General features: G+C 43.9%; 1 protein-coding gene across 1 annotated transcript; it reads left to right on the top strand.

Moving 5' to 3' along the window:
* The first annotated feature begins 39,974 nt into the window (after positions 1-39,974).
* LOC115139305 (terminal nucleotidyltransferase 5A-like) lies at positions 39,975-47,183 on the top strand. Its single transcript, XM_029676521.2, has 2 exons — positions 39,975-41,221; positions 43,943-47,183. The coding sequence occupies exons 1-2, from the start codon at positions 40,784-40,786 to the stop codon at positions 44,885-44,887; spliced, it is 1,383 nt and encodes a 460-aa protein (XP_029532381.2). The 5' UTR covers positions 39,975-40,783; the 3' UTR covers positions 44,888-47,183.
* Positions 47,184-72,089: the final 24,906 nt, after the last annotated feature.

The raw sequence follows: 72,089 nt of genomic DNA, 5'->3' as shown, positions 1-72,089 counted from the left end.
TTCAGTTACCTTCACTTTCTTGGGAGAGGAACAGACTGGGATAGGGAGAGATTGAATATGTCCGTAAACACTCCAGCCAGCTGGCCTGCACATGCTCTAAGGACGCTGTTTTGGATCCCGTCTGGGCTGGCAGCTTCGCGAGGGTTAACATGATTGAATGTCTTACTCACGTCGGCCACGGAGATCAGGACCTCAATTAGCCCGACTAACCGGTGCCTGTATATAGCCTCGCTCCTGTTATTTTTCACTGTCTTTTTACTGTTGTTTTTTATTGCTTTACTTATCTATTGTTAACCTAATACCTATTTTTTACTTAAAAATTGCACTGTTGGTTAGGGCCTGTAAGTAAGCATTTCACTGTAAGATCCACACCTGTTGTATTCGGCGCACGTTACAAATAAACTTTGATTTGATTTGGGGGCCCACATCAGTGTTGTTTTCCTTGTGTGTGGCCGAAGAACGTGTTTAGCTTGTCCGGGAGTGAGGCGTCGGTGTCCACGATGTGGCTGGCTTTCCCTTCATGATGATTGTCTGGAGCCCCTGCCACATGAGTCTTGAGTCTTAGCTGTTGAATTGTTACTCCACTTTACCTCACGGAGGTCATAGCTGGTTTGTTTGTACACGTCCATGTTCCCAGTCACCTTGCTGTGGTTAAATGCAGTAGTTTGCGCTTTTAGTTTCATGCGAATGCTGCCGTCTATCCACAGTTTTTGGTTTAGATGAGTTCTAATCGTCACAGTCGTCACAGTTGGAACAACATCCTCTATGCCCTTCTTGATGAACCGAGTCACAGAGTCCGTGTATACAGTGCATTCAGTAAGTATTCAGACCCCTTGACTTTTTCCACATTTTACAGCCTTATTCTAAAATTGATTCATTATATATTTTTTCTCATCAATCTACACCCAATATCCCATAATGACAAAGCGAAAACAGGTTTTTAGAATTTTTTTCATACAAATAAAAAACAGATACCTTATTTACGTAAATAAATTGAGCTCAGGTGCTTCCTGTTTCCATTGATCATCCTTGAGATGTTTCTACAACTTGATTGTAGTCCACCTGTGGTAAATTAAATTGATTGGACATGATTTACAAAGGCACACACCTGTCTATATCAGGTCCCATGGTTGATAGTGCATGTCAGAGCAAAAACCAAGCCATAAGGTTGAAGAAATTGATTGTGTTGAGGCATAAATCTGGGGAAGGGTACCAAAAAATGTCTGCAGCATTGAAGGTCCCCAAGAACACAGTGGCCTTCATCATTCTTAAATGGAATAAGTTGGGAACCACTAAGAGTCTTCCTGAAGCTGGCCTCCCAGCCAAACTGAACAATCAGGAGATGGACCTTGGTCAGGGAGGTGACCAAGAATCCGATGATCACTCTGACAGAGCTCCAGAGTTCCTCTGTGGAGATGGGAGAACCTTCCAAAAGGACAACCATCTCTGCAGCACTCCTCCAATCAGGCCTTTATGGTTGTGTGGCCAGACGGAAGCCACTCCTCAGTAAAAGGCACATGACAGCCCGCTTGGAGTTTGTTACAAAATGCACCTAAAGGACTCTCAGACCATGAGAAACAGAATGAACTCTCTGGCCTGAATGCCAAGCGTCACATCTGTAAGAAACCTGGCACCATTCCTAAGGTGAAGCATGGTGGTGGCAGCATCATACTGTTGGGATGTTTTTCAACAGCAGGGACTGGGAGACTAGTCAGGATCGAGGGAAAGATGAATGGAGCAAAGTACAGAGAGATCCTTGATGAAAACCTGCTCCAGAGTGCTCAGGACCTCAGACTGGGGCCGAAGGTTCACATTCCAACAGGACAATGACCCTAAGCACACAGCCAAGACAACTCAGAAGTGGCTTCGGAACAAGTCTCTGAATGTCCTTGAGTGGCCCAGCCAGAGCCCGGACTTGAACCCGATCGAACATCATTGGATAGACCTGAAAATAGCTGTGCAGCGACACTCCCCATCCAACCTAGCAGAGCTTGAGAAGATCTGCAGAGAAGAATGAGAGAAACTTCCCAAGTACAGGTGTGCCAAGCTTGTAACGTCATACCCAAGAAGACTCGAGGCTGTAATCGCTGCCAAAGGTGCTTCAATAAAGTTCTGAGTATGGGGTCTGAATACTTATGTAAATGTGATATTTCAGTTTTTTATTTTGAATAAATTAGCTAACATTTCTAAACCTGTTTTTGATGAATCATTATGGGCTATTGTGTGTAGATTGATGAGGGGCAAAATCTATTTAATCAATTTTAGAATAAGACCGTAACGTAACAAAATGTGAAAAAAGTCAAGGAGTCTGAATACTTTCCATATGCACTGTACGTCGTGACTATCCCCGGAGGTGACCCGGAACATTTCACAGCTGCGTAATCAAAACAATCCTGAAGCATAGACTCCAATTGGTCAGACGAACATTGAGAGTCCCTTTTCAGGCTCCCGAGTGGCACAGTAGTCTAAGGCACTGCATCTCAGTGCAGGAGGTGTCACTACAGTACCTGGTTCAAATCCAGGCTTCATCACATCTGGCTGTGATTGGGAGTCCCATAGGGCGGTGCACAATTGGCCCTGTGTTGTCTGGGTTTGGACAGGGTAGGCCATCATTGTAAAGATGAATTTGTTCTTAACTGACTTGCCTATTTTAAAGATTAGATTAAAAAAATCCACGGGTACCTATAGTTTAATTTTCTGCATATAGGCGGGTAGGGGCAGGATGGAGGCGTGATCTGATTTACCCATCCCGGAAGGCAGAGTAATAATGGTCAAGAGTGTTCTCTCTGTGTGTAGCGCAGGAGATGTGTTGGGAGAATTTTGGGAGCATATTCCTCAGATGGCCTTTATTAAAGTCCACTGCTACAATAAATGCATCCTCAGGATATGCACTTTCCAGTTTGCACAGTTCAGTGTAGTTCCTTGACAGCCTTTGCAATGTTGGCTTGGGGGGAATATACACGGCGGTGACAATAACCACAGGTGATGCGGTCGGCATTTGATGGTGAGCTATTCCAAATCGGGAGAACAAAAGAACTTGAGTACCTGCACATTACCACAATCACACCATAAGTTGCTAACCATGAGACATTCCACTCCACCTTTGTTTTTCCCGGAGAGTTCTTTCTTCTTGTCCATGCAAAATATGGATAACCCTGCTGGCTGTATACCCAGAGAGAGTCATGATTGCGTAAAAAATAGTATTTTACAGTCACTTATGTCTCTCTGAAAGGAGATCCTCGCCCTGAGCTTGTCTACTTGTCCAGGGGCTGTTGTCCAGGGACTATACGTTAGCGGGTAATATACTCTGAAGAGGTGAATGGTTTGCTTGCCGCCTAAGCATGGCTAGAACCCCACCTCTCCTCCTGCATCAACGTTTTGGTGAATGGGGCTGCCTCGGGACGTCTAAACAAAGGAGTCCAAAAGTTATTTTTGGTTGTAGGAAATAATACTAGAAACAAATAATGTAAGCTAAATATTGCCAAGTTGGCTTGGAGCTAGAAACAGGGTAACCGTGTCTGTCGGCGCCATCTTGTTATCTTGTTAACTAACACATTGAGAGAGGGAATGTTCTGAGTTGGGTTTGTTTGATTTGTGGTGTAATATTCTTCATGTTGGAGGTTTAGGAATTTGGAATCACCCTTGCTGATTGCGATTGGCTTTCTGCCTCTCAAGAAAAAAAGGGAAAATGTAGTAAATGCAAAACTCACACGATTCCACTTTCCATCATTTACAGTGTTTTTGATATTAGAGTCCTATGATAAATGTAAGAAAGCATTCTCTGACTACATAATGAAGTTTTCTGAATTAGTTGTATACATATGTCCAGAAGCGAGAGCAGTTTACATGTTCAAAGTGCCAATGAGAGAGAGCTAAACTAGCTCTTCCCGAAATCGGTCCTCGGGATCCCAAGGGTTTTTGCCTTAACACTGCACAGCTGATTCAAATTGGTTAGAGATGTGTTTGATTTGGAGTCTTTCCAGTTGGAGGAATGGCCCTATTTATTAGATTAGAATGTGTGCCTGTTAGTTTGAGCATTCTGCATTCTGAGTGCACCCCTGATGGATTGGGACTTCACACAGACCTTTCAACTCCTGTCAATATCTACTGTAAAACCAGTGGAAATTATTATTGTTCCACTAATTTATTGTCTCATGACTCCACCATGGTCTTTGGAAGCCTTCTTTTGAACTCTCTTCAACACCACCTAAAAGTCATTAATCTGTTTAGCTATGAACTGTGTATTAAACCGTCATAAAATATGTTCTGCTTAAAATTATTATTCTGTGTGGAGGATATATTTGTTTTAGTACTCTGGGTTATTCCAGCATATCTCCACTAAGGAATTCTAATTGTTCTAGATGTTCAGAGTAAAGTACCCCTCTCCTCTCATATGTTGGTCATTAGCACTCCTCAGTCGTCACGCAGAGTGTATCACTCCTCACAGCTCAGAGGATCACTGTGGCTTCTGCACATCGCTCCAAAGAAAACTAGTGTTAGAAGCGCAGGGCTTTGTGTCTGTGTTTTTCTGTCTCTATTTCTCCTCAAATGATTACCGCACTACTGATATTGGCACAAAGTTATGTCTCTGACTATGTTCTCCTCTCCGTCTCTCCCTCTCTTTGTCTTTTGCTGTGTCTCTCTCTGTCTCCCATTTCTCACCATCCTTCACCTTCTCCCTTCCTCTGGACAGCAAACTGGGCGAGAGAGAGAGAGTCAGCTCATAACCCTGTGCTCCCTCTGTCTAGACACACACTTCACTTTTAATAAAACAGATACAACAAGGGTCACAATGAAGAATATTGTGTGTGTGTGTGTGTGTGTGTGTGTGTGTGTGTGGGGTGTGTGTGTGGGGGGGGGCTGACATGAGTCAGTAATTCCCCCAGCTGGCCCTTTAGGCTATGCCTGGGTTTTCTCTGGCTCAATTTCAGTCAATGAAAGCAGCCAGTTCTCATACAAGGATGACTTCCCCTCTATTCTCAGTCTGTACTCCAGCCAATAGGCTTGGATACACTTTTCTGTATTTATATTTTTGTCTTTTGTCCTTCAGCAAAGGTTATTTTGACCCAATACAGACTGAAGGGATCGATACAGTTAGATATCGGGATATCACTTTTTACGATATTTTGTATCGCTTTGACAATAATTCAATATTATTTTTGCGCTAGTTGGCTGTACCTGCACAGCATGTTCTCCATATATAAAAAAAGATCACAATACATATAGAACTGTGAGTATCGCAATACATGTAGAACCGTGAGAATCGTAATACATATAGAACCGTGAGAATCACAAAACATATAGAACTGTGAGTATCGCAATACATGTAGAACCGTTAGAATCGTAATACATATAGAACCGTGAGAATCGTAATACATATAGAACCGTGAGAATCGTAATACATATAGAACTGTGAGAATCGTAATATATTTAGAACCGTGAGAATCACAAAACATATAGAACCGTGAGAATCGTAATACATATAGAACCGTGAGAATCGTAATACATATAGAACCGTGAGAATCACAAAACATATAGAACCGTGAGAATCGTAATACATATAGAACCGTGACAATCGTAATACATTTAGAACCGTGAGAATCGTAATACATATCATATTGGCACCAACGTGTTGATATAATATCATATTGTTAGGTCCCTGGCAATTCCCAACTCTACACTTTTTGTGTGTGTGTGTGTGTGTGTGTGTGAGCATTTCTGCTTACATAGACTGTACTGTACATACTGTAAACATGTTTTTGTGAGTGAGTAAATGTAAGCCTGTGAACAAATATTCTCTCCCTTCTCTTCTTGCAAATAAATCAAGTTGAGTTTGGAGTGGGTTATGTTTTCTCTGGACAGTAAACAGCACTAGGATCTTAGATACCATCAATAAGCACATATTTATTCTAGCAACCACACAGTTTTAATCACTCAAATGGATCCGCTCAACAATTTACAAATCACTCACAGTTTATTTTCCTTTCTCATCATATACTGTAACAATACACACTAACCCAGCTGTGTCAAAGACATTTAACACAGAACCAACATTGGCAAGGTACCCAGTATTCGAAGAACCATTTATTTGTTATGGGAATGTATTGTTGTGTTGAAGCCTATAATGTATTTTATATTTATCACAGATAAAATGCCATCACCATATAGTTTTATTTTCTAATACTAGTGCAGCATAACGCGTTTTGACTGTATGTCCAGAGAGGCAGTGTTTATTGACATGCATAATGACGCAATCATGGTTTTAGCCATCATAATTATGGTTATGATGATGGCAAGGGTCAGGTTATTATGCACACACAGTGCTGAGAATGTACTACTGTGGTTTTAAAGTAGCCATTCAAGTAGCAAGGGTGTACGAATGAACACATACTGTATGTTCCCCCCTAAACAAGGGTAAGTACAGTGGCCGTCTTCTTACCAGGGATGGTTCAGGCTCAGAATCACCAGTTAAGCCACCGTGGAAATGTAGAACATTTGTCTTGAACTCATCAAGACGGTTTGTATGATTTTAGACCCTTGTATGGTGTGGTTATTTGAGTTGAACAGGGTGTGTGGAGGGATCCAGGCTTATAATGTGATCTAATCCTTCGTGTTTCTATCCTTCCTGTTTGGCCCTGTCCGGGGGTGTCCTCGGATGGGGCCACAGTGTCTCCTGACCCCTCCTGTCTCAGCCTCCAGTATTTATGCTGCAGTAGTTTATGTGTCGGGGGGCTAGGGTCAGTTTGTTATATCTGGAGTACTTCTCCTGTCCTATTCGGTGTCCTGTGTGAATTTAAGTGTGCTCTCTCTAATTCTCTCTTTCTTTCTCTCTCTCGGAGGACCTGAGCCCTTGGACCATGCCTCAGGACTACCTGACATGATGACTCCTTGCTGTCCCCAGTCCACCTGGCCGTGCTGCTGCTCCAGTTTCAACTGTTCTGCCTTATTATTATTGGACCATGCTGGTCATTTATGAACATTTGAACATCTTGGCCATGTTCTGTTATAATCTCCACCCGGCACAGCCAGAAGAGGACTGGTCACCCCACATAGCCTGGTTCATCTCTAGGTTTCTTCCTAGGTTTTGGCCTTTCTAGGGAGTTTTTCCGAGCCACCGTGCTTCTACACCTGCATTGCTTGCTGTTTGGGGTTTTAGGCTGGGTTTCTGTACAGCACTTTGAGATATCAGCTGATGTCCGAAGGGCTATATAAATAAATTTTATTTGATCTAATGAGTTTTTATTTGTTTTGGTGGATAGGTCTGGTCCCTAGTGGGCTTGTGATAACAGCACTATATTTCCGGTGTCTATGAGATGAGTCATCAACAGGACCTGGGCATTCTCCTCGTCTAAGTCTCTCACACTTCTACAGTTGTGCCCTCTTAATTATATCACTCTGTTTTCACAGAGAATTGTCCTGTGCCGCAGGGAATGCAAACTTGTAGAGTATTCGCCCTCTCACTCTGTCCACCTCTGTCTGTCTCCACTTTCTCTTTGATTCTTTACCCTCCTTCACCAGGTCTCTCTCAGGCCAGCTGGCAGAGGAACATAAAGAGGAGTAGCTTTAGGAGGAGAGAGACCTTGCTGAGGCCAGCTGAGGAGGAGGAGCAGGAGGAGGAGGTGGGTGGGTTTGTCTTGGCTCTATACATCTGCCTTGTAACAGAGAGCTTTACAGTTTCCTGTCCACTTTTAATCCCCCTTTATTGTTATGCGGAGCTACTGTAAGTGGGAAGTTCCCTTGGAGCGATAATCTAATCAAAGTGCTCAGTGTTTTAGTAGTCCGATTTTTAACGTAGCCTTGAGCTGTTGATGACCAGCTGGCAAATGTTAACAACACACAGATATGATCTTTAATATATCTGGTCTTGATTAGCTTTCCACAGCTCAACACAAGAATACGTAAACATGTTGTTAACATGACTCACCTCTCTAAATAGGGTGGACCGGTCACACTTTCTGACACTATACATACAATGTTTAAAATGGGCTCTTTTTATAGAGATAGAGCATGCCTTTCGTTAAATAGCAGAAAACAAATCATTCAGTCGACATTCATTCCCGGCTTTCGGCTGTGGCAATATCGTCTATATGGATGCGGCTGCCACTGTATTGAAGACATTGGACACCGTTTATCATAGCACACTACACTTTATTACGGGCGATTGGTTCAGTACACATCATTGCATTCTGTATCAGAAAGTAGGCTGGCCCTGTCTTACGTTTTGTAGATCAATGCACCTGCTCTCTTTTCCTTTATTAAGGACACTTGTGCAAACTTCTGCCATACCTTACTTACTTCATTGTTAAATTGCAGAAATACTCTCGAGGTCCTGTTGATCTCTAGGGAATTAGGTAAATCTGCATTGAGTTTTTTTGTGCCCCCTGTATGGAATGATCTGCAGAGCTCTCTGCACCTTGATACTCTGGTGTGTCTAGTGCAGTTCAACTTAATGGAGGACCTCATTGTTGAGAAATGTTTCTACTTCTTAAATTTCTTGTAGTATTGTATGTTTGAATGTTGTACATTTTATAAATTGCTGTACTCCCTTGGGAAAGAGGCCTTGGTCTCAATGTGACTCCCTGCTAAAATGAAGGTGAAATAAAAGGAATGCATGTCTGTGATGAACTGACATACATTATAGATGTGAGCAGTTTGTGCGGGAGGGGAACGGGGAGGTGTTCAATAACATACCAAATGATGTTAATCAAGTTATAGTGTGCCAGTCTGCCAGATATTTAACAGGTCAGGTTGGAGGGTACAATTATATCATACTATTAAGTGCCTACTGGAACCCTCTGGGCTATTGTCATGGGCACAAGTACAACTTGCTCAACCATGAATTTTATACGTCTATTTTATTGTGTTATTTTATTGGAATATTTCTGTTTTATGGTGATGTGTCACGTCACTTGTAACTTCAACACACACCAGAAGAACAGGAAAAACATGTTCTATTCTTTCTTCTCAGGGTTTTAATGAGAGATTGGCCTGTGGGATGTTGCCTTAGGAGGAGATCCAGGACGGACGGACCTATGAGACCAATGAAGCATGGACTCTCACATGAACATCCTAGCTAGCACATAACATTCTGAGAACCTTATGTTTCTTAGAGCTTGGTTGTGAGTGCGTGGTTGTTCATTGACTATTTTGCCTTCAACCTTCCCACAGCTTTCTGGAAATGGTGTAGGATTGTTCCAAAGCCAAGAAACTTTCTCAGCACATTTAGGGAACTTGACCACAAAAAAAACATAATTATTTTGCTATTTCATTACTATTTCATTACTTTAACAGAATGTTTCCTAAATGTTCTAACATGGTTACATTTAATTAAAATGTTCTTGGAACGTTCGCTAACTGGTTCGACATTGGGAATGTTCTCAAATAGTCCAGAGAACGTTAAGAAACAACGTTCTTCGGTGGAAATTTCGGTACTTTAGCATAATATCTCCTCATGGTTATACTTAAAGAGCGACTTCCCCTAAAAAACAACTAATCCCTTTGAAAACAGCCGATGTGGCATCGATATGAGTCAGAAACATTTTTATTCTAGTATCAAAATTGACTACAAAGTATACATAGGATCATTTTGGTCAGTCTTGTCTAAAACGATGTTTGGAACCTCCGTGCTTCACAACGAGGAAATTAAGGTTTGATTTGGATTGCAATTATGTCAACAAATCATGCCCCTTTTTGCCAAACTCCACGTGCAAATCGCCACCCTGCCCACGTCTCTTCCCTTCATTGAATGTGGCTCCGATGTTTCATCGTCCCAAACCAACATGTTCAAAGGATCACGGTCATTTGAGATTGAAAATACATATACGGATTCACCATACAATGCATGCTTCCATCTAGGTTGAAGGTGGGAATATTTTGAACCTAAGCTTCCAGCAGGATGCACAGCCAACAACTGGTTTGCATAACCTGGCGAAGGACCCTATCACGTGGAATAGGTGGTTGGAGTTTGTTGGTCCCGAGTGGTGGTGAGTATAGCTAGACCATTGAGTGCTGGTTATCAATCAGGAACATGTATTTATTAAGCCCTTCTTACATCAGTTGATGTCACAAAGTGCTGTACAGAAACCCAGCCTAAAACTCCAAACAGCAAGCAATGCAGGTGTAGAAGCACAGTGGCTAGGAAAAACTCCCTAGAAATGCCCGGAACCTAGGAAGAAACCTACAGTGGTTGTAGAGGGTGTAACAGGTCAACACCTCAGGAGTAAATGGCAGTTGGCTTTTCATAGCCAATCATTCAGAGTATCTCTACCACTCTTGCTGTCTCTAGAGAGTTAAAAACAGTAGGTCTGGGACAGGTAGCACGTCCGGTGAACAGGTCAGGGTTCCATAGCTGCAGGCAGAACAGTTGAAACTGGAGCAGCAAGCACAACCAGGTGGACTGGGGACAGCAAGGAGTCATCAGGCCAGGTCATCCTGAGGCATGATCCTAAGGCTCAGGTCCTCAGAGAGAGAGAAAACGAGAAAGGAAGAAAGAAAGAAAGAAAGAAAGAAAGAAAAGAGAAAGAAAGAAAGAGAAAAAGAGAGAGAGAATTAGAGAGAGCATACTTAAATTCACACAGGACACCGGATACTCCAGATTTAACAGACTGACCCTAGCCCCCCACAGGATATAATCAACCCACTTTGCCAAAGCACAGCCCCACACCACTAGAGGGATATTTGTTACGATTGCAAACGTAATAAAATGGTGGTCTGATAGTCCAGGATTGTGAGGAAAAACATTAAGATCCACAATATAGGAATAATATTAAGATTCACAATATTTATTCCACGGGACAAAACTAGGTCCAGAGTATGATTGTGGCAGTGAGTAGGTCCAGAGACATGTTGGACAAAACCCACTGAGTCGATGATGCCTCCAAAAGCCTTTTAGAGTGGGTCTGTGGACTTTTCCACGTGAATATTAAAGTCACCAAAAATGTGAATATTATCTGCCATGACTACAAGGTCCGATAGGAATTCAGGGAACTCAGTGAGGAATGATGTATAAGGCCCAGGAAGCCTGTAAACAGTAGCTGTAAAAAAGTGATTGAGTAGGCTGCATAGATTTCATGACTAGAAGCTCAAAATTGAAATTTGCTATTGTAAATATTAGAAACACCTCCGCCTTTGCAGGATGCACGGGGGTTATGCTCACTAGTGTAACCAGGGGGAGAGGCCTCATTTAACACAGTAAATTCATTAGGCTTAAGCCATGTTTCAGTCAGGCCACTCAAATCAAATCAAATCAAATTTATTTATATAGCCCTTCGTACATCAGCTGATATCTCAAAGTGCTGTACAGAAACCCAGCCTAAAACCCCAAACAGCAAGCAATGCAGGTGTAGAAGCACGGTGGCTAGGAAAAACTCCCTAGAAAGGCCAAAACCTAGGAAGAAACCTAGAGAGGAACCAGGCTATGTGGGGTGGCCAGTCCTCTTCTGGCTGTGCCGGGTGGAGATTATAACAGAACATGGCCAAGATGTTCAAATGTTCATAAATTACCAGCATGGTCGAATAATAATAAGGCAGAACAGTTGAAACTGGAGCAGCAGCACAGTCAGGTGGACTGGGGACAGCAAGGAGTCATCATGTCAGGTAGTCCTGAGGCATGGTCCTAGGGCTCAGGTCCTCCGAGAGAGAGAAAGAAAGAGAGAAGGAGAGAATTAGAGAACGCACACTTAGATTCACACAGGACACCGAATAGGACAGGAGAAGTACTCCAGATATAACAAACTGACCCTAGCCCCCCGACACATAAACTACTGCAGCATAAATACTGGAGGCTGAGACAGGAGGGGTCAGGAGACACTGTGGCCCCATCCGAGAACACCCCCGGACAGGGCCAAACAGGAAGGATATAACCCCACCCACTTTGCCAAAGCACAGCCCCCACACCACTAGAGGGATATCTTCAACCACCAACTTACCATCCTGAGACAAGGCTGAGTATAGCCCACAAAGATCTCCGCCACGGCACAACCCAAGGGGGGGGGGGGGGAGGGGCGCCAACCCAGACAGGATGACCACAACAGTGAATCAACCCACTCAGGTGACGCACCCCCTCCAGGGACGGCATGAGAGAGCCCCAGTAAGCTAGTGACTCAGCCCCCGTAATAGGGTTAGAGGCAGAGAATCCCAGTGGAAAGAGGGGAACCGGCCAGGCAGAGACAGCAAGGGCGGTTCGTTGCTCCAGAGCCTTTCCGTTCACCTTCCCACTCCTGGGCCAGACTACACTCAATCATATGACCCACTGAAGAGATGAGTCTTCAGTAAAGACTTAAAGGTTGAGACCGAGTTTGCGTCTCTGACATGGGTAGGCAGACCGTTCCATAAAAATGGAGCTCTATAGGAGAAAGCCCTGCCTCCAGCTGTTTGCTTAGAAATTCTAGGGACAATTAGGAGGCCTGCGTCTTGTGACCGTAGCGTACGTGTAGGTATGTACGGCAGGACCAAATCAGAGAGATAGGTAGGAGCAAGCCCATGTAATGCTTTGTAGGTTAGCAGTAAAACCTTGAAATCAGCCCTTGCTTTGACAGGAAGCCAGTGTAGAGAGGCTAGCACTGGAGTAATATGATCAAATTTTTTGGTTCTAGTCAGGATTCTAGCAGCCGTATTTAGCACTAACTGAAGTTTATTTAGTGCTTTATCCGGGTAGCCGGAAAGTAGAGCATTGCAGTAGTCTAACCTAGAAGTGACAAAAGCATGGATGAATTTTTCTGCATCATTTTTGGACAGAAAGTTTCTGATTTTTGCAATGTTACGTAAATGGAAAAAAGCTGTCCTTGAAATGGTCTTGATATGTTCTTCAAAAGAGAGATCAGGGTCCAGAGCAACGCCGAGGTCCTTCACAGTTTTATTTGAGACGACTGTACAACCATTAAGATTAATTGTCAGATTCAACAGAAGATCTCTTTGTTTCTTGGGACCTAGAACAAGCATCTCTGTTTTGTCCGAGTTTAATAGTAGAAATTATGTTTCCTTATGTCTGAAACACATGCTTCTAGCGAGGGCAATTTTGGGGCTTCACCATGTTTCATTGAAATGTACAGCTGTGTGTCATCCGCATAGCAGTGAAAGTTAACATTATGTTTTCGAATAACATCCCCAAGAGGTAAAATATATAGTGAAAACAATAGTGGTCCTAAAACGGAACCTTGAGGAACACCGAAATTTACAGTTGATTTGTCAGAGGACAAACCATTCACAGAGACAAACTGATATCTTTCCGACAGATAAGATCTAAACCAGGCCAGAACATGTCCCTGTAGACCAATTTGGGTTTCCAATCTCTCCAAAAGAATGTGGTGATCGATGGTATCAAAAGCAGCACTAAGGTCTAGGAGCACAAGGACAGATGCAGAGCCTCGGTCCGATGCCATTAAAATGTCATTTACCACCTTCACAAGTGCCGTCTCAGTGCTATGATGGGGTCTAAAACCAGACTGAAGCATTTCGTATACATTGTTTGTCTTCAGGAAGGCAGTGAGTTGCTGCGCAACAGCCTTCTCTAAAATTTTTGAGAGGAATGGAAGATTCGATATAGGCCGATAGTTTTTTTATATTTTCTGGGTCAAGGTTTGGCTTTTTCAAGAGAGGCTTTATTACTGCCACTTTTAGTGAGTTTGGTACACATCCGGTGGATAGAGAGCCGTTTATTATGTTCAACATAGGAGGGCCAAGCACAGGAAGCAGCTCTTTCAGTAGTTTAGTTGGAATAGGGTCCAGTATGCAGCTTGAAGGTTTAGAGGCCATGATTATTTTCATCATTGTGTCAAGAGATATAGTACTAAAACACTTGAGCGTCTCTCTTGATCCTAGGTCCTGGCAGAGTTGTGCAGACTCAGGACAACTGAGGTTTGGAGGAATACGCAGGTTTAAAGAGGAGTCCGTAATTTGCTTTCTAATAATCATAATCTTTTCCTCAAAGAAGTTCATGAATTTATCACTGCTAAAGTGAAAGTCATCCTCTCTTGGGGAATGCTGCTTTTTAGTTTGCTTTGCGACAGTATCAAAAAGGAATTTCGGATTGTTCTTATTTTCCTCAATTAAGTTAGAAAAATAGGATGATCGAGCAGCAGTAAGGGCTCTTCGGTACTGCACGGTACCGTCTTTCCAAGCTAGTCGGAAGACTTCCAGTTTGGTGTGGCGCCATTTCCGTTCCAATTTTCTGGAAGCTTGCTTCAGAGCTCGGGTATTTTCTGTGTACCAGGGAGCTAGTTTCTTATGAGAAATGTTTTTAGGGGTGCAACTGCATCTAGGGTATTGCGCAAGGTTAAATTGAGATCCTCAGTTAGGTGGTTAACTGATTTTTGTCCTATGGCGTCCTTGGGTAGACAGAGGGAATCTGGAAGGACATCAAGGAATCTTTGTGTTGTCTGTGAATTTATAGCACAACTTTTGATGTCCCTTGGTTGGGGTTACAGATTACATTCAGTGATTAGTTCATTGACTATATCTGCTTTGGAAGTGAGGGATCTAACGTTAAGTACATTTACATTTACATTTAAGTCATTTAGCAGACGCTCTTATCCAGAGCGACTTACAAATTGGTGCGTTCACCTTATGACATCCAGTGGAACAGTCACTTTACAATAGTGCATCTAAATATTTTAAGGGGGGGTGAGAAGGATTACTTTATCCTATCCTAGGTATTCCTTAAAGAGGTGGGGTTTCAGGTGTCTCCGGAAGGTGGTGATTGACTCCGCTGTCCTGGCGTCGTGAGGGAGTTTGTTCCACCATTGGGGGGCCAGAGCAGCGAACAGTTTTGACTGGGCTGAGCGGGAACTGTACTTCCTCAGTGGTAGGGAGGCGAGCAGGCCAGAGGTGGATGAACGCAGTGCCCTTGTTTGGGTGTAGGGCCTGATCAGAGCCTGGAGGTACTGAGGTGCCGTTCCCCTCACAGCTCCGTAGGCAAGCACCATGGTCTTGTAGCGGATGCGAGCTTCAACTGGAAGCCAGTGGAGAGAGCGGAGGAGTGGGGTGACGTGAGAGAACTTGGGAAGGTTGAACACCAGACGGGCTGCGGCGTTCTGGATGAGTTGTAGGGGTTTAATGGCACAGGCAGGGAGCCCAGCCAACAGCGAGTTGCAGTAATCCAGACGGGAGATGACAAGTGCCTGGATTAGGACCTGCGCCGCTTCCTGTGTGAGGCAGGGTCGTACTCTGCGGATGTTGTAGAGCATGAACCTACAGGAACGGGCCACCGCCTTGATGTTATTTGAGAACGACAGGGTGTTGTCCAGGATCACGCCAAGGTTCTTAGCGCTCTGGGACGAGGACACAATGGAGTTGTCAACCGTGATGGCGAGATCATGGAACGGGCAGTCCTTCCCCGGGAGGAAGAGCAGCTCCGTCTTGCCGAGGTTCAGCTTGAGGTGATGATCCGTCATCCACACTGATATGTCTGCCAGACATGCAGAGATGCGATTCGCCACCTGGTCGTCAGAAGGGGGAAAGGAGAAGATTAATTGTGTGTCGTCTGCATAGCAATGATAGGAGAGACCATGTGAGGTTATGACAGAGCCAAGTGACTTGGTGTATAGCGAGAATAGGAGAGGGCCTAGAACAGAGCCCTGGGGGACACCAGTGGTGAGAGCACGTGGTGAGGAGACGGATTCTCGCCACGCCACCTGGTAGGAGCGACCTGTCAGGTAGGACGCAATCCAAGCGTGGGCCGCGCCGGAGATGCCCAACTCGGAGAGGGTGGAGAGGAGGATCTGATGGTTCACAGTATCGAAGGCAGCCGATAAGTCTAGAAGGATGAGAGCAGAGGAGAGAGAGTTAGCTTTAGCAGTGCGGAGCGCCTCCGTGATACAGAGAAGAGCAGTCTCAGTTGAATGACTAGTCTTGAAACCTGACTGATTTGGATCAAGAAGGTCATTCTGAGAGAGATAGCGGGAGAGCTGGCCAAGGACGGCACGTTCAAGAGTTTTGGAGAGAAAAGAAAGAAGGGATACTGGTCTGTAGTTGTTGACATCGGAGGGATCGAGTGTAGGTTTTTTCAGAAGGGGTGCAACTCTCGCTCTCTTGAAGACAGGAGGGACGTAGCCAGCGGTCAGGGATGAGTTGATGAGCGAGGTGAGGTAAGGGAGAAGGTCACCGGAGATGGTCTGGAGAAGAGAGGAGGGGATAGGGTCAAGCGGGCAGGTTGTTGGGCGGCCGGCCGTCACAAGACGCGAGATGTCATCTGGAGAGAGAGGGGAGAAAGAGGTCAGAGCACAGGGTAGGGCAGTGTGAGCAGAACCAGCGGTGTCGTTTGACTTAGCAAACGAGGATCGGATGTCGTCGACCTTCTTTTCAAAATGGTTGACGAAGTCATCTGCAGAGAGGAGGAGGGGGAGGGGGAGGAGGATTCAAGAGGGAGGAGAAGGTGGCAAAGAGCTTCCTAGGGTTAGAGGCAGATGCTTGGAATTTAGAGTGGTAGAAAGTGGCTTTAGCAGCAGAGACAGAGGAGGAAAATGTAGAGAGGAGGGAGTGAAAGGATGCCAGGTCCGCAGGGAGGCGAGTTTTCCTCCATTTCCGCTCGGCTGCCCGGAGCCCTGTTCTGTGAGCTCGCAATGAGTCGTCGAGCCACGGAGCGGGAGGGGAGGACCGAGCCGGCCTGGAGGATAGGGGACATAGAGAGTCAAAGGATGCAGAAAGGGAGGAGAGGAGGGTTGAGGAGGCAGAATCAGGAGATAGGTTGGAGAAGGTTTGAGCAGAGGGAAGAGATGATAGGATGGAAGAGGAGAGAGTAGCGGGGAGAGAGAGCGAAGGTTGGGACGGCGTGATACCATCCGAGTAGGGGCAGTGTGGGAAGTGTTGGATGAGAGCGAGAGGGAAAAGGATACAAGGTAGTGGTCGGAGACTTGGAGGGGAGTTGCAATGAGGTTAGTGGAGGAACAGCATCTAGTAAAGATGAGGTCGAGCGTATTGCCTGCCTTGTGAGTAGGGGGAAGGTGAGAGGGTGAGGTCAAAAGAGGAGAGGAGTGGAAAGAAGGAGGCAGAGAGGAATGAGTCAAAGGTAGACGTGGGGAGGTTAAAGTCGCCCAGAACTGTGAGAGGTGAGCCGTCCTCAGGAAAGGAGCTTATCAAGGCATCAAGCTCATTGATGAACTCTCCGAGGGAACCTGGAGGGCGATAAATGATAAGGATGTTAAGCTTGAAAGGGCTAGTAACTGTGACAGCATGGAATTCAAAGGAGGCGATAGACAGATGGGTAAGGGAGAAAGAGAGAATGACCACTTGGGAGAGATGAGGATCCCGGTGCCACCACCCCGCTGACCAGAAGCTCTCGGGGTGTGCGAGAGCACGTGGGCGGACGAAGAGAGAGCAGTAGGAGTAGCCGTGTTGTCTGTGGTGATCCATGTTTCCGTCAGAGCCAAGAAGTCGAGGGACTGGAGGGAGGCATAGGCTGAGATGAACTCTGCCTTGTTGGCCGCAGATCGGCAGTTCCAGAGGCTACCGGAGACCTGGAACTCCACGTGGGTCGTGCGCGCTGGGACCACCAGATTAGGGTGGCCGCGGCCATGCGGTGTGGAGCGTTTGTATGGTCTGTGCAGAGAGGAGAGAACAGGGATAGACAGACACATAGTTGACAGGCTAGAGAAGAGGCTACGCTAATGCAGAGGAGATTGGAATGACAAGTGGACTACACGTCTCGAATGTTCAGAAAGTTAAGCTTAGGTAGCAAGAATCTAATTGACTAAAATGATTAAAATGATACAGTACTGTAGCCCTATTTTGAGCGATATATGTGCGATATATCACAATCTCTTTCAATAATGATAGGAATGGGGAGGTCTTTATTCCAATGAGATTGCAAAGGTGAACACTGCCATGTTTAGTTTTGCCCAACCTAGATTGATGCACAGACACGGTCTCAATGGGGATAGCTGAGCTGACTACACTGACTGTGCTAATGGCAGACTCCACTAAGCTGGCAGGCTGGCTATCTCATTGTGGAGCTAGAGGAGTTAGAGCCCTGTCTATGTTATTAAATAAGATGAGAGCACCCCTCCAGCTAGGATGGAGTCCGTCACTCCTCAGCAGGCCAGGCTTGGTCCTGTTTGTGGGTGAGTCCCATAAAGAGGGACAATTGTGTACAAATTCTATCTTTTGGGAGTGTCAGAAAACAGTTTTCAACGAGCAATTGAGTTGAGAGAGATTGCTGTAGAGCTCATCCCTCCCCCTAACTGGGAGGGGGCCAGAGACAATTACTCGATGCCGACATCTTTCTTGCTGATTTACACGCTGAAGCTATGTTGCGCTTGGTGACCTCTGACTATTTCATCCTAATATTGTTGTTGCCGACGTGGATGACAATATCCCTATACTCTCCACACCCGCCAGTTTTAGCCTTAGCCAGCACCATCTTCAGTTTAGCCTTACCGTCGGTAACCCTGCCCCCTGGTAAACAGTGTATGATCCCTGGATTATTATTTTTATGTAAGTCTAATACTGCGGGTAATGGAGTCGCCAATGACTAGGGTTTTCAATTTGTCAGAACTAATGGTGCAAGGCTTCGGTGTCTCAGACCCCGTAACTTATGGAGGAGAGACCAGATAAGACTCGGCCTCTGACTCTGACTCTTTGCTTAATGGGGAGAACCGGTTGAAAGTTTCTGTCGGCTGAATGAGCTATACCGGTTGAGCATTCCTACAGCATTTCCTTCCAGAAGCCATGACCAAATTGTCCGGCTGTGGGGACTGTGCGAGAGGATTTATACTAATATCTGTACTTATTGGTGGCACAGACGCTGTTTCATCCTTTCCTACACTTAAATTACCCTTGCCTAACGATTGCGTCTGAAGCTGGGCTTGCAGCACAGCTAACCTCACCATGAGGTGATCGTTCTCCTGTATATTATGAGTACAGCGACTACAATTAGAAGGAATAATGTTAATGTTACTACTTAGCTTCGGCTGATGGAGGTCCTGTAGAACCATGTCCAGATAAAGCGTCCTGGGTGAAAAAGTTGAATGACAAAAGTTGAGCGAGGGGAAAAATTATATATATAAAATGGTAATTAAAAAGTAAAAAACGTAAAGTTCACAGATAGCAATGTAATTTTTGCAACAAACCGCACAGCAGCACGTAAACAAATCCACAAGTTGTGAGCGGAAATTACATCACTCAATGAGCCCTCCCAGTCAATAACAACTCATAAGATTGCCTGCTTCAGTTATTCGATAGATGTCCAGTTTGCAGCCGAACATGCAGCATAGAGAAGACCAGAAGGGGGGCCCTCATCAGCATCATGCAGATATTCCCTTGCTGTGAGCATTCCTATGAATGCAACAGTCAGACACACGTTGGCAAGTATCCAGCCAGCAACCTTCACCTGTCAGTGGCAACGGCTTTCACAGACTCATTTGTACAGAAGATAACCCATTTCATTACTTTGAAACATTTGATAACCCAATTGTGAAACATAAATGATGTAAACTGACATGATTTGTTTCTTATTTTCTACTTCTTAGATGCATGTCATGGTCAGGGCATAGCCCAGCCTGGTGGAACCTGCCTGATTGCTGTGTTCACCATTTCATTTCACTTCAGTATTTTATGATAACTGAAGTGAAATAGAAAAGGTGAATGCAGCAATCAGATTGGTTCCACCAGGCTAATCATAACCACCATTAATATTGTAATCAGTGCACTGTGTGTGTGTGTGTGTGTGTGTGTGTGTGTGTGTGTGTGTGTGTGTGTGTGTGTGTGTGTGTGTGTGTGTGTGTGAATGATTGAGTGAGAGACCAGTATCTTTGATGAGGGTCCAGGAGCTGATCTATGATGATATGCCCATCAATAGGGGCCTGGAAAAGACCTCACCTCTTGCCTGCTCACCAACTGTTGACGATGGGGAGAGCAAAATTAGGTATGTTTAGTCTGGCTTGTTCAAACTTCAACATAGTATACTGTATGTTTGTGTCAGATATCATCCAACCCTAATTGTCATTGGACGCAGCACTTCCCAGGAGTTACGTGTATCCCCAGTCACAGGAGGAGACGGCGGCTATGGCAACCGAGGCAGGGATACATTCGGCCCTCCACTTCACCAGCCTCCTCGAGTTTCTTTTTTATGAAGAAGAAGGATGGAGGTCTGCGACCGTGTATTGACTATCGAGGTATCCACCAGATCACTGTTAAGTATAGTTACCCGCTACCTCTCATAGCCAGTGCGATTGAATCAATGCATGGGGCGCGCTTCTTCACCAAATTGGATCTCAGGAGCGCTTACAACATGGTGCGTATCCGGGAGGGAGACGAGTGGAAGACGGCTTTCAGTACCACCTCAGGGCACTATAAGTACCTCGTCATCCCGTATGGTTTGATGAATGCTCCATCAGTCTTCCAGGCCTTTGTAGACAAGATTTTCAGGGACCTCCACTACACTCGCCGAGCATGTGTCCCTGGTGCGCAGGGTGCTTGGTCGACTGTTGGAGCATGACCTGTATGTCAAGGCTGAGAAATGTCTGTTTTTCCAACAGTCCGTCTCCTTCCTAGGGTACCGCATTTCCACTTCAGGGGTGGAGATGGAGAGTGACTGCATTTCAGCCATGCGTAATTGGCTGACTCCCACCACGGTAAAGAAAGTGCAGCGGCTCCCATTACCTCACTGCTGAAGGGGGGACTGGTGCGTTTGCAGTGGTCAGCTGAGGCGGACAGTGCTTTTGGTCAGCTGAGGGCTCTGTTTACCTCGGGTTCCAGTGCTGGCTCATCCGGATCCCTCTTTGGCGTTCATAGTGGAGGTGGATGCGTCCGAGGCTGGGATAGGAGCCGTGCTCTCTCAGCGCTCGGGTACGCCACCAAAGCTCCGCCCCCGTGCCTTCTTTTCAAAGAAGCTCAGCCCGGCGGAGCAAAACTATGACGTGGGGGACCGGGAGTTGTTGTCTGTCGTCAAGGCCTTGAAGGCGTGGAGACATTGGCTTGAGGGGGATAAACACCCTTTTCTCATCTGGACTGACCACCGCAATCTGGAGTACATCTGGTCGGCGAGAAGACTGAATCCTTGCCAGGCAAGGTGGGCCATGTTTTTTTACCCGTTTTGTTTTCACCCTGTCCTAGAGACCAGGTTCCCAGAACGCGAAGGCAGACGCACTGTCCCGGATGTATGACACGGAGGAGCGGCCCATGGATCACACTCCCATACTCCCGGAATCTTGCCTGGTGGCACCAGTGGTGTGGGAGCTGGACGTGGACATTGAGCAGGTGTTACGTACAGAGCCCACTACCCCCCAATGTCCAGCTGGGTGTCTGTACGTTCCGTCTGCTGTCCGCGACCGTTTGATCTATTGGGCCCACACGTCACCCTCCTCTGGTCATCCGGGCATTGGTCGGACAGTGCGCTGTCTTAGTGGGAAGTACTGGTGGTCCACTTTGGCTAAGGACGTGTGTTTATGTCTCCGCCTGCTCGGTGTGCGCCCAGTGCAAGGCCCCAGGCAGGTGGTGGCTGGTCCACTCCAGGAGTCTGAGGTGCGGGAGGTTCCTCCGCCCCCTCTGGACATCGAGAGGCCCCGGCGTATGCAGTTCGATCCATACTGGATTCGAGGCATCGGGTGAGGGGCCTTCAGTACCTCGTGGAGTGGGAGGGGTATGGTCCAGAGGAAAGGTGCTGGATGCCGGTGGAGGACGTGTTAGACCCATCGATGCTGCAGGAGTTCCACCCTCTCCATCCGGATCGCCCTGCGCCTCGTCCTCCGGGTCGTCCCAAGGGGCCGGTGTCGGTGCGCTGCTGGAGCCGCGCGTCAAGGGGGGGGGGGGGGGGGTACTGTCACGACTTCCACCGAAGTCTCCTTGTTCGGGTGGCATTCGGCGGTCGACGTCACCGGTATTCTAGCCATCGCTGATCCACCTTTCATTTTCCATTGGTTTTGTCTTTGTTTTCTACACACCTGGTTTTCATTCCCCAATTACGTGTTCATGTATTTAACCCTCTGTTTCCCCCCATGTTTTTGTGCGTGATTGTTTCTATGTTCAATTCGGTTCATGATGGCTGTTTTTTTGACGGGAGCTGTTTTCACCCGTGCGTAATATTTACTGTTTGTATTTGGTCAAGTGTATTTGTTTACCTTGTGCCTTTAGTTTTGAGTAAAGTACGTTGCTCAGTCATTTTTCTCTCCTGCCCCTGACTTCATGCACCAGCTACACTCACCTTCTGACAGATACTGATGTGTCTGAATGGTAACAGACCTGGCACTCGGCATTAACATTTTACTACATTTTTCAATTGAATAGTATCAGTCAATATGGGGAGGAAGTAACCATTGAACTGTTAGTCTACATCTGACATGATTTGGAAAGGCACACACCTGTCTATATAAGGTCTTACAGTTGACAGCGCATGTCAGAGCAAAAACCAAGTCCTGAGGTCGAACAAGTCGTCCATAGAGCTCTGAGACAGGACTGTGTCGAGGCACAGATCTGGGGAAGGTTCTCCAAGAACACAGTGGTCTCCATCATTCTTAAATGGAAGAAGTTTGGAACCACCAAGACTCTTCCTAGAGCAGGCCGCCCGGCCAAACTGAGCAATCGGGGGAGAAGGGCCTTGGTCAGGGAAGAAAAAGAACCCATTGGTCACTCTGACAAAGCTCCAGAGTTACTCTGTGGAGATGGGAGAACCTTCCAGTGCTCCACCAATCAGGCCTTTATGGTAGAATGGCCAGACGGAAGCGACTCCTCAGTAAAAGTCACAGGACAGCCCACTTGGAGTTTGCCAAAAGGCAAAAGGCATTTAAAGGACTCTCAGACCATGAGAAAAAAAATTATCTGGTGTGATGAAACCAAGATTGAACTCTTTGCCCTGAATGACAAGCGTCACGTCTGGAGGAAACCTGGCACCATTCCTACGGTGAAGCATGGTGGTGGCAGCATCATGCTGTGTGGATGTTTTTCAGCGACAGGGACTGGGAGACTAGTCAGGATTGAGGGATAGATGAACAGAGCAAAGTACGGAGAGATCTCCAGACCGCTCAGGACCTCAGACTATGGGTGAAGGTTCACCTTCCAACAGGACAAAAACCCTAAGCACACAGCCAAAACAAGTGGTTTCGGGACAAGTCTCTGAATGTCCTTGAATGGCCCAGCCAGAGCCCAGACTTGAACCCGATCATACATTTCTGGAGAGACCTGAAAATATCTGTGCAGCACACTCCCCTTCCAATCTGACAGAGCTTGAGAGGATCTGCAGAGAAGAATGGGAGAAACTTCTTCATAACGAAGTCTCTAGGCTGTAATTGCTGCCAAAGGTGCTTCAACAAAGTACTGAGTAAAGGGTGTGAATACTTATGTAAATGTAATATTTCAGCAAACAACATAAAAAAAAAATGTTTTTGCAACATAAAAAAAAAAAAAGTTTTTGGTTTTGTCATTATGGGGTATTGTGTGTTGATTGATTATGAAAAAAACTATTTAATCCATTTTAGAATAAGGCTGTAACGTAGCAAAATGTGGAAAAAGTCAAGGGTTCTGAATAGTTTCCGAATGTACTGTATGCAGAGATGGAGGGAGGGAGACCACACAGAACTGTACCAAAGCCAACGATATTGATCCCATGCAAGCACCACCACCAAACCCCACTGTACTGCCAAATCCTATAATGACCACCCATTTCAAGTACAGTGTACTGCATGTCTAACGACATTAAAGTCTAACTAACTGTCATGTTGTTTTCTTCAGCTGATAGTACTATTCAGCAGTTCTGGCAGAATCTGTATAAACACAGCTTATTTTGTGTTAGTGTAATCACATTTACCACACTATTACAATAGTTTTATTGTGTTAATATTTCATATATCAAGTCCAGATGTTGTTGGGATTCAAACATTTTGTGTGTGTGTGTGTGTGTGTGGTCCTGTTTACACTTGTTATTATGATAATCGTCACTTGTTTGTGCTGTTGTTATATTTACTGTCCCCTAAACAAACACAGACCACCATGTCATCTTGGAGGCTTGATCACACGCTTAAGACGCTTCCTTTGCATCAGAGATGGGTTTAATCAGGCTTTTCTACCATAATGCTTTCACCTATCTGATCATGTCAGATCAGTTATCCTCTCAAGTAATTAGTGTTAAAATGAAGAGCGGAAGACAAACTTGTAGATAATACAGGCTCTCGCGTGCGCTGCTTTATTACCCGTGTTTACTAGTGATTTCTCCTGTTGATTTTCCTGTGCACAGGGTGTGGTGAACTACGAGGTATTCCCTATAAGGTCAACACTCTCATCAAGCAAACCACATAGAGACCGAGAGCCAGAGGGGGAGGATGGATGGGTTGTTTTATGGGTTAAATAACGACTATAAATCTGTATAAACTGTCAGATAGGGGACTCATGTAGGAGTGCTGTGGAAAACACAGTGTAATCTCAGACAGTGGGAGAGAGTTGGCACTGTGGACCCTGCATACTTAAACAGCATGACAGGGGTAAATCATTCAACTCTCTACTGTATGTTTTTCTGCCTCTCTTTCCCACCCCCCTCCTTTTGCTCTGACTGTCTGTCTGTCTGTCTGTATGTCTATCCAAGGGAAATGCTGCATCTCTGCCTGCTTAGTAAACACATAAACAACTGGGGATGCAGGATATATTTGATGTTCTCTCTCTGTCCAACACTAAAGGGAAATCCATCATTTCTTTCTGTTTATTGAGTTTAAAAAAAACTGCTAATCCACATCAAGTTAAATCATGTATGCCAACATTTTATCTGCCTGGAGTTCCCCTAAGATGAAGTCATCACATTCCCCTCCACTCTATCGACCATTTTATCCCTGTTTTATATTTTCATTCTCATTTTTATTTCCCTTTTACTTCAGCTTAAATGCAGGATGACTGTCAATATCCATCATCATTGTCTTATTCAGTCTGTAATGATGTGAATTCATGGTTTCTCACTTAGTTGAGTGTCTATCAATCTCCCTTATTCAAGGAGATAGGGTCAGTGGGGTGAGAGATAAATAGAGAGAGAGGAGAGAGAGAAAGGGAAAGGGAGAGATAGGGAGAGTGTAGGCAGTTATTTTGGAGACGGTACCAATACAGTATGAAGTCAAATAACACAGCTGAACACAAGTTCAAATCCAAATCATATGCATTTACCATAATAATTATTCAATCCTGAACATTCTCTCCATATTTTCCCTCTGTATGAATTAAATTAATATTGAAATGAACTACTTTGACCCGTTCTCTCTCTGTGTGAACCAAAGGGCTGAAATATGCTTCTCTGATGTTCACCATCTGTTCATTTCACTGATTGGTTTTCCAGAGTGCATTGTTATGTAAGAAAGAGGGAACCTGAATTCTCATTGGCTTGCGCCACAAAATAGTTAATGTTTTGGTTGCGCTGACTGGCAAGACGCTTCAGGAGACAGTCATGTGTGCTAGCAAAGCAGAGGTCCTGGGCTGGAGCCTCGGTGTGAGCCGAACCATGTGGAAGCAGTACTCGCTAATCAAGCAGTGTGATGTCCGTTATTTTTTTGTTATTTAACTTTTCTTTATACAGGATGGGTCACCATTGAGACCAGGGTCTCATGTTTAATACACGTCAGATAAAAATGTAAATGCGATACAATAAATACAACAAGATTAATCCAAATAAACACAACTCTCAGATATCACCTCCCTTAAACTCAATCTAAACTTTCCAATAGAGACGAGTGAGTCAAATTTCAAGGTGGCCTGAAGGCTATTCCATTTTCTGGGGGCATAAAATTATTATTTTATTTTAAACTAAAAGCATTTCTCCCGAGGTCAGTGGAGACCCACGGGACCGCCAGAACCAGCCAGTCCAGAGTGTGTGTCAGAAAATTGCTGGATCTCCAATGAATAATTGATCTGGGTAGGAAATAAGAAGTCTTCCCTGTTTATGGCGTTGTTTTCACTACGGAGGACTGGAACGGTGAGAGCAAATCGTTTCGTAAGCCCTGGTGTCAGGGTGGAAATGACCTGGGTGCTGGGTGCACCCATAACATACCCCGGCACCCCATATTAGTTAACATACAATGAGTAATCCAACTGGTTCCATGCACCCATGGATTAACAATTGATCAGGAACAAAGACAGTATGTCGTGTTCGAGAGCTACAGTATAATGAATAATAATGAGTTGTACTTATTGATGCAAGGTGATTTGTAGATCAGTGAGTCGGCAGTCGCCTGCAATGCTGGCTGCAATGTTGAACAAGTGCACAGTTAATCTGACTCATTTGATGTTGATAATTCCTTCTGTCCGTGTTTGAAAGGTGCACTATAAACACACACAATATTTACAAGGCAACTAAAACCAAGGCCAAGAAGCTTTTCTATCTAGATATTTGCAATGTGTATTGGAGCGGAACGAGTTGAACTCCGTGGTGAAAACAACGCCATAAACACTAATAATGTGCACGTAAAGTGCATATAATAAATAAAGACTGTTGATGGTGTCCTGGCTGTTCCAAAGTCTGGAGGCAGTTTCAGAGATGAGCTTCCAAGTTTCTCTCTCTCTCTCTCGCTTCAAGTTTCTCTCTCTCTCTAGGATCTGCATGAGAAACGTCTTCAGACAGCATGTGTCTCAGGAATGGATTCTTAACTTGTATTTGCTTGATTTAGTTTGTTTGTTTATTACATGCTGGAACTTCCAATGCAAAACAGAGAAAACAAAAAAAGAATGAAAATGCAGAAGAGAGAGTGAAAAGAGACAGAGACGAAGGGAAGAGAGAGAGAGATATGTTTCTTAGTGACATCATTGTTTTGGAGGATCCCAGCCTGTAAGATCTCATAGATGGGATGACTCAGAGCGTGGATCATCTGAGTGTTTTCTTCTGTTTTCCCATGCCCCTTTTCTCCTAGTTATTCAACTCATTCCACCTTCTCCTCTCCTCTTCCACCTCAGGCCTATCCGCCCCCTCATTTCTCCCCCTTTCTGTTACTTTTCTCATTCCTTCTCCCTGCTGCACCTTCTCATATTCTACTCCCACCTCCACAAGACTATCCCTGGCTTAAGGTACACGTCTAACACTAGCCAAGAGAAGGGAGGAGAACTGACCACAACTCAGAGGACTGTATATCTCCCTCTTCTGCTTTTCTATTCTCTCTCTCTCTCTCTCTCCCTCTCTCTCACTCCTCCCCCTCAGCAGAAAAGCCTCTCCCTTAATGACCCTGTACACATAAACCAAGCAGGCAGAAAGCAGAAGAAGAAAGGGACTCCACCCTAGTCTAGACCTGTCATGCCAATAGAACCTTCTAAATAAGAGCGCTGACGTTAGAACATCCATACTGCCACATCACCTTACGCAGCGGGCCAGGGTGACTCAAAGTTATGCACAGTTACAGAAAACTACACAGCACAAAAAGTGATGCGCAGCAAGAAGATAACTACATACACATCACACAAAATGACACATCAGCTCAACTAGGGAGGCCCATGGTGCAGTCCTTCACCTGAGGGGGACAGTGGATTTACCTTTGGAGAGCAGGGAGGGGTGAGAGACGTGTGTCTCCTCTGAACATGCCTTCAGATGGGGACAATGTATTCCTCCTTCTCCTCTCCTGAACATGGGAGAGCTGTTAACTGGTTCCAGATGTGTGCTGCTTGGAGCAGGTCTGACAGCAGCCAACACACACTCCTCCAGAGCACTGTCAGTGTGCTGAGCACAATGGAAATATCAGCTTTCACTCAGCTTATAGGACACATAGAAATGTCAGGATACACACACCTTCATACACACAGGGATACCAGCTACCTCTCCATATTAGATGCAATGTCGTGGACACTCATATTTATACATACAGTACTTTTACATGCTTCCAGACTTTAAAATCCACACACACACACACACACACACACACACACACACACACACACACACACACACTGGAAATACACACAACCCTGAACCCTTACATACAAACCTAGAAATGCATATACAGTGGGGCAAAAAAGTATTTAGTCAGCCACCAATTGTGCAAGTTCTCCTACTTAAAAAGATGAGAGAGGCCTGTAATTTTCATCATAGGTACACTTCCAACTATGACAGACAAAATGAGAAAAAAAATCGAGAAAATCACATTGTAGGATTTTTAATGAATTTATTTGCAAATTATGGTGGAAAATAAGTATTTGGTCAATAACAAAAGTTTATCTCAATACTTTGTTATATACCCTTTGTTGGCAATGACAGAGGTCAAACGTTTTCTGTAAGTCTTCACAAGGTTTTCACACACTGTTGCTGGTATTTTGGCCCATTCCTCCATGCAGATCTCCTCTAGAGCAGTGATGTTTTGGGGCTGTTGCTGGGCAACGCGGACTTTCACCTCCCTCCAAAGATTTTCTATGGGGTTGAGATCTGGAGACTGGCTAGGCCACTCCAGGACCTTGAAATGCTTCTTACGAAGCCACTCCTTCATTGCCCGGGCGGTGTGTTTGGGATCATTGTCATGCTGAAAGACCCAGCCACGTTTCATCTTCAATGCCCTTGCTGATGGAAGGAGGTTTTCACTCAAAATCTCACGATACATGGCCCCATTCATTCTTTTCCTTTACACGGATCAGTCGTCCCGGTCCCTTTGCAGAAAAACAGCCCCAAAGCATGATGTTTCCACCCCCATGCTTCACAGTAGGTATGGTGTTCTTTGGATGCAACTCAGCATTCTTTGTCCTCCAAACACGACGAGTTGAGTTTTTACCAAAAAGTTCCATTTTGGTTTCATCTGACCATATGACATTCTCCTAATCTTCTTCTGGATCATCTAAATGCTCTCTAGCAAACTTCAGACGGGCCTGGACAAGTACTGGCTTAAGCAGGGGGACACGTCTGGCACTGCAGGATTTGAGTCCCTGGCGGCGTAGTGGGTTACTGATGGTAGGCTTTGTTACTTTGGTCCCAGCTCTCTGCAGGTCATTCACTAGGTCCCTGGGATTTTTGCTCACTGTTCTTGTGATCATTTTGACCCCACGGGGTGAGATCTTGCGTGGAGCCCCAGATCAAGGGAGATTATCAGTGGTCTTGTATGTCTTCCATTTCCTAATAATTGCTCCCACAGTTGATTTCTTCAAACCAAGCTGCTTACCTGTTGCAGATTCAGTCTTCCCAGCCTGGTGCAGGTCTACAATTTTGTTTCTGGTGTCCTTTGACAGCTCTTTGGTCTTGGCCATAGTGGAGTTTGGAGTGTGACTGTTTGAGGTTGTGGACAGGTGTCTTTTATACTGATAACAAGTTCAAACAGGTGCCATTAATACAGGTAACGAGTGGAGGACAGAGGAGCCTCTTAAAGAAGAAGTTACAGGTCTGTGAGAGCCAGAAATCTTGCTTGTTTCAAGGTGACCAAATACTTATTTTCCACCATAATTTGCAAATAAATTAGTTAAAAATCCTACAATGTGATTTTCTGGATTTTGTTTCTCATTTTGTCTGTCATAGTTGAAGTGTACCTATGATGAAAATTACATGCGTCTCTCTTCTTTTTAAGTGGGAGAACTTGCACAATTGGTGGCTGACTAAATACTTTTTTGCCCCACTGTACACAAACACACACACACAAACTTTGGCACTGGATTCAAAGGAGATATTTTCACCTTTGCATCACTGTGGTTGTAAATTACAAAAATAAAGCCTTGCACAACTCTTCTCCCACATAAAGTAACACCATAAAGCAATATGTAACAATGGAGGCTGGTGTGAGGAGCTATAGGAGGATGGTCTGATTGTAATGGCTGGAATGGAATGGAGTCAAATATGTGGTTTCCATATGTTTGATCTGTTTGATACCGTTCCATGAATTCCATTCCAGCTATTACAATGAGCCCGTCCTCCTATAGCTCCTCCCACCAGCCTCCACTGATATGTAACTCTGCTTACTCAGGGAATGTCACAGGACTGGCAAGCCCCTTGCCATGACAACCACCATGCTGTGTCTCTCTTTTTCTTCTGCAATGAGACCAGACCTGGTACATACTACAGTACTTCATGTCTATTCAGCACATTCTACTACATTTCAATGATTAACTGTGGTATTCTCTCAACCCCTCAGGTTGTGCTCATTTTGTGAGGCTTTAATTGGATTCATTGGAGTTTCATCATTCATTGGAGTTCAGAGTTTGGTCATTTATGTTCGGTCCAAACGATCCCGCTGACCACACCACTCTCCCTTGAGGCAGATAGAACAGCAAATTGTTCAGCCATGTTTCCAACACTTACCATGTTGCGTTCTATACATCAATAGCGCATGCTAGAGTTCCTTAACGTAAAGATTGGTGTCATCATCAATCATGAAGGAGTCAAGAACAATAGGTCATTCCTATATAGACAGCATTATATACCGTAGTAGTTATGACCACTTCAACCCTGACTGTGACTCACCCTTCAGTGCACACGACTGTTCAGAGACACAGAGACAGACAGAGCACTAGTGGTCTCATCAACCATGGCCAGACTCCAAACCAGCTGGCTCAGACTCACTGACCGTAAGTGTCAGCATTTTGTGTCCCCCCAAAAACCACCAGAACAGTGATTGATACAGAATGGAACATAAATAAATGCAGTACAAGCAAAGAGAGGATTGGAGTATGTTCACAGAAGGAGATTTGATTGAAATCATGGTCATTAAATGTTTTTATAATAATTGGGCCCATTCAATCCAAAGTTTCCGGATGAGGCAAAACAGAATTCATCCCATGCAACAAGACAAGAATTTAATTTCATAATGTCTGTTAGCAGACTTGTTGAAAGAGATAATAGGCCATAGCACAGTATACACTACAGCATTATATAACGGTCTGTACAGGTCTATCTATTTCACTTATGAGAGTGAGATTGGATAGAGGTCCTACAGGGATGACCCTGAAGGTTCGTATACTGTGGGAAACCCCAGATACTGTATGCTTATTTAACCCCACAGTATGTTTTTGTAGTGTTGGTGTTAGCAGAGATAAATCCCAGTAGGAGGTGAATGAAGGTTTGACAGGTCAGTATCAGGGCCAGTAGCCTGTAGACACCAAATACAGAACCATAACAACGGAACTGCTTTACAACCGTGACAGTAAAGTTGTATTCTATTCAATACTCCAGACTACAGAGAGATGGTTGATCTGAACCCTCTGTCCATTGCTCTCGTATCTTTCTGTCTTTCTCGCTCTCTCTCTGTTCGAAATCAAGTTCTTTCCAGTCAAAATCATTAAGATGATGTGGAACATTAACCATGACTAATGGAGTCAGAGTTTCAAATGATTCTCCAGAGCATATACAATCACATACAATCACACACAATCATATACAATCACATACAATCATGTACAATCATGTGCAATCATATACAATCATACAGATAGAGACCTTTCCTGTTATGTTACTGTAGCCTTGGTAGCCTGTATCCTATTGGTCACACTGAAATCCACATGACACGAGGGAGCACTGCATTGCTCCCTGAACCTTGAAGAATAAAACGTATAAATTACTACCAGATATGGGGGGAATTACATAAGATTAGATAAATCACTTATTCTCTAGTTGTATAAAAAGCGATTTGCATCTTAAAGCGGCTGTCACTATAATGACAAACACTTAGTTGACATTCTTATTCTCATTTGTGTTTTGAACTTATGTTTAAATCAAAACGCTGTGTTTGAAAACCAGCAGAAGAGGACCTACTTATCATTTGAGACTTCCTTAATGTTTGACTGGAAAGGACTCAAAGGAACTCAAGCATTCTGTCCCCTCCTGTCTTTTCTGGGTGCAGTAAATGACAGCTGGGATAACTGTAACTGTGTAAAGACTGCCACCTAGTGTCAGCTAAGAGGGAGACGTCTTGGAGAGGAGGCCTTCTCCAATGATAGAACGTCTCCAGCTGATGGACCTGGTGTAGCTCTGTCCAGCAGATGGCAGAACGGTACCTTTTAGTTGTATGACGCATTAGACAGTGAGTGACAGGGAGAGAGAAGGCCGTTCTTATTCCTTACCTTTCTGCCCCTGTACACTTCAGGGAGAAGGGTAAAGAATCAGACAGCAGCTTGTGTGTGAGGGTGTGAAAGACTATATCTTAAGAAGAGATATTGTGGGTATAAGCAGCCAGGGAATATCTGGACCATTTATCTGTGGCTTTAAGGGGTGTTGCTGTGTGAAGTGTGCCTGTGTGAAGATATTGAGAATGATTATGTGGTAGGAGATGTGATCACCACATTTATAAACAGGAAACTGAGTCCGATCTCTTCTCAGCCTAACTGACACCACACGCCTCACTTCCTGTTTATGTCGCTCTGGCAACATCTGTCCTCAGACAATTCTGTGTTTCTCCTAGGATTTTTTAAAGTAGCGGTGGCAAAGTTAGGGGGGAGGCTGTTTTAAAGCTAGTTTTCTGCAATTCTACACATTTTGCCATAAGGCTGAGATCATTTTTAGTTTTAAAGCTAATTTTCTGTAATTCTACACATTTTACCATGGCTTATGCCTTGTTCTTATGCTGTCTGAGTGACTAAAACATTATAACAAAATCAATGGGGGCCACATGCCATGAGATGTTTGGAATTTCAGATTCTTCATGACAGTCTAGTTTTTATTTTGATGATTGTTAGTTCTCAAAGATGATCTTATTTCAAAATATATATTTTCTACATACTTTATATCAGTGCCATTGAAATGTTACACTGAAAACATTGCTAAATGCTTATAGGGGACACACTGTGAAAGGTCCCTCAACATGAGGGGGAAACAGTCTGATTAAAGACAACCAGCAATGGAAATAGATTAAGTAGAATGGACTTGGGTCTCAATTCCAAATGCAATGCAATGTCAAGCTATACTTTGTGTGTGTGTGTGTGTGTGCGTGTACGTGTGTGTGTGTGTGTGTGTGTGTACGTGTGTGTGTGTGTGTACGTGTGTGTGTACGTGCACGCTTGGATGTGTGTGTGATCAGCCTTGTTAACCATTGTTCTAACCAGTGTATATCTGTGAGGATTCATAACAAAACATCACACTTGTTAGATGCATAGATAGAGGGGTTATTCCATGACAAGAGTGCCTTTTGCGTCCCTTTCGAAATTTTAAGTAGAAATTGTGTACCAGTATTTCATTTTAAAAGCTTTTTATATTAAATCAAGTGCTCTTTAATATAGACCACATGGAGAATTTACAGTGAAAAATGCAGCATTTTGACATCCCTCAGGGCACCCTCTGTGACTTCGAGGAAGATTTTAACTCACTTAACCCCAACATTTCTCTAAGTTTCCACCGTCATTGTAAAAACCGAGTTATTTGGTTGCTTTGACAGTGATTTCTGAATATGGTACTGAAGATTGTATTTATTTTATGTGATTAGTGATTCATTTACATTTGTTCCTCATTTTAAGGTCAACCTGTCACAAGTGTAGAGAGGAGTAGGCAGGAGCCAGTCGCAGGTTTAGAAATACTGAATTTATTAAAGCACCATATATTAAAGTGGGACGAAACCTAAAGTGCAAAATAATAAAATACTCAGGTATACTCAATACTCATAGTAGGAGAGATTCCTCTCAGGAAAACAAGCAACATATACAATGACCGACAAAGACAAATGACAGAGTGAGTATATATACAGTGATAGAGTGGGGATTGGAACCAGGTGTGTGTAATGAGACAAGTCCGGGGTTGATGAGTGAAGGGCGTTCGCCAGCAGCAGGTTCAGCAATGGCTAGAAGGCCGGCAACACCGAACGCCTGAGCTGGACAGGAGGGGGAGCTAAAGTGCTGCAGACCTTGTAGACTTTTTTGTTGTCAATTTTAGCATTGAGTGTAACAAATTCAAGGAGTATTATTATAAACAATTTGCATTGTGTAAGGTAATGTAAATATTTTCTAGTACTATTAATATTCCCAGTTTTTAATTTTTTTTTATATATATACATTTTTAAAAATAAAATAATTAAAATAATCTAAACACCTGCAGTACCCCTGCTAACCACTGCTGGAAGTCACTGACCTATAGTTTGGACAGTCATGAACAGCTTGCTCTTTATTATGACTACATTTTGTGAAGTTTTTGTTTGTTTTGGTGTTCAGCCCCTTTGTCGGTGATTGGCCAACAGTAGGGTTGGGAACTATGGATGGGATTCTTCAGTGAAGTGTTTGCTGTCATTCAACGGTTCAATGAGAGCGAGGGGAGTGCAGCAGTAGCTAGGCCGTGTTGTCAGTAGTGCACTGCTAGTTTTAATGCACATTTATTTTTTGACTTGAGAAGAACTGCACCAAATCTCTTAGCTAGATGTAAAATTGCTTGACTAAGACCTCGACAAAAACATCAAATTAATTACAGATTTATTGATTTATCTTAGATTAATTCTAACTATTTTAAGGAAGTGTTATGGCTAAGTTGTTGCTATGGTGGCTCAAGAGTGACAAACAATAGTAATATTGCCGCTTTGTTCTCTTTTTTCAAGCAAAGGTCTTTAGGGAGTATGCGAGCACAGACGTTGATATTTTTAAAATTTATTTTACCTTTATTTTACTAGGCAAGTCAGTTAAGAACAAATTCTTATTTTCAATGACGGCCTAGGACAGTGGGTTAACTGCCTGTTCAGGGGCAGAACGACAGATTTGTACCTCGTCAGCTCAGGGATTTGAACTTGCAACCTTTCGGTTACAAGTCCAACACTCACACGCCTAGTGGTTAGTGCTGATAGAATTTAGGTAGCCTTGTTCTCAAATTTGCTTTGTTAAAATCCCCAGCTACAATAAATGCAGCATCAGGATATACGATTGGAGTTCCTTGAGGGCCGTCATGGAATCGGCTTGAGGGAGGATGTACACGGCTGTGACAATAACCGACGAGAATTCTCTTGGGAGATAATACAGTCTGTATTTGATTGTAAGGAATTTTAGGTCAGGTGAACAAAAGGACTTGAATTCCTGTATGTTGTTACAATTACACCATTAGTTGTTTATCATGAGACATACACCCCAGCCCTTCTTCTTCCCGGAGAGATGTTTATTCCTGTCGGCGCAACGCACAAAGAATCCCGGTGGCTGTACTGACTCCGACAGCATGTTCCCAAAGAGCCATATTTCCATGAAATAGAGTATCTTACAATCCCGGATAACTCTCTGGAAAGCAACCCTTGCCCTAATTCCATCTACCTTGTTATCTAGAGACTGGACATTAGCGAGTAATATACTCGGAAGCGGTGTGTTGTGTGCACGCCCCCGAAGTCTGACCAGAAGGCCGCTCAATCTACCTCTTATGCGGTGACGTTGTTTTGGGTCAGCCTCTGGAATCAGTTTGAATGCCTTGGGTGGTTCGAACAGAGGATCCGCTTTGGGAAAGTTGTATTACTGGTCGTAGTGCTGGTAAGTTGACTTCGCTCTGATATCCAATAGTTCTTCCCGGCTGTATGTAATAACACTTAAGATTTTCTGGGTTAACATTGTAAGAAATAATATATTTAAAAAAACTAAATATGGCATAGTTTCCTAAGGACTAGAAACGAGGCGACCCTCTCTGACGGCGCCATCTTGTATGACCAGATAGGTCAGATAGGGGAGAGGCGTTGTGTTATGAGGTGTTGTTTTATTAATTTTTTAAAGCAAATTTAGCTGTTCACGGTAAAGAATATTGAGTAATCATCCCCCTGCAGTTGCAAAAATAGGCTTGTCTAGTATGGTTCTATGCATATATGCATGTCTATATGAATACCTACTGTACAACTGCTGGCACCATGAATTTAATTTCAATAGTCAGTCTCTCACTGTACGTGTTTCCCTTCCCAGTGATTAAACAATTAACACCAATCACCTTTATAGCTTTCATTGAAGCAGGATCTAGCCTTGTGAAAAGCAATGCTTTAAATAGCCTAATTAACAATTAATGAATTAATTGAGACAGACAGGCAAACAGACAGACAGAAAATTTGGTCCTGATAAGGTAGGAAAGCATGTACACACACAGACACACAGACACACAGACACACACACGCACACGCACACGCACACACACACACACACACACACACACACACACACTGTTAGATAGTACCCTGTAGGGATAGAAGCTGTGAATCTTTGGCTTAACGGGCTGGGCGAGTCACCGATCTCATTAGGAGCAATGGAGCTGTTTAGCAGGCTTACTGAGAGAGCTCCAGTAGGTCAGCTGTGGTCTGGAGCGGTCACTCACTAAGGTCAGGGCCATAGGGAGGGGTGGGAGTGGCCATAAAGAAATACAACCTATCGAATGGAAATATATCCGCCATTTTACACATACTGTACCATGGTCCTGCTTGTAATTCAACATATACAATAATTGGTGCAGTTGTTGTATAATTCCAAAGTAACCTCCACAAAATGACTGGCAGTTCACATAGAGGTACAGATTAAGACAGTTTGCTACAGCAGGAAAATAATCCTGCAGCAACAAGAAATGTGAGTTATTATGTGGATTATATAAATAATGGACATTTTCGTAGAGTTGATACATTTTTGGTAAGGAAAAATAATAAATTGAAATGACAATCTTCAGAAGCCATTTTAAACCTCAAATACACTACAAGTTTGACATTTTCTGCATTGCAGGAAAGTTCTCCTGCAACAGGGTGATCAAACTAAGATCCTACATTTGTACCTTGTCTAGAAAGGACATTTCTCCACCTGTGCTAGCACTTCTATTCCACAAACCATGGGCAAACCAGAATCTATTTATCCTTGCTAGAATCTATATTTCACAGACTTGTGCAATTGCAGTGCAACTGAAGTTACTTCTCCAAAAGGTCTCATGTCCAGTGAGTTCTAAGTACTCTCTATATATGAGCATCAATTAAGCACAGTTGCTCAATACGTCTTTTCTGGGCCTGCTCAGAGCATACCTGACATAACCTGCTAATAGCTGCTACAGCTGGTGGGGGAGGAGACATGGAGGGATGGGGGAGGAAAGTGGCAGAAGAGGGAGGGGAGTGGAAGAAAAACGGGGCAAGGGAGGAAGGAGAGAAAGGAATAGTAGAAGGAAGGGAGAGAGAGAGTGGGAGGGAGGAAGGGAGAGAGAGAGAGTGGGAGGGAGGAAGGGAGAGTGAGAGTGGGAGAGAGGGAGGGGGTGTATATTCGGCTCCCAGGCTCATGGTAATCTTATTATGTACTTCCTGAGGAGGAGGAGTTGGTGAAAATGGAGATGGAAAAGTGGATGAGGGAGGAGGAGGAGGAGGAGGGGGGGGGCAGAGGTAGTCGCTGGTTGCCCGTTCTCTCAATTGATTTACTACTACCTACAGCCTTCATCTGCTTTCCTATGACGTCACACGGTGCACAACTTCCTGTCTGCACTCACATGTTTGTGTCACAACTGCAAATCCTACACTTCAATATGCTTGAACAAGACAGCATGAAACACATCTTTGTATTGAGTGTGCCTTTTATTTAACCACATGATTTAAGGAGTGGTCTTGGGGGCAAGCTGTCATCCACTTGCAGTGTCTTAGTGTCAAAGCTAATGTAAGTAGCTGTATCATACGGATGGTCTCCTAAGCCTGACATGGAGTCAATAGCTGAATGGAGACTGTTCACTGGTCTCTCTTTCTCACCTATAGAAATGAGCTGCTCTCTTATACAGCTACATCATGTCTCTATTTGTAATGTACACAAAAGCTGTGTGATATGTAGCCTATTGTGCATTAGATGAATCCTTGAACAAATACAGTTTTACTGTGTTGCTTTGCATTGATTAATATTGCATGCATTTCATTATATTCTATGGCAAGATTCTTTGGAGGACAAACAGAAACTAACTCATAGTGAAATTGCATGGGTAGCTGATAGAGGATTGACAATTATCTCTTGTTACTACTGTAAGTCTTCAAAGAGACTTTTGTTATTCTGGGTCAAATCAGCCTCTATAAACCAATCAGATCACTCAACTGCCCTCCCTCTTCCCTCCTGTGTGAACGTGACTATGTATAACTTCAGCCGGAAGCGTATAGCTGCACTCTGACCCCTAACCTATTACCTCTACGACTAAGTCTCAGAGTATGACACATATGTTAGTCCTGTGTTGCACCCCTTTTCCCAGACGTTGCCCACCATCTTCCTAAATCCATTATGATTCTGGGGTAAAACGGTTAGGTCGGAGGTGAGGGTAGGCCACTATGATGAATTTCTTGAGTCATTTCAATGGTCAATTCTAACATGACCCATTTGTAAGTCTGACAAAGTAACCATACAGAAATGGTGGATTGAAATTGCAGCATGGACTATATTCCAGATACTATCTCAAATAACTAATCTAAAAATCACTGTGTAACTGTGTGTCTGAATCAAACTATTTTCAATCAAACTGAATCAAACTAATCAAACTATTTTCCATTCTGTTTCTGGATCGAGACCCCTTTTTCAGAGAGGTGTAGGATTATCAGTATTCTCTTTCACCACCTCTCCTCTTACACAGATCTCTTTTCAACAGGCCAGCCCAGGGGAAAAGTGGGTGGTTTCATAGCGAGACTGTGCAAAGGTTTATTTTTCAGGTCACTGTTTATAGACCTAAAATGGCTGTACCCTCTGTGGCAGTAAAATAGTGGTTTTACAATGCAGAGCCTGCACAGGTCCAGGTCACATGTCATTTGGCAGGGTGGTCATTCCTTCCTTGTTTCTGCCAATATGTTGTAATTATAACACTGTAAAAGAGCAAGTTAGGTTAATAGTCATGGGAAAAAACACAGGCCTACTAGAAACAGTGTGTGTGTGTGTGTGTGTGTGTGTGTGTGTGTGTGTGTGTGTGTGTGTGTGTGTGTGTGTGTGTGTGTGTGTGTGTGTGTGTACATACAATGAGTGTACAAAACATTATAAACACCTGCTCTTTCCGTGACATAGACTGACCAGGTGAATCCAGATGAAAGCTATGATCCCTTATTGATGTCACCTGTTAAATCCACTTCAATCAGTGTAGATGAAGGATTTTTAAGTCTTGAGTCAATTGAGACATGGATTGTGTATGTGTGCCATTCAGAGAGTGAATGGGCAAGCCAAAATATATAAGTGCCTTTGAAATGGGTATGGTAGTAGGGGCCAGGCACACTGATTTGTGTCAAAACCTGCAACACCGCTGGGTTTCCCATACAGTTTCCCATTCAGTTTCCCATACAGTTTCCCATACAGTATGTCCCAAGAATGGTCTAGCCATCTTGACACAACTGTGGGAAGAATTGGAGTCAACATGGGCGCACACCTACAGTATGTGTGTGTGGCTGTGTTTGTATGTGTGTGTGTGCTACTGTACATACAGAGTAATCTGCATTAAGCTGGTTTATGAGGTAGTCAACAGTGACGCAGATATGCCAGTGAAGCTCTATCTGATGGGTTCTGAGTGATAAGGAGCACATCCTGACACTATGGAATATAGCTTACATATTGTACCATTACTCAGAGTACTGTTACTATACACACACCTAATACACCTTGAATTGACTTTAGCACTGTGATTCCAACACTTACTTTTTGAAGAAGGTTGTACATGCAATGTTCATGTCATGAGAGAGGTGTTGCTCTTGCCACCCCTAGATAGTGATATATGCAATGATCTAGCATAGTCTAATTTAGATTTAAAGAAAAGATGAATATGAGTGACTGATAGTTAACATTAATATTTGTATAAATAACATGTATCTACATATCTGATATAATATCTACACATCATTAACGATACTCTCTGTGACACATGTGAAGGGTATGATGTGCACATTTGAGTTCCTCAACAACAAATGTATGTGGCTGTAGTAGTGAATCATTGGGGTGTAAAATGACTGTGAAAAGTATATATTTAAAAAACTTTGCAGAAGGTGTTGCGTCTATAAACCACCGTTGGCCTGCAAGTGTCCATGTAGATTTAGCCTATAGTGACAGATCTATAATCAAGGTTCCTTCTGCCAATATAACAAGCGGTGTTAAATGCAAAACTGACCTCATATGAGCATATGGGACAACTTAATTCACTCAACAGGTTGCTAGGAATGTACCGATTACAACGATTGATGGAACGAGCTGCCACTCAAACTAACCCGCCCCGCCATTCCTTTGCTGGGGAAAGCATACTCGTCAGAACCTCTCATCTGTAGCGCGAGTCCTCTGTGGCATGACGCACTGCCGTCAAGCGAAAAACTGGCAAAATGTAACATGCAAGTAGAAGCCATACACCATTTTCTGTGAATGGTAGGTGAAGAAAGTGTATAGGAATACGTATTTCGTGGGTTAAATATGATGCGTAAAATAGACGCAGAGGAGAAATACCAAGATCCGTGAAACTTTCCGCGCGTAAAAGTGAAAGGAAAACCAACTTTGGGAGGTGCAAAATTGTTTTTGAGTCGAACAGAAAAGGCGCATTGAGAAAGTGCAAGACGCTATTCTGTATTGATGATCATCGACAGGCGCACATTTAAGCGACGGCGACACAGACGGAAGAGAAAGCGCACAGTGAGGTAAATAATACAGGATAGTGTGTGAACCCCACGGCTGGACAAGCCCTTTAGACCCGCTCAGCAATCGAATAATATCCCCACTGAACTTGGGGAAAGGGAAGACAATGGACATCTAGCTATACGCAGGACAACTGGCTGACCATATGCTTCATCTCTGCTACAAGCAACAGAGAAGTGCAACCACACGTATACTGTGTTTAAATGAGAGATGCTTCGTCTTGTTATGGCAAACAACGTTATCTAAAGGGCGGTGATAAAGATACGTTATCTAAAGGTCGGCGATACAGATAAATACAGCCAGCTAATGTGGCGAAAGCACTCTGTCAATCTACCCCAGCGGCAACACGGCCGCCTTATCTCACAGCGAAGCAGGAGACGAAAGGACACTTTCAGCGTTTACATTTTCATATCTACCTCTTACCAATATGGGCGAGAAAGTCGACTCGAGTCGATCGACTCCGGTGGAAGGCTGTCTGGTGGACGGGGAGAGCAGAAACCTCAGCGTGCTGAACTGGGAACAAGTGCAGCGCCTGGACGTCATATTGGCTGGGTCCATCCCCATCCACGGCCGCTGGAACTTCCCTACCCTGGAGATAAAACCGCGGGACATCGTCAAAGTGGTCCGGAGTCGCATGGAGGAGAAACGGATACATGTCCGAGAGGTCCGTCTGAACGGTTCCGCGGCGAGCCATGTTCTACATGAGGACAGCGGGTTAGGATGGAAGGATCTGGACTTGATATTCTGTGCTGACCTGAAAAGTGAGATGGAGTTCCAGACGGTGAAGGATATAGTTCTGGACGCTCTGCTAGACTTCTTACCCGAGGGAGTGAACAAGGACAAGATAACGCCAGTGACCTTAAAGGTAACATAACTTATTTTTTTTATTTGACATTATCATTTGACATTCATAATGCAGGTTTATGTAGTTTATTACGCACCATTTTAGGTGCACAAATGTTTCTATATTCATTGCAAGCGTCGTATCAAGACTTGGATTCTAATGCAACCAGTGAAAGTTATGCACAAGTATGAGAATGCATTACGATTACACGTTACTTTCATATCTTCATTCCATCTCAAAGTGCTTACTACAATATATTATGCACCCTACAGCAGCCAATAAATTACAGTTATGCCAATCCGCACAGTATCAGCATTAATTTATGTGTAAAATAGTGCATTCAGAATTCTTCCCTGCATTCTAAGCTGCATGGTGATAGGGCTGCAGATAGTAGAAACAGTGGTTTCCACTACAAAGAGGATTCACGCTAATCCAATCGGAAGGGGAACCGCATTAATGGTCGCTTCTCAGTTACATGGTTACGTATTTACGCATGACCCAGCGCTGGGGGGAGAGGATTACCCTCCCTTCAATGCAAAACATATACAGTACCAGTCAAAAGTTTGGACACACCTACTCATAATTCCATGTGTGTTATTTAATATTTTTTCTTTATTTTTACTATTTTCTACATTGTAGAGTAATAGTGAAGACATCAAAACTATTAAATAATGTGCATAGAATTATGTAGTAACCAAAAAAGTGTTTAACAAATCAAAATATATTTTATATTTGAGATTCTTCACAACAGCCACCCGTTGTCATGATGACAGCTTTGCAGACTCTTGGCATTATATCAACCAGCTTCATGAGGTAGTCACCTGGAATGCATTTAAATTAATAGGTGTGCCTTGTTATAAGTTCATTTGTGGAATTTATTTCCTTCTTAATGCATTTGAGCCAGTCAGTTGTGTTGTGACAAGTTAGGGGTGGTAAACAGAAGATAGCCCTATTTGGTAAAAGACCAAGTCCATATTATGGCAAGAACAGCTAAAATAAGCAAAGAGAAACGACAGTCCATCATTACTTTAAGACATGAAGGTCAGTCAATCTGAAAGATTTCAAGAACTTTTCAAGTTTCTTCAAGTGCAGTTGAAAAAACCATCAAGCGCTATGATGAAACTGTCTCTCATGAGGACCACCACAGGAAAGGAAGACCCAGAATTACCTCTGCTGCAGAGTTACCAGCCTCAGAAATTGCAGCCAAAATAAATAAGTAAAAGACACATCTCAACATCAATTGTTCAGAGGAGACTGCATGGATCAGGCCTTCATGGTCGAATTGCTGCAAAGAAACCACTACTAAAGGACACCAATAAGAAGAAGAGACTTGGCTTGGGCCAAGAAACATGGGCAATGGACATTAGACCGGTGGAAATCTGTCCTTTGGTCTGATGAGTCCAAATTAGACATTTTTGGTTCCAACCGCTGTGTCTTTGTGAGACGCAGAGTAGGTGAACGGATGATCTCTGCATGTGTGGTTCCCAACGTGAAGCATGGAGGAGGAGGTGTGATGGTGTGGGGGTGCTTTGTTAGTTACACTGTCTGTGATTTATTTTGAATTCAAGTCACACTTAACCAGCATGGCTACCACAGCATTCTGCAGCAATACACCATCCCATCTGGTTTGTGCTAAGTGGGAATAAAAAAAATGTTCAACAGGACAATGACACGCCATACCTCCAGGCTTTGTAATGGCTATTTGACCAAGAAGGAGAGTGATGGAGTGCTGCATCAGATGACCTGGCCTCCACAATCACCCGACCTCAACCCAATTGAGATGGTTTGGGATGTTTTGGACCGCAGAATAAATTAAAAGCAGTCAACAAGTGCTCAGCATATGTGAGAACTTCAAGACCTTCAAGACTGTTGGAAAAGCATTCCAGGTGAAGCTGGTTGAGGGATTGCCAAGCGTGTGCAAAGCTGTCATCATACGTGGAAGAATCTACTTTGAAGAATCTCAAATATATTTTGACTTGAACATTTATTTGGTTATTTCATAGTTTTGATGTCTTTACTATTATTCTACAATGTAAAAAACAGTAAAAATAAAGAAAAACCCTTGATTGAGTATGGGTTTCCAAACTTTTGACTGGTACGGTAGATTAATTGAATATTGAACAGAAAGTGAAAATGACACCAGAAAATCATCTACCACACTCAAATGAAACCCTGACATGCTTTATTTCTTAATATAGTGTATTATTACTCCCCGTCACCAGACACATTGCCAGACCTAGATACAGAGGATGATCCATGTACTGAGAATAAATGCAGAAATGCACCAAGAGACATAACAAACACTTTAATCTATTAACATGTTTGGTTAAATTATGATGAATATGCTGATAATTCTATACAATGAAACATTTCATTGATGTATTTAATGTACAGGTCTAGGATCTTAATTTGATCGCCCTGTAGCAGGAGAACTTTCCTGCAATGTAGGATATTTTAAATGTGTAGTCTAATTGTAGTTTAAAAGGTCTTCTGAAGTTTGACATTTCCACTTGTTTTTCCCTTACAAAAATGTATTAACCCCTACAATAATATCAATTAATTATAATCCACATAATAATTCAAATTTCCTCTTGCTAGCAAACTGGCTCAAATTAATATTCTACATCTGTATCTAATCATTAATTTATGAATGACCTATTACCATAGACAAAACATGTAGATATAGAGATGTCAGATGTGTGACTAAGATGTTTTTTTATGTCTGTGTTGTTGTGTTTTCAGGAGGCCTATGTGCAGAAGATGGTGAAAGTATGTAATGACTCAGACCGCTGGAGCCTAATCTCCCTCTCCAACAACAAAGGCAAGAATGTGGAGCTCAAGTTTGTGGACTCTCTGCGTCGCCAGTTTGAGTTCAGTGTGGACTCCTTCCAGATTCGCCTGGACTCCCTTCTCCTCTTCTACGAGTGCTCCGAGCACCCCATGGCGGACACCTTCCACCCCACCATCCTGGGAGAAAGTGTGTACGGGGATTTCCCCGCGGCCCTCGACCATTTACGCAAACGCCTCATCTGCACGAGGAACCCTGAGGAGATTCGTGGTGGCGGTCTTCTGAAATACTGCCATCTGCTGGTCCGGGGTTTCTGCGCCGCTTCCGGACCCGAAATGAAAATTCTGCAACGCTACATGTGCTCTAGGTTCTTCATAGACTTCCCAGAGCTGGGCGAGCAGAGGAGGAAGCTGGAATCCTACCTCCAGAACCACTTTGTGGGTCTCGAAGACAGGAAATACGACTATCTGGCAACTCTGCATGGGGTAGTGCAGGAGAGCACAGTGTGTCTGATGGGCCACGAGAGGAGACAGACACTGGGCCTCATCTCCTCCCTGGCCCTTCGGGTCCTTGCAGAGCAGAACGTCATCCCTAACACGGCCAACGTCACCTGCTACTACCAGCCTGCCCCTTATGTGGCCGACAGCAACTTCAGCAACTACTACGTGGCCCAGGTGCAGCCTGTTTACCCTCACTACCTCCCTCCGCAGTACCCCCATCAACAGTACCCCCCTCAGCAATACCCCCTCAGCAATACCCCAATCCACACCAACCGCCTCCCCACCACCCCATGTACACTGCATGGATGCCCTGCAACTGAGTGTGAGATAGTGGATACACACAGTCACTTATGGAACAATGGAATTTTCATCCTAACTAATGAATGGATCACAGGATGATGGTGGATCCTCTCTTTATTCAAACAGAGACTCAGAGGCATATTCTTGCTTTGGCTATGAGCAGGATGGAGAGGAGAGAAGGAGAGAGGCCACTTGGATGTGGTCTGACCCTGGAGCGAAGGCTTTCCTCCAAGGCAGAAAACCAGTGGTGGAGGAGAGGAGGGCAAAAGGGAAGGGAGAAGGCCGACCTAAGATGAGGCTGAGGTTGAACCCAGGAGGCCAGTCGGTCCATGGCGACTAGCCAGTCCTAGGAGACCAGGCTAAACACCTTGCTGGACAACCAAGCATTCGGCTTAGGGCTGAATACTACCAGTGTTGATGATGCAGTGAAATGATGTATGTAACCAATGTGTTAGTGGTTATGTTTTTGTAAGCAATGGCTTGAATTTGAGACTCACTCTTAAATATACACCCACCTACAGTATACTCCCTAACACTCATACATGCATAAAAACAAAGACACACTCTCACACACCATACAGTGCATACATGAGACATGTACAGTACATAGGCAAACACTGAGTGTATTGTGTAGGAAAGTGAGAGACTTCGGGAAGATGTGGACACGTCCTGATTGGCTACGAAGACCTTGCGTTGACCTTTTTCTGACCAGTGAAAATAAGAAGTAAGGCTTACCCCAGACAATGCAAAAGAAGAACTGGACATTGTTTACAAACCAAAGATCTATCTTTTAGAGACCCACGTTTTGGCTGATCAAGGAGAAGAAGAAGAAAAAGCAACAAAAAAAATGCAATATGTTGATATTAATATTTTTGCTTTAAGTGCCTACATGTCTAAAAGAAAGAAACAGGTTTTTGTGAATATTTTGTGAATAAACCCAGACTTGTTCATTTTAGACAAAGGACCATGAGCTTTTTAAGGATGATGGTGTGTTACTTGTGTAAATGAATGTATTTTAGACCAGAGAGGGACACAATGTGAACTGTTATTGAAGTAGAGGAACCAGGTTTGTGTCTCATATCTCCCAGAATTCGAATTGGATGACGAGAGAGGGAGATGAGTTATAGTGTGAGAGAGAAAGGAAGGAGAAAGTGAGAGAGGGTCCTGAGTGAGTGAGGAGGTTACAAGGGGAGAGGATTAGAGTATGAGTCAAGCCTTTAAACTCCTGCAAACGTGAAGTGTCTGGGGACACGCCTGTAAACTCTTGCACACAAGTGTGCAGTAGTTTACAGGGCCTGACTCATACTGTTAGAGAGTGTTTTTACCAGTAGAGAGAGAGGTCTGAAAGTGTTGCTTGAGAGATGTATTTGTGATATTTCAGTGTGTGTGTGTATGGGCAGTATATGTTTGGGTTCAAAAGGTGGAAATTGTCCTCCTTTGATGTATTCTTCTTTGTTACATTTCTGATGTTTTTTTGTGAGGAAATTCCATGTGGGATGTGAGTAAGGGGGGGGTTCAAGCATTTGCACCTTTGCAAAGTGTGCGCCTGTTATTTTTAAGTAATGAAACCTAAAATAATGAACAAAAGGTAAAGGTTAAGAGAAGGATAATAACTAAGTTGATGTATCAATAATGGTTGTTTTTTGTTCCCTTATAAAGATACCAGGTGAAAACGTTGAGTAAATCCGATCAATGCAGACATCTCACATTCTTCTATTAAACCTGTTCTCAGATCTCATATTTTTCTATATTTCTCTATCCATCTCTCTATTTTTGGACATGTTGTTCGGCTCATGCCATAGTCTTGTTGATTGCCACGTTCCAAGAGGTTGTAAAGAGTATTGATGCAAGTGTGTGTATGTGTGTGTGTGTGTTTGCACACGTCAGTTCAATGTCTAGTTTTGAGTTGTCAACTAACGTCAATTCTGCTTGAAATCAACAAAACATTTCCCCATGTCATTGAATTTAGCTTAAAAGTTGGGTGAAAAGACACGAAATGCCCTCATGTTGATCACTTTTTACTAATGCAATCAGTTTTTCACATTGATTCAACATCATCACATAGATTGTTTGGGTTGAAATTACGTGGAAACAACGTTTATTCAACCAGTTTTTGCCCAATGGGAAACTTTCAAATGCAGACTCACTTGTGTCCATGGCATTGCTCATGCAATTTCTTTTGTTTTCTTTCTTTTTTGTTTCAAAACGTTATTCTCTAAGAAACATAATGTCTTTTTTGAGTTTCTCTCAATGTGTTATTGTTGTGTAAATGTCTATTTTGATTGCCAACCAATATGGGATTGGCCAAAGATGTGAAAAGAATGTGTGAACACATTTGTCTAAGATGAATTACTTTATCATTAAGAAGGAAGAAAAACAGTTATGCACCCCTGTAGTCAATTATGAATTTATTATCTTTTCAGTTTTTCCAAAAGTGTAAAGTACAGAATACAGTTGAAGTCGAAGGTTACATACACCTTAGCCAAATATTTTTAAACTCAGTTTTTCACAATTCCTGACATTTAATCCTAGTAAACATTCCCTTTCTTAGGTCAGTGAGGATAACCACTTTATTTTAAGAATGTGAAATGTCAGAATAATGGTAGAGAAAATGATTTATTTCAGCTTTAATTTCTCTAATCACATTCCCAGTGGGTCAGAAGTTTACATACACTCAATTAGTATTTGGTAGCATTGCCTTTAAATTGTTTAACTTGGGTCAAATGTTTCGGGTAGCCTTCCACAAGCTTCCCACAATAAGTTGGGTGAAATTTGGCCCATTCCTCCTGACAGAGCTGGTGTAACTGAGGCAGGTTTTGTAGGCCTCCTTTCTCACACACGCTTTTTCAGTTCTGCTCACAAATTTTCCACAGGATTGAGGTCAGGGCTTTGTGATGGCCACTCCAATACCTTGACTCTGTTGTCCTTAAGCCATTTTGCCACAACTTTGGAAGTATGCTTGTGGTCATTGTCCACTTGGAAGACCCATTTGCGACCAAGCTTTAAGTTCCTGACTGATGTCTTGAGATGTTGCTTCAATATATCCACAGAATTTTCCATCCTCATGGTGCCATCTATTTTGTGAAGTGCACCAGTCCCTCCTGCAGCATAGCACCCCCACAACATGATGCTGCCACCCCCGTGCTTCACGGTTGGGATGGTGTTCTTCGGCTTCCAAGCCTCCCTCCCCCGTAGTCTGGCTTTTTTTATGGCGGTTTTGGAGCAGTGGCTTTTTCCTTGCTGAGCGGCCTTTCAGGTTATGTCGATATAGGACTTGTTTTATTGTGGATATAGATACTTTTTAGCTGTTTCCTCCAGCATCTTCACAAGGTCCTTTGCTGTTTTTCTGGGATTGATTTTCACTTTTCGCACCAAAGTAGGTTCATCTCTAGGAGTCCTTCCTGAGTGGTATGATGGCTGTGTGGTCCCATGGTGTTTATACTTGCGTACTATTGTTTGTACAGATGAACGTGGTACCTTCAGGCGTTTGGAAATTGCTCCCAAGGATGAACCAGACTTGTGGAGGTCTACAATTATTTTCCTGAGGTCTTGGCTGATTTCTTCAGATTTTCCCATAATGTCAAGCAAAGAGACACTGAGTTTGAAGGTAGGCCTTGACATACATCCACAGGTACACATCCAATTGACTAAAATGCTGTCAATTAGCCTATCAGAAGCTTCTAAAGCCATGACATCATTTTCTGGAATTTTCCAAGCTGTTTAAAGGAACTGTCAACTTAGTGTATGTAAACTTCTGACCCACTGGAATTGTGATGCATTGAATTATAAATGAAATAATCTGTCTATAAACAATTGTTGGAAAATTACTTGTGTCATGCACAAAGTAGATGTCCTAACCGACTTGCCAAAAGTATAGTTTGTTAACAATACATTTGTGAAGTGGTTGAAAAAACGAGATTTAATGACTCCAACCTAAGTGTATGTAAACTTACGACTTCAACTGTATATACAGTATATACAGTATTTAAATACTCATAAATAACTGTACTTTCTCACGACTCATGCTCTGAAAGGAAAATCCACTCAAAAACTATATTTTTGATATTCTTTCATTCATCCACTTATACAGTCCCATTTTTTTTCCCATTTCAGGAGTCAAGTTTTCAAGATATAGGATTTTCAAGAAGTAAAGTGTAATTTGCAAAGTGTCATCCTCATGATGATGTGTTTTGCATCATATCATGCATTTTGCATCATCATGATGATGTGGCAAGTGCCACTGCTTAATATCTTGTAAACTTGACTGCTGACATCCAAAACATTTTGGGTCAGTATTAACAGTGGACTAATGAAAGAAATATGCAAATATCTTTTTTTTTATTTGTACATTTTAAAATTTGAGAACATAGAGACATTGACGTCAATACAACATCCCCATTCCTTTATCCACCCAGCCCATTCCTTCCAAACACCAAGGCATTATACAAAGAAACTGCACAGGAACAATGATAGAAACAAAACAAAAACAAAATAAATAACAAACCGTATTTTGTTTTTACAAATAAATAAGATACACAAAAGGTCAAATAAAATACAATGAATAAAATAAATTGGTCTCACAATCACAATGGAATCTGATTTGCACACTGTAGACACTGACATATTCCATAACTGCGTATACTGAAAAAAAAAAATAGCAATTCTCCATTAGTAGCTCAAATACCATCTGCCCATGACAGTGTCCCCCAGTCCTGGCCCCGGGGACCTGAGGGGACACACATCCCCGCCTCCGCATCCAACGCACTCCACTCCAGTCAGAAGTTTGGTAATGTAATGCTTCTGTGTGTAGCTGGTGAGATGAGTCAGGCGCAGGACAGCAGATATGAGTAATGAAAGCAATTTACTCAATAATATAACAATACACGTCGTATAAATACAAGGCCACAAATACCACCCGCAATACAATAAACAATTACTCACAAACAAACATGGGGGAACAGAGGGTTAAATAATGAACAAGTAATTGCGGAATTGAAACCAGGTGTGTAAGACAAAGACAAAACAAATGGAAAATGAAAAGTGGATTGGCGATGGCAAGAAGGCCGGTGACGTCGACCGCCGAACGCCGCCCGAACAAGGAGAGGGGCCGGCTTCGGCGGAAGTCGTGACAGGTAAATTGAATCAAGTGTGCCGGCGCTACGGCAAGTACAAAACTTGCACCCCCCGGGACCCCAGGACCAGGAGAATCTGGTCCATACAGTGGCTGGAGAAAACATCAAGGCAACAGTGCTAGGATGACAGAATATAAAAAATAACAAAGATAATAAAACCGGTATGATAATTACAGTGGCAGAGATGAAATCACCTCCTTAACCTATTGTATAAGAGAAGGAGGTCTTGCCGAGGTCTTCCAATTAAAGAGGATAAGATGGCGAGCTAGACGTGAAGCAAATGCTACTGCATTCGCCTGGTGGGTGGTAGCAGTACAATGCAAAGGTGGTTTGCCAAAAATAGCAGTGAACGGATTGGGTTTTGTTACATAGATGTGAAAATGCCTCAAATATCAGATCTCAAAAACACTCAGAGAATGGCATGACCAAAACAAATGCCCCACAGTTGCTGGACTCTGATGGCATCTCATACACTTTGGGTCGACATTTGGATATATTTTTGCTAGTCTGTCATTTGAGTAATGGAGACGGTGTAAGACTTTGAACTGAATGAGCACGTGCCGTATGCAAAATTATGAGGTATCGATAAGCTCTGTACTACGTTGCCATACTGTCATCGGGTAGCTTGTCTTGTTCCCATGCGGATTTGGTATTTGCCCAGAAAGGCGGGTTAATGTTCCTTATGATGTCATATAACCTTGAGATTGTGCCCTTCAGATAGGGGTTAAGGTCTAAGCACCTCTCAACTGGACACTTTGCAGGCAGGAGCAGAAATGAAGGGAAATGTTTTTTAGCTGTGAGTTTGGAGATACCCCAAAAAGTGGGTATTGGGTCAACTCTCAGAGTTTCAAATGAGACAAATGTATTATCAACAAAGAGGTCACAAGAAAAAGCCAGGCCCCAAATATAATTATGGAGTGGATTTGTCCTTTAAGAGCATGAGTCATGAGAAGCGTGACTCATACTCAACAGTACACCCATCAACAGTACCACCGTCAGCAATACCCCCATCCACACCAACCGCCTCCCCACCACCCCATGTACACTGCATAGATGCCTTGCAACTGAGTGTGAGATAGTGGACACACACAGTCACTTATGGAACGATGGGAAACTCATCCTAACTAATGAACGGATCACAGGATGATGGTGGATCCTCTCTTTATTCAAACAGAGACTCAGAGGCATATTTTTGCTTTGGCTATGAGCAGGATGGAGAGGAGAGAAGGAGAGAGGCCACTTGGATGTGGTCTGACCCTGGAGAGAAGGCTTTCCTCCAAGGCAGAAAACCAGCACAATCGAGAACATCCGGTAGGGCTGTATCACCGCCTGGTACGGCAACTGCTCCAACCATAACCGTAAGGCAAACTACCTGCCCTCCAGGACACCTACACCACCCGGTGTCACAGGAAGGCCAAAAAGATCATCAAGGACAACAACCACCTGAGCCACTGCCTGTTCACCCCGTTATCATCCAGAAGGCGAGGTCAGCACAGGTGCATCAAAGCAGGGACCGAGAGACTGGAAAACAGCTTCTATCTCAAGGCCATCAGACTGTTAAACAGCCATCACTAACATTGAGTGGCTGCTGCCAACATACTGACTAAAATCTCTAGCCACTTTAATAATAAAAAATTGGATGTAATAAATGTATCACTAGTCACTTTAAACAATGCCACTTTATATAATGTTTACATGTTTACATACCCTACATTACTCATCTCATATGTATATACTGTACTCTATACCATCTACTGCATCTTACGCCGTTCGGCCATCGCTCATCTATATATTTCTATGTACATATTCGTATTCATTCCTTTACACTTGTGTGTATAAGGTAGTTGTTGTGAAGTTGTTAGATTACTCGTTGGTTATTACTGCATGGTCGGAACTAGAAGCACAAGCATTTCACTACACTCGCATTAACATCTGCTAACCATGTGTATGTGACTGTCACGAATATTACCGAAGGTGACTCCCCTTCTTGTTCGGGTGGCGCTCGGTGGTCGTCGTCACCGGTCTACTAGTTATCACCGATCCTTTGTTCTGTGTTCCTTTGGTTTTGTCTGATTGGTATCACCTGTTTCTTGTTTGGTTGTTAGGGTGGGGTTATATAAGTTTGTTCAGCCCGCACGAACGGGCTTGTTCGTCTGTTTTGTGTTAGAGTGATTTTGTTTGCATTTTCGGGTTTCGCGCTGTCCGTTATTATTTCTGATCATTTGTTTTCCTACTTTTGTTCATGTTATTTTTCCTGGAAATTTAAGCGTGTTTTTCCCACATCCTTTTGCTCTCTGCGCCTGACTACACACCTCTTCACTCATTCATAGTAACAGAAGCCCGCACCACGATATGGAGTCAGCAGGAGCAGCGACCACTCCTCTTCCCACGATGGAGGAGAGAGTTCTTCATCACACGTCCATCCTCCATCGCCTAGGATCAGCGATGGATCAAATGATGGAGAGGATGGATCGTTGGGAGACGAATGGTCTCCCTACTACCCCACCAACCCTCCCACCAGAAACTCTACCATCTCCCCCATCTGGATCCGGTTCCAGCGCTCTGCGCATTACGCCTCCGAGGGAGTACGATGGAGCAGCTACGGGGTGCCAGGGATTCCTTCTTCAACTAGAACTCTACCTGGCCACCGTTCGGCCGGCTCCCTCGGACGAGGAGAGCGTGTGTGTCCTCATCACATGCCTTACGGGTAGAGCCCTTGAGTGGGCCAATGCGGTCTGGAACGGGCCCGACTCAGCGAAGGGCAATTACCCGGAGTTCACCCGCCGTTTCAGGGCCGTGTTCGATCACCCTCCAGAGGGTCGAGTGGCGGGTGAGAGGTTGTTCCATCTCAGACATGGGACGAGGAGCGTGCAGGACTTCGCGCTGGAGTTCCGGATCTTGGCCGCTGGAGCAGGGTGGAACGACAGGGCCCTGATAGACCATTACCGGTGTAGCCTGAGAGAGGACGTCCGCAGGGAGCTGGCTTGTCGGGACACTACACTTAGCCTGGATGGACTGATAGACCTGTCGATCCGGTTGGACCATCTGCTAGCTGCTCGCGGACGTTCTGAAAGGGTCCTGTCAATTCTACCTCCTGACCCTCCCGCTCCTATCCCGATGGAGCTAGGAGGGACCGCGTCTAGGGAGATCGGAGGAGGAAGCTCCTCCTGTACCAGTTGTGGCCGGAGAGGGCACACGTCTGGTCGGTGCTGGAGGAATTCATCTGGGAGTCGTGAGGGCAGGCAGAACACTCCTCGGTCACCCCAGGTGAGTAAGCACCACACTCTCCCAGAGTTTCCTGTTGGTCACATGTTCTTATTAATTTGTTTCCTTAATTATTCTCCTTCTCTCCAGCATAAGGCACTGGTAGATTCAGGCGCAGCTGGAAACTTTATAGATCGCGGACTCGCCCAGAGGTTGAGGATTCCGTTAGTTAAGGTAGACCCCCCTTTTCCCGTGCACTCTTTAGACAGTCGACCATTAGGGTCAGGGCTGGTGAGGAAAGCCACAATTCCGTTGGAGATGATTACGCAGGGGAATCACAAGGAGCGAATTAGTTTGTTCCTTATCGATTCACCTGCGTTTCCAGTGGTGCTGGGGATTCCCTGGCTAGCTATTCATAATCCTACGATTTCGTGGAAACAGGGAACTCTCCAGGGGTGGTCTGATGAGTGTTCAGACAGGTGTGTAGGGGTTTCCATCGGTGCGACAACGGTGGAGAGTCCAGACCAGGTTTCCACCGTGCGCATTCCAGCTGAGTATGACGATTTGGCTATCGCTTTCAGTAAAAAGAAGGCGACCCAATTACCACCCCATCGTCAGGGGGATTGCGTGATAAACCTCCAGGTAAACGCTGCACTCCCCAGGAGTCATGTGTATCCTTTGTCCCAGGAGGAGACGGTGGCCATGGAAACATATATCACCGAGGCTCTGGGACAGGGGTACATTCGGCCCTCCATGTCACCTGTCTCCTCAAGTTTATTTTTTGTGAAGAAAAAGGATGGTGGTTTGTGTCCGTGTATTGATTATAGAGGTCTAAATTCCACTACCTCTCATTGCTATGGTGCGTATTCGGGAGGGAGATGAGTGGAAAACTGCATTTAGCACTACTTCTGGCCATTATGAGTACCTCGTCATGCCATACAGGTTAAAGAATGCTCCAGCTATATTTCAATCCTTCGTGGATGAGATTCTCAGAGACCTGCACGGACAGGGTGTAGTGGTGTATATTGACGATATTTTGATCTACTCCACTACACGCACTGCGCATGTGTCTCTGGTGCGCAAGGTTCTTAGACGACTGCTGGAGCATGACCTGTATGTGAAGGCGGAGAAATGTGAGTTCTTTGGCGTTTATAGTAGAGGTGGACGCATCCGAGGCTGGGGTTGGAGCGGTGCTCTCACAGCGTTCGGGTGCGCCACCGAAGCTCCGCCCCTGTGCCTTTTTTTCGAAGAAACTCGGGCCAGCGGAGTGGAATTATGATGTGGGGGAAAGGGAGTTGTTGGCTATGGTTAAGGCCCTGAAGGTGTGGAGACACTGGCTTGAGGGGGCTAAGCACCCTTTCCTTATCTGGACTGACCACCGTAACCTGGAGTATATCCGATCAGCTAGGAGACTGAATCCTCGTCAGGCAAGGTGGGCCATGTATTTCACCAGATTTCGTTTTACTATCTCGTATCGACCAGGTTCCCTCAACACTAAGGCCGACGCGCTGTCAAGACTCTATGACACTGAGGACAGGTCCATCGATCCTACTCCCATCATTCCGGCAGCTAAGCTGGTGGCACCAGTAGTATGGGAGGTGGACGCGGACATCGAGCGGGCGCTAAGGGAGGAACCTGCGTCTCCACAGTGTCCGGAGGGTCGTAGGTACGTGCCGCTCGCTGTTCGTGATCAATTGATTCGATGGGCTCATTGTCTACCCTCGTCGGGTCACCCAGGTATTTTTAGGACAGTGCGAGGTCTTCAGAGGAAGTACTGGTGGCCCACTTTGGTGAGGGATGTGCAATTCTATGTCTCCTCCTGTTCGGTGTGCGCCCAGAGTAAGGCTCCTAGACACCTGCCACGAGGTAAATTACAACCTCTCCCCGTTCCACAACGGCCGTGGACCCATCTATCGGTGGATTTTCTTACTGACCTTCCCCCCTCTCAGGGAAACAGAACGATCCTGGTCGTTGTGGATCGGTTCTCTAAGTCCTGCCATCTTATCCCATTGCCCGGTCTCCCTACGGCCCTACAGACTGCGGAAGCTCTTTTCACCCATGTCTTCCGGCACTACGGGGTGCCGAGGATATAGTTTCTGATCGGGGCCCCCAGTTTACCTCCCGTGTATGGAGGGCATTTATGGAACGTCTGGGGGTCTCGGTCAGCCTGACCTCAGGGTATCACCCGGAGAGTAATGGGCAGGTGGAGAGAGTGAACCAGGAGGTGGGTAGGTTTCTGCGGTCGTATTGCCAGGACCAGCCAGGGGAGTGGGCGAGATACATTCCCTGGGCAGAAATGGCCCAGAACTCACTAAGCCACTCCTCTACCAACATGTCACCATTTGAGTGCGTGTTGGGGTACCAGCCAGTCCTGGCACCGTGGCATCAGAGCCAGACTGAGGCTCCTGCGGTGGAGGAGTGGGTGCAGTGCTCTAAGGAGACCTGGAGGGCAGAAGAAGAACGCTGACCGTCACTGCAGTGAGGCCCCCGTGTTTGCACCTGGGGACAGGGTCTGGCTCTCGACCCGAAACCTTCCCCTCCGCTTGCTCTGTCGGAAGCTGGGTCCGCAGTGTATAGGGCCATTTAAAGTCCTGAGGAGAATAAACGAGGTTTGTTATCGATTATTACTTCCTTCGTATTATCGTATTAACCCCTCGTTTAATGTGTCTCTTCTCAGGCCGGTGGTAGCTGGTCCCATGCAGGAAGGTGAGGTTCCGGAGGTTCCTCAGCCCCCTCTGGACATCGAGGGGTCCCCGGCGTACACGATACGAGCTATTCTGGACTCGAGATGCCGGGTGAGGGGCTTGCAGTACCTCTTTGACTGGGAGGGGTACGGTCCGGAGGAGAGGTGCTGGGTTCCGGTGGGGAATATTCTAGATCCATCTATGTTGAGAGAGTTCCATCGCCTCCGTCCGGATCGCCCAGCGCCTCGGCCCCCGGGTCGTCCCTGAGGCCGGCGTCGGCGCACTGCGGGAGCTGCGCGTCAGGGGGGGGGGTACTGTCACGAATATTACCGAAGGTGACTCCCCTTCTTGTTCGGGTGGGGCTCGGCGGTCGTCGTTACGGGTCTACTAGCTATCACCGATCCTTTGTTCTGTGTTTGGTTTTGTCTGATTGGTATCACCTGTTTCTTGTTTGGTTGTTAGGGTGGGGTTATATAAGTTTGTTTAGTCCGCTTCTGTTTCGTGCGGGCTTGTTCGTCTGTTTTGTGTTAGGGTGATTTTGTTTGCATTTTCGGGTTTCGCGCTGTCCGTTATTATTTCTGATCATTTGTTTTCCTACTTTTGTTCATGTTATTTTTCCTGGACATTTAAGCGTGTTTTTCTCACATCCTTTTTCTCTCTGCGCCTGACTCCACACCTCTTCACTCATTCATCGTAACAGTGACCAATACAATTTGATTTGATTTGATCGCACCAAGCTGATCCTGTAGGATTTCCTTTTACAGACGTCACAGTCAGACGTCACCAAGCATCACCCACCGTCACCAACAGTTACTGTGTGTTTGCCAGACATGGGCCAGGTGTTTGTCTACCCGCCAGGTGCAGGTGATATGTACTTTAGATTGTGGCACTCCCGGCAGAGCCCTGTCCCCACAGTGAGCTCAGCTTGGATCTGAGGAGCAGAGTAAAGGAGAGGAATGAGTGGATTTGCTCCAGGCCTGCGTCATACTAATGTAACCAGGACTCCAGATTTCATTCTCCCTGGTGACCAACTGGCCCTCTCCCTCTCTACTCTTGTTCTGTGTCCTTCTCTATCCTCTCTGTCATATGTCTCACTGTCCCCTTTTCTGTCTGTCTTTCTGTAATTTCTCAGAGGAAAGGACAAAGGGAATTTCTCACACCTGTTGCTTGGTCTCTCTCTCTCTCTCTCTCTCTCTCTCTCTCTCTCTCTCTCTCTCTCTCTCTCTCTCCTCCCCCTCCCTCCCTCCCTCCCTCCCTCCCTCCCTCCCTCTGTGTGTGTGTGTGGTCCCTTTGGGGCATTAGTGTGGATGATAACCAGCGGTGGTGGAAGGGAACCAGGACCATGTTATCCCCTGCTAAGAGGGAGAAAGTGGTAGCTAAATATAGTGCTGGCCATGATAAGGACATTACCCTGTTGTCTGGGGAAAGCTGCTTTATAAGCATGTGCTCATGGGTCTACTGTAGTTACTGCAGGGGGATTTACTGCCATTGTACTGTAACACACACCCCAATGCCAATGAGGATGACCATCACTCTGTTAGGTCACCCAGTCCTCCCTGCTGAGTGAACCAGTTCAATTCCTTCTCTGGGTCCTGGTAAACACTTTTAGAAAAATAGCCGGATGTGTTTCTAATGTTGCCCAACACAGGACTGACCTAGCTAGATTAATACTGTGTGTGGCTTACATAGTACCGTGATAACGTTACTAATCAAGGTAGCCTATTCATAAGGTGAATGCACCAATTTGTAAGTCGCTCTGGATAAGAGCGTCTGCTAAATGACTTAAATGTAAATGTAAAATGTAAATGTAGCCATCCATTTTGTGATGCCGCAATAATGAGGTGATGGTATGCCCTATTATGATGTCACAGTGAAGATGGTGTGAACATTCTACTATCTTGCAAAGACACCAATCCAAATAACCTGTTGTGACGTCATAGTGAAGACAAACCATCAAACAGGCAAAGCGTCAATACAGGACTAAGATTGAATCCTACTACACAGGCTCTGATGCTCGTCAGATGTGGCAGGGCTTGAAAACTATTACGGACTACAAAGGGAAACACAGCCACGAGCTGCCCAGTGACACGAGCCTACCAGATGGGCTAAATGCCTTTTATACTCACTTTGAGGCAAACAACACTGAAGCATGCATGAGAGCACCAGCTGTTCGACTGTGTGATCACGCTCTCCGTAGCCAATGTGAGCAAGACCTTTAAACAGGTCAACATTCACAAAGCCACAGGGCCAGACATGATTACCAGGACGTGTACTCAAAGCATGGGCGGACCGACTGGCAAGTGTCTTCACTGACATTTTCAACCTCTTCCTGGTCGAGTCTGTAATACCTACATGTTTCAAACAGACCACCATAGTCCCTGTCCCCAAGAAAGCAAAGTTAACCTGCCTAAATTACCGCATACTGCACCAACAGATCCACAGATGACGCAATCTCAATCGCACTCCACACTGCCCTTTCCCAGCTGTACAAAAGGAACACCTATCTGAGAATACTGTTCATTGACTACAGCTCAGCGTTCAACACCATAGTGCCCACGAAGCTCATCACTAAGCTAAGGACCCTGGGACTAAACACCTCCCTCTGCAACTGGATCCTGGACTTCCTGACAGGCTGCCAACCAGGTGGTAAGGGTAGGCAACAACACATCTGCCACGCTGATCCTCAACACTGTTGCCCCTCAGGGGTGCATGCTTAGTTCGCTCCTGTACTCCCTGTTCACCCATGACTGCGTGGCCAAGGACGACTCCAACACCATCGTTAAGTTTTCTGACGACACAACAGTGGTTGGCCTGATCACAGACAACGATGAGACAGCCTATAGGGAGGAGATCAAAGACCTGGCAGTGTGGTGCCAGGTCAACAACCTCACTCTCAATGTGATCAAGACAAAGGAGCTGATCGTGGACTATAGGAAAAGTAGGGCCGAACAGGCCCCCATTAACATCGACGGGACTGAAGTGGAGCGGGTCGAGAGTTTCATGTTCCTTGGTGTCCACATCACCAACAAACTATCATGGTCCAAACACACCAAGACAGTTGTGAAGAGGGCACGATAACACATTTTTCCCCTCAGGAGACTGAAAAGATTTGGCATGGATCCTCAAAAAGTTCTACAGCTGCACCATCGAGATCATCCTGACTGGTTGCATTACCGCCTGGTATGGCAACTCCTTGGCATCTGACCATAAGACACAACAGAGGGTAGTGCGTACAGCCCAGTACATTACTGGGGCCAAGCTTCCTGACATCTAGGACCTCTATACAAGGCGGTGTCAAAGGAAGGCCCAAAAAATTGTCAAAGACTCCAGTCACCCAAGTCATAGAGTGTTCACTCTGCTACCACATGGCAAGTGATACCAGAGCGCCAAGTCCAGAACCAAAAGGCTCTTTAACAACTTCTACCCCCAAGCCATAAGTCTGCTGAACAACTATTTACATTGACTCCCCCCCTCCTTTGTTTTTACACTGCTGCTACTCGCTGTTTCTTATCTTGACTAACCTGTACCCTCGCACATTGACTCGGTATCGGTACCCCCTGCATATAGTGTCGTTATTGTTATGTACATATATTGTGTTACTTTTTGATTGATTACATTTTTTTTGTAAATATTTTATTAGCTCTATTTCTAGAACTGCACTGTTAGTTAAGGGCTTGTAAGTAAGCATTTCACGGTAAGGTCTACAACTGTTTTATATGGCGTATGTGACAAATAAAATTTGATTTGATTTTTTGAAGACAGTATTTTAAGTGGATTATGATTTTACAGAGAGATATGTGTAACCTATTGTGATGTCACAAAGACCGGAGTAAGAGGGCATACCTTATTGTGATGTCACAAAGACAGTAATGATAATACCTCATTGTGACGTCACAAAGACAGTAATGATGATACCTCATTTTGAGGTCGCAAAGACAGTGATTAGATTGCCTCATTTGTTGTCACATGAACAGTGAGGAAAGTATATTGTGCTGACACAAAGACAATAATGAGGGTACTTTATTGTGATTTCATTAATGGAGTCAACCAATTGTGAATCTATTGCAAGGTTTCCTATTCAGAACTGACCATATATGATGATTATTAAAGGCCGCTACTTAAATACTTCTAAGCAGTTCATCATATTTCCGTGGGCATGTATACTGCACAGGAACAGTGGGGGGAACAGGCTTCTGCCTGCCAGTTTCATGTTCACTCGCCAGGATGAACTCTTACCAGATGCTCGGCAGTAGAACTGAGCCTCCCTATTCGCGGCTGGGACTTTCAGTTCCTGTATCGGGATGCAGGATAGACCGATTCAGAGATGCTTTGATTTACGTGTCTGAGAAAATAAAACAGAGACAAGAAGATTCCATTGCACTGGAAACCCTCACTTCTGTGGATTGACTTTAAAGGAGAAATTCAGAGAATAGGTCAAAATAACACTCAAACAACAGTGGGGAAAAACTATACATCAGCAATGAGATCAGTCGTATATGATTGGTAATGTCTCTTCATGCACTGATAGATTTATAGATATCAGGAACTAAGGAGTATCATTTAAACATTAGTGAAGAGTGGTAAGTGTTTCTTCAGACATAGCCTACAGTAGTGTTCCCAAAGGATACTAGGACCCCTGGGGGTACTTGGCCTATCCACAGGGGGTACTTGAGAAGATGCAAGAGACCATAGGCCTACTGGTAAAATGAGTATGAGGGGTACTCTGGGCAGAGACAAATTCAGTAAACAAAAAAGATTGTAAACTACTGGCCTGCAGCATGTTGCAATCAAATCAAATTGTATTTGACACATACGCCGAATACAACAGGTGTAGACCTTACAGTGAAATGCTTACTTACAAGCCCTTAACCAACAACGCAGTTTTAAGAAGTGTTAAGAAAGTATTTACTAAAATAAACTGAAGTAAAAAAAACTCATTAAATAAAAAATAAAATAATAAATAATAAAATAGAAAAATAACGAATAATTAAGGAGCAACAATAAAATAACAGTAGTGAGGCTATATACTGTACAGGGGGTACCGGTTAGTCGAGGTAATTGAGGTAATATGTATATGTACGTAGAGGTAAAGTGACGAGGCATGGATATTAAACAGAGAGTAGCAGCAGCGTAAATCGGGGTGTACAATGCAAATCGTCCGGGTAGCCATTTGATTAGCTGTTCAGGAGTCTTATGGCTTGGGTGTAGAAGCTGTTAAGAAGCCTTTTGTACCTAGACTTGGTGCTCTGGTACCTCTTGCCGTGCGGTAGCAGAGAGAACAGTCTATGACTACTGTAGGTTGACTGGAGTCTGACAATGTTATGGGACTTCCTCTGACACCGCCTGTTATCGTGCCCTCTTCACAACTGTCTTGGTGTGTTTGGACCATGATAGTTTCTTAGTGAACCCAAGGAACATGAAACTCTCGACCCGCTCCACTTCAGTCCCGTCGATGTTAATGGGGGCCTGATCGGCCCTCCTTTTCCTATAGTCCACGACCGTGGATATTAATGATGCCGCCAAATGCTTGGATATTTGAGGGCTGGGTTTGGACTTCAATCATGCCAACATGCCCACGTACACGGGACAGCTGCCTGGCAGCACCCAAATGTCCAGAGTACACTATGCAATAGTAGCAGAAGAATCAACCTACAGCCCGCCCATATCTTTATAGACAATAGTCATTAGCATGCAGCGCCTTAGGACTTCTTTGATTGACATGAGACAATGAATGAAACATTGCTACAATACATCTTCACCAATGTTGACGAAAGAACAAAATGTATTCTTTATATACGGCTTGTTTCCCCCCCAACTCAAACATCCTCACATTCTTGAAAAAGTTACAAATGGTTGTGATATTAGAAAACTGAGGATGGATTACCAACATTGTAGTTACTCCACAATACTAACCTAAATGACAGTATGAACAGAAAAAAAATCCTCCAAAACATCCATCCTGTTTTCAATAAAGCACTAAAGTAAAAGTGCAACAAATGTGGAAAATAAATGAACTTCATGTCCTGGATACAAAGCATTATATTTGCGGCAAATTCAACACAACACATCACTGAGTACCACTCTTCATGTTTTCAAGCATGGTGGTGGCTGCATCATGTTATGGATATGCTTGTCATCGGCAAGAACTAGGGAGTTATTTTATTTAGTATAAAAAGAAACGGAATAGAGTAGGCAGGCAAAATCCTAGAGGAAAACCTGGTTGTCTGCTTTCCACCAGACACTGGGAGACAAATTCACCTTTCAGCAGGACAATAACCTAAAACACAAGGACAAATATACACTGGAGTTGCTTACCAAGACAACATTGAATGTTCCTGAGTGGCTTAGTTTTTTTGTTATTGTTGAGTTATGACTTAAATCGTCTTGAAAATAAATGGCAAGACTTGAAAATTGCTGTCTAGCAATGCTCAACAACCAACTTGGCAGACCTTGAAGAATTTTTAAAGTAATAATATGCAAATATTGTACAGTCCAGGTGTGCAAAGTTCTTAGAGACTTACCCAGAAAGACTCAAAGCTGTAATTGCTGCCAAAGGTGCTTCTACAAAGTATTGACTCATGGGGTGTGAATCATTTTCAATACATTTTCAAAAATTTCTACAAACATGTTTTAATTCCATCATTATGTGATATTGTGTGTAGATGGGTTAGATGTATTTTTTTATTTACTCCTTTTTTAAATTGCGGCTGTAACACAACAAAATTTGGAGTAAGTCAATGGGTATAAATACTTTCTGAAGGCACTGTAACACACCCACATCAAACCACACCCCCAAGACGCAAATTGCGTTTTTCATAATGAGGGAAAACTGAGGTGAGAAAAACTGAGTTCAGCCCCCTTTAACATACAGAGCTCATGACTGTGGTCTCATTGGGAGTTCTAGTCACAAAGGACTGAGTCACTACACTGATGACAGCTTTGTCTTTATGGCCCACTGATAATGATGATAAATGACCTTATTATGGATCTAGAGGTTGTTGACCTTTTGTTATCAAGGGTGTTATCTTCGTTGTTATGTCTCAACAATCCACGTCATCACACACACACACACACACACACACACACACACACACACACACACACACACACACGGCTTATAGGAGTGTGTCATCTGGTCCATTGACGTGCTGTTACACTCTATGAGGTTGCTCTATCACCTATGATGCAGGTTTTGACCCCAGATGTCAATTTATGAATGACTCACTACTTCCCCTTCCTCTTTCTATTACCTGGGTTGACAGCGCTGCATTCGGATTGGCTAACGGAGTTGTGGCTGTCGTCATTGGTAACAGTGATGTATGTGGAGGGAACCCAAATTCTCTAACTTACTCCTCCGTATCCTCTTATGCTCCAATCAATCTGTGTCATTGCACCCAGAAGTCAAATGCTCTGTCCCATTGCATTGAGAAGGTCATTTAGCTGGATGACTAATAATGCACTCCACTTACTCTGGTCTATTTTTCTGAAAGTCAAAGACCGAGGGAAAAATAAGTGAATAAGAACGAGCTGGATAAAAGATACCGGTAATACAAATCAAAAACATGATGTCTCTTTGTTTATCCAAACACAGCAAATCAGAGAGACTAAGGGATCCTGATGTAGAGCCAGTCTCTTGTCTGTTAATAATCAATGTGTATATGGAGCGACTCGCCTGGCCTGCACACACACAATTGCATGCACGTCTCCCAGTTGGACCCAGCCGAGGTCTAAAACTAAACCTAACCACGCCCGAGTGAGACTGAGAAACAGCTCTGCTTGTGTGTGTGTGTGAGTGTGTGTGTGTGTGTGTGTGTGTGTGTGTGTGTGTGTGTGTGTGTGTGTGTGTGTGTGTGTGTGTGTGTGTGTGTGTGTGTGTGCGTGTGTGCGTGCGTGCGTACTGTACATGTTACATTGGTAAGGAGAAAACTGAGGGAGTGTGTCTCATTTTTAGTTAAAACCATCTGTGGATATTGTTGCTTTTACAGATTATTTTGTTCCAGTCATTTGCTAAATGTAATCTGGTTGATAATTAGGCAATTTGAAAAACATTGCACAATGACTTGTTTTTCTCTTCTCTGTACTATTAAGTTAGAGAACTTTCCCTGGCATCAAACACAAATAACTGCCTTTGGTTTTAGTCATAAATCATTCATAATCTGGAGGGTTTGTTCCAAATCAGAAACCTTTCAGGAAATGGTAAAACTGACATATTCTACCATTAACAAAACTACAATTTCGAAACTTCGGATGCTATTTTGAATACATTTTATTGGTTCTAGAATCATGACATTTTCAGAGTACATTCAGGGGAGTTACTGATTTCAATGCATGGGGAAATGTTTTGTTTTTTCACCAGACAGCCCTGTCACTATTGGAGATGTTCGTTAAAAAAAACAATACTGAAGTTTTTATTATTTAAATTCATAGGATTCATAAAATTAATTTATAGATATATTTCTAAAGATCCCCCCCACCCCTCACCGGCAATCTGATAGCATGTAACAACTAAATTAATGTTACATAGTAAATCTACTCAAAAATACTTAATATAGTCTCAGAAATAGTGACAAATTGTTGATACACATTCATGGATGTAAAGGCCCGTTGGTTACGAGTTCAGAAATGTCCACTGCTGCTTTTTTCCATGTGTCCACAGTAGACACCCTGGCCCTGTGGATCCTGGCCCTGTGGATCCTGGCAGTGGAGTACAATTTCCCTAAATGTGAGCAGCCATTGTTGCAATGGTGACTGATGAGGTGGGATCCACCTTTGTACAATCATTTTCTTAGCAGCTGTGGTTCCTGCCAACCACACTCTCCGTTGGCGCTCTGACAAGTGCAAATAAGAGTCATCACAAAGCAACAACACTATTGGATCTAATGGCATTAAGTACAGAGATTACATCCTTGACTTTCCGCCAGAATTCAACCACCCCTGGGGATTTCCACAGCACATGCTGAGAAGTACCAAGGTCCCCTGTGGTGCAGATCTCACATAATGGAATGGACTAATACCCATGTGATGTCTTTATACTGTTGATGTCAGAAACAACTCCTTTTGCGGGCGTCTGTCCATTAGAAGTTTGATGGGTGTACTGTTAGTTCTGCTCACCAGGGGACCCATATACTCGCATGGATAGGTGACTTTGAAAGTAAAGACAAAATTATGAACCTGGGACATTAAAACACTGGCGGATTCCCTGGAAACTGAGGAGTCCATTCACATTGCATGTCTTTCTTAGACCAAGAATCTTACATGCTAAGAATTCTTTATACCCACCATATTGGAGAGTATGAATACCATTTAAGATTAGATCTCATAATATGCTTCTCTATAGCTTTCCACACATTTAACTGAGTATGCTATAATGGTTCCAAACAATAATGCAATTTTTTTTGTCAATCCAGAAAATAATAAATCTTGTAAACTAAGTAGAGAAACTATTGACTCTTCTATAGCACGCTAAAGAACAGAAGTCTCTGGAAATTTGAAATGATAGGTGATACCATTTTTTATTTGGAACTGCAAGTCCACCAGAAGGTTTTGTTCTCTGTGGTTGCATATTTAATCTGTGGTCTCTTTCTCCCCCAAATGAACCTCTTTATGACAGAGTCAAGTTTAGACCGATAGTTTATAAGAGGAGACAGTGGTAACATGGAACTCATAAAACTGATACGATGGAGGACATTCTTTTAATAATTGAGATTTCAGCATGCAAAGAAGTGGCCATAGCGGACCATCTTTTTTATGTCTTTATTGATATTTTGAAAGGTTTCTAAGTAGTTCTTCCTGCAAATAGTGTGAATAGAGGGGGATATGGTGATGCCTGAGTAGGTGATTTGTTTCTTCACTGGGATCATGGGTGGTAGTTGCACGCTTCCCAGTTAAGAGGTAGTAGAGCTGATTTGGACCAGTTGATCTTGTAATGAGACCATGAGCTGAATTCTGTTTAAATATACATTATTGGCTGGAGGATTTCTGAGTGTTTGCAACGTAGAGCAGTATGTCATCTGCATACAGAGAAATTTCTTGTTCAGGTTGTCTGATTTTGATATGTAAGGAAGCCACATTTTGACATATGCTTTGTGCCAGTGGTTCAAGAGAGAGAGAGAGAAAATAGCATTAGGGAGGCGGGACAACCTTGTTTACATCCTAGTTGTATGGTAAATGGATTTAAATGGGTAGTGCCAGTAGATATAATAGAAGAAGGATTCACATACATGGTGCAGATCATATGTATAAATCTAGCCCCGAAACCAAAATGTTCAAGAACAAGCCATATATATTTCCACTCTAAGTGGTCAAAGGCTGTTGGTAATTTGAGAGGAGGCCATTAAATTAACTGGCTACTCTTGTTTGTAGGAATGAACAGACTGGGCCCGGCCAATCATAAATCATTTTGAATATTTATCCTCTTATACTGAGAGGCATGGGGATGAGGCCTCAACAAATACAGAATCAATCCAGACAAGGAGCATGCACGTACGCACACACACAATTATCAATATTCCTTGGGTGTCCCTCTCCTTGAAGATTTCACACACACACACACACACACACACACACACACACACACACACACACACACACACACACACACACACACACACACACACACACACACACACACACACACACACACACACACACACGAGCGTAACTTGTGGGGGAGACGGAGGTGTCATGACCCCCTCAATATTAGGTACAGGCCAATTTGACCCCCTCAATAATATACCATGATGGATTTGATTGATTGGAAATTCTTTCCCCACCATAAAGCACCAGGCATCTGTGGCTTTGCACCACACAGTGATACTCAATCCCCAGCTACCCCAGTTTCGGAGCACAGCTTGGGAGAATGGAGAAACGCAATCGCTCCTCTCTTTCCCTTTTGTGAATGTGACCAGAAGTAAATAATATGGTACTGTAGGAGAGTTAAAAAGGTTATTCCATCAAACTTCAAATGATTAGAATAGTACACAACGCAGAACAGAACAACCAGGTTAAGGGTCAGTGGCCCAAGCCCACGAACAGGAGTCAGACCGCTATGAACGCCAGGAACTTTACTTTTGGTGTCTATTTTAATTGTTGCACAACTAGTGCTGCCTGTTCCAAAAGGACCTGCGAGAGACTGTCAGGATCGCTCAGGCCAACACCACTGAAGCTCAGAAAAAGCAAGCAAGGCAGTATAAAAAGAGAGTCAAAGGTACTGCCCTGGAGATTGGAGACCGAGTTCTCTTGGCAAATCCCAAAAAGTTTTTTTTTAAAGGAAAGAGGAAAAGGTCAACTTTCCGAGTTGTGGGATTCAACGGTCTATGTGATCACATGGAAAGACCCGTCTGTGTACATCTATAGTCAAAGATCCTACTACCTACTATCCTACTAGAAGAGTAAGGTAATTCATTGAAACTTCATACTGCCAGTGAACTTCCTGCCGGTGGGACAGACAGACGAGATGTCCCCAGTAGCCGCTACTGCTTCAGAGGAGGACATAAATGCAGATAGCGGTGACGAAAGACCGGTATTCGATGTGGATGAGGATTCAGAGGATCGGAGGACTGCTGTCTGGATTCTCGAGGGCCAGAACCCTGAGGGGCCCACGGAAGCTGAAGCTCAAAAATCTTCGGGACTGGAAGATGGGGTAAACATGAGAGAAGCTGATCCTCAAAGCCCACGGAAGGACATGATCTTTGGAGAAGCAGCTAGCTCAAGCACAGGAAGCTCCTCAAGGATGCCTAGTGATGATTCAAGTGATCCTTCTGAAGATGACACAAGTAGAAAAGCAACATCAGTGAGCAGTCTAGATGGCATCAGCAGTAGAAGTTCATCAGTCAGTGGCTCTGGATGCATAAGATCTACTAAGAAGAGAATGAGTAACCAGAGAGAGGTAGAGATCAGAAACAGCCAGGTCTGAGTTCACTGGTACAGTCCTGAGACCCAGTGAAGGCACCTTGAGAACTCGAACTAGAAGAGTTGTGAAGCCTGTCAGAAGACTTTTAGAGTCAATGAGTCAAGTGATTGCTGAGCCGGACAAAAGAGAGCATCTAGCTGCCCTGATTCAAGCCCTATCAACTTTTGTTGAAGTGACAGTACCCCAGTGATACAGAGGCAAGAGGATAGATTAAGGAAATGAGAAACACTTTATTAGGGGGTCATAGGTTGTATGTATATCGGCATATTTATACCTGGCAAAGCCTCTTTCCTGTCCTTCTGGACGACTCTTGGTCAAGGTTACCCCTGTGGAGGAAGAACACTTACCTTATGTCTTAAAGTTTGCTGAAATAAAGAAGGGGTGTGTAGGAGAGTTAAAACGGTTATTCCATCAAACTTCAAATGATTAGAATAGTACACAACGCAGAACAGAACAACCTTCTTATGGCTGCAGGGGCACTATTGAGTAGCTTGGATGAAAGGTGCCCAGAGATGGCCAGAGCAAACGGCCTGCTCCTCAGTCTCAGTTGCTAATATATGAAAATGAATAGTATTGGATAGAAAACACTCTGAAGTTTCTAAAACTGTTTGAATGATGTCTGTGAGTATAACATAACTCATATGGCAGGCAAAAACCTGAGAAGAACTCCAAACAGGAAGTGAGAAATCTGAGGTTGGTGGATTTTCAAACCAGGCCCAATTGAATTCACATTGGGATATGAATGAAGTTGCACTTCCTAGGGCTTCCACTAGATGTCAACCATCTTTAGAAACTTGAATGAGGCTTCTGCTGTGTTGTGGGACTGAATAAGAGCTGAATGAGTCAGCTTACTGGCAGAGAGCCATTTCCTGGTCACACGCATTCCACATGATATCGACTTGCATTCCATTCCTCCTTAAGACACAAAGGAATTCTCCGGTTGGAACTTTATTGAAGATTTATGATAAAAACATACTAATTATTGATTCTGTACTTAGTTTGAAATGTTTCTTCGAACTGTAATATAACTTTTTGAAGTTTTTGGTTTTTGAAATACACAAGCGTTTGGATATGTATACCAAACGAGCTAACAAAAGTAGCTAATTGGACATAAATAACTGACATTATCGAACAAACCAAGCATTTATTGTGGACCTGGGATTCCTGGGGGTGCATTCTGATGAAGATCATCAAATGTAAGGGAATATTTATCATGAAATTTCTGGTTTCTGTTGACTCCAACACGGCGGCTAATTGTATTATATTTCTGAGCGCCGTCTCAGATTATTGCATGGTATAATTTTTCCGTAAAGTTAAAAAAAAAATCTGACACAGCGGTTGCTGAGAGGTATATCTATAATTCCATGTTTATATTATCATCTACATTTATGATGAGTATTTCTGTTGAATCGATGTGGCTATGCAAAATCACAGGATGTTTTTGGAACTAGTGACCATATAAACTCAGATTTTTTTATATAAATATGAACTTTATCAAACAAAACATACATGTATTGTGTAACATGAAGTCCTATGAGTGTCATGTGATGAAGGTCATCAAAGGTTAGTGATTAATTTGATCACTATTTGTGCTTTTTGTGACTCCTATCTTTGGCTGGAAAAATGACTGTTTATTCTGTGGCTTGGTGGCGACCTAACATTATAGTTTGTGGTGCTTTCGCTGTAAAGCATATTTGAAATCGGACACTGTGGTGGGATTAACAACAAGATTACCTTTAAAACTGTATAAAATGCATGTATGTTTGAGGAATTGTAATTATGAGAATTGTTGTTTTGAATTTGGCGCCCTGCACTTTCACTGGCCGTTAACGGGATTGCAGCCCTAAGAAGTTTTAAGGGTCAGTGGCCCAAGCCCGCGAACAGGAATACTCCAAGTTCAGACAGAAGGGGCGAGTCAGATCACTATGATCACCAGGAACTTTACTTTTGGTGTCTATTTTTAATTGTTGCGCTACTGGTGCTGCCTGCTTATGTTAAGTAGGCAGCTACAGTAGCTGAATGATGTTAACATCTTCAGGTTTTATTTCATTAAATGTATTTTATTTCATCTGGGTGCTTGCGTCACCTACTAACACCCTGGTACTACCAGCAGCTCCCGTTCTCAGTCTGACAAAACACAGAGAGAAAAAGGTATGTGTTGTAGATTACTCCTTTGAAGAAGTCCATAATGTTTAAGGAATACCTAGGATAGGATAATAAATAGATGCACTATTGTAAAGTGGCTGTTCCACTGGATGTCATAAGGTGAAAGCACCAATTTGTAAGTCGCTCTGGATAAGAGCGTCTGCTAAATGACTTAAATGTAAATGTAAAATAATGTGAAATAAATAAAACATCCCAAGGTTAATCCTGTAGATATTGTTATAAGGGAGTGTGAGACTATTGAAACAAGTAACTTTCAGAGTTTAATTGTTGTTATTAATACAGTTTACAGAGTGCTAAAAAGTATTGCTTGTTGCTAGCTAGCTTGCCTTTCTGTGATGCAAACGTTAGCTGAGCTGCTGACTGATGCTAGCGTTACATTATGGAAGATGTAGTTTTAGCCATCTAAGGTCTGAATGGGATAAAGATGATTTCACGTTGTAGCTGGTTTCTATTACAGAGTTGTTGTACTTTAATACTGTCAACACTGAAAGCACCTAGCAATGTATTGGGGATGTGAGACAGGATATGTGTTTTACCTTTCTTCATGCGTCTGTATAGAACAATTTGTCAGATGGTGCATTGGAGACTGATGTGTTCCTGTCTTTTCACAATACTATTGCAGATTGACACAAAAGCCAAAAAGACAGCCGTGGTGTCACTCTTCATTTCTTGGTTCTCCTGTGGTACATATAAAGACCGCTACAGTATACCAACAATGTCTTCACCTCATCTTTTTGATATAGTATTGTTTAACAGGTATAATAATGTTACATTGTAAATCCCGCTTTCATTACTTGTTAATATTTTTCATTTCTGCCTTTTGCGATTGAGAATCCATCCCCCTCAGGAGACTGAAAAGATTTGGCATGGGTCCTCAGATCCTCAAAAGGTTCTACAGCTGTCCTATCGAGAGCTCTACTGGTTGCATCACTGCCTGGTATGGCAACTGCTCGGCCTCCGACCGCAAGGCACTACAGAGGGTAGTGCGTACGGCCCAGTACATCACTGGGGTCAAGCTTCCTGCCATCCAGGACCTCTATACCAGGCGGTGTCGGAGGAAGGCCCTAAAAATGGTCAAAGACTCCAGCCACCCTAGTCATAGACTGTTCTCTCTGCTACCGCACGGCAAGCATTACCAGCGCGTCAAGTCTAAGTCCAAAAGGCTTCTTAAACAGCTTCTACCCCCAAGTCATAAGACTCCTGAACAGCTAATCCAAGGGCTACACAGACCCCTCTTTTACGCTGCTGCTATTCTTTATTATCTATGCATAGTCACTTTAACTCTACCTAAATGTACATATTACTTCAATTACCTCGACTAACCGGTGTCCCCGCACATTTACTCTGTACCGGTACCCCCTAGTATATAGCCTCACATTGACTCTGTACCGGTACCCCATAGTATATAGCCTCCACATTGACTCTGTACCGGTACCCCCTAGTATATAGCCTCCACATTGACTCTGTACCGGTACCCCATAGTATATAGCCTCCACATTGACTCTGTACCGGTACCCCCTGTATATAGCCTCCACATTGACTCTGTACCGGTACCCCATAGTATATAGCCTCCACATTGACTCTGTACCGGTACCCCCTGTATATAGCCTCCACATTGACTCTGTACCGGTACCCCCTGTATATAGCCTCCACATTGACTCTGTACCGGTACCCCCTGTATATAGCCTCCACATTGACTCTGTACCGGTACCCCCTGTATATAGCCTCCACATTGACTCTGTACCGGTACCCCTGTATATAGCCTCCACATTGACTCTGTACCGGTACCCCTGTATATAGCCTCCACATTGACTCTGTACCGGTACCCCATAGTATATACGCCTCCACATTGACTCTGTACCGGTACCCCCTGTATATAGCCTCCACATTGACTCTGTCTGTACGGTACCGGTACCCCCCCTGTATATAGCCTCCACATTGACTCTGTACCGGGTACCCCCTGTATATAGCCTCCACATTGACTCTGTACATTGACTCTGGGTACCCCCTGTATATAGCCTCCACATTGACTCTGTACCGGTACCCCCTGTATATAGCCTCCACATTGACTCTGTATATAGTCCATTGGTACCCCCTGTATATAGCCTCCACATTGACTCTGTACCGGTACTCCTGTATATAGCCTCCACATTGACTCTGTACCGGTACCCCCTGTATATAGCCTCCACATTGACTCTGTACCG

The sequence above is a fragment of the Oncorhynchus nerka genome, linkage group LG13 (genome assembly GCF_034236695.1).
Source record: "Oncorhynchus nerka isolate Pitt River linkage group LG13, Oner_Uvic_2.0, whole genome shotgun sequence".
NCBI lineage: Eukaryota > Metazoa > Chordata > Actinopteri > Salmoniformes > Salmonidae > Oncorhynchus > Oncorhynchus nerka.
The sequence above is the reverse complement of the archived record's forward strand: the minus strand, read 5'-3'. Positions and strand labels throughout refer to the sequence as shown.

Bases quoted from the DNA above. Each gene is read 5' to 3' on its own strand.
- LOC115139305 (XM_029676521.2), top strand. From the start codon at position 40,784: ATGGGCGAGAAAGTCGACTCGAGTCGATCGACTCCGGTGGAAGGCTGT. The intron at 41,222-43,942 runs GTAACATAACTT...TTGTGTTTTCAG, and splicing joins TAACGCCAGTGACCTTAAAG to GAGGCCTATGTGCAGAAGAT.